Source organism: Sphaerodactylus townsendi, linkage group LG03, assembly GCF_021028975.2.
Source record: "Sphaerodactylus townsendi isolate TG3544 linkage group LG03, MPM_Stown_v2.3, whole genome shotgun sequence".
Classification (NCBI taxonomy): domain Eukaryota; kingdom Metazoa; phylum Chordata; class Lepidosauria; order Squamata; family Sphaerodactylidae; genus Sphaerodactylus; species Sphaerodactylus townsendi.
Window position 1 is genome coordinate 152,071,922 of NC_059427.1, and position 71,103 is coordinate 152,143,024.

The following is a 71,103-nucleotide window of genomic DNA, read 5'->3' on the forward strand; positions in this document are numbered from 1 at the left end:
GTGGTACAGTAGAGGGGTTTTTTTCTAGATGCAGATTGTCATGCTTGGGTGAGAAAAGATGTACTTGGTGAGATCCTGTCTCATACAGAACCATCAAAGGGACAAGAAAACTGCACTTTTGTGCACACACACACACACACGGTGTCTGTCACGCGTACACTAACCTGACTTGTGTCTCCATGGGCCCTGATGGGTTACTTGCCTCTGTTGGACCTAGCAAAGGAGTTTTCTACTTCAGGTACTCTACTGAGTGCAGAATGTCTGGGCATGTGCAAGTCACCTGATAGGATTGAGATACTGAAACCTGCTTCGGAGCCATTAGCTCGATTAGCCGAAGTGCTGGCACGGCAGGGCTGAGCCGAGTATGCTGTGAGGACCTAGCTTTGAGATTGTCATGGAGACCTTGACAGGTAAGAAACTTGTGGGGCAAGGGAGAGATGGAAATAGAGGTAGGACTGCCAGGTCCCCGTTAGCCACCGGTGGAGCATGGGGGGCAAGAGCTGTGTGAGCAATTGAGAGGTGGCTGACAGGAAGGGATTCCAGCTCCTGATATTATTCCCTTTTCTTCTGCAGAACTTTGTAAGAACTAAAGCACACAAGGAAGAGCATGGTCCTTATTGCACAAGTTTAATCATTTACTTTACTTGCGAGGATCTATATGAAAAGAGTTCAGACAGAGCAAATGGCAGGCATGTGTTGCCTTAATTTGCCTTGGGGCCATGCAGGGAAGGGAGGGGGAGCTTAACCCTTCAACTTCTGCTTGTGTTTGCTGTTTGAAACAGGGTTACTTGCTTGGTGACTTTAATGAGAGGAATGCATTTTTTAAGGGTGAATCTTGTCTTCTTTAAAATGTTAACAGTGGAGAGAGTCTGCTTCAAATAATTAAAACATTTATTGAAGGGTTAAATGTCCTCTGCCTTCCCTGCACTGCCCAGAGGCAAACTGAGGTTGCATATGAGCTTACCATTTGCATTTTATTGACAAAAAAGTGTGTGATTTTGTAGGTCTTTTTGAGCCCTGAAAGGGTTATAAGAGGTTGGGGGTGCATTTAGCAATCACCCAAATGCCTCTATTTGCATTTCCTTGTTTCAGGCATTCATTTGTTTTAAGACTGCAGCTATAAATATATATTATGAATATAACCAGCAGGTATATGAAAAACACACGTACCGTTGAGGTTCATTTTTCAGGACTGGCTTGGGCTCCCTGTTATGCAAATGTTCGGCAAGCAAACAGGTTGGTTGTGGTGAACTGCATGAAGCAATTGGTGAAGTCTAGAAATCTAGCAATTTTCTTGTTACTTAATACTCATGGCAAGAGAAATTTCTCCAGCTGTGGTTAAAGGCATGGGGGTGAAGGCTACTGAAACACCAGCAGTTTTAGGTACCGGCATTATATCTGAGATCCAGATTTCTTTGATAATAGCTGCTAACTACTTGCATTATAATAGTGGTTCTCAACCTGGGGGTTGGGACCACTTTGGGGGTCGAATGACCCTTTCACAGGGGTCGCCTAAGACTCTCTGCATCAGTGTTCTCCATCTGTAAAATGGATAAATGTTAGGATTGGGGGTCACCACAACATGAGGAACTGTATTAAAGGGTCGTGGCATTAGGAAGGTTGAGAACCACTGCATTATAGGTTCTTTGGCTGGCAGGCCACTATGGCAGTTCATTTGGGTTTGAAACCAGTTTAAATGTGTAGTATAGACATGCCACAGACTTGAATGTGAATTGTTTGTGCAAAGTTTTCTTCTGCCTTTCTCACTAAGGAATCCTGGGGAAAGCCCAATTTTCTTAGATTGGTTGTGGCATAGGCTGTGGCATAGGCTGCTAGGTTATTGAATCTTACCCATGTAACTTGCTTAGGAATTATTATCTATTTTCCTTACTAGGATGGCCAAGGCTAACCCAGTCTCATCAGATCTCAGAATCCAATCAGGGTCAGTCCTGTTTAGTATATGTTATGATTTGCTCAGGAACTAGCTGCTGGTTAGTGTTGCCAACTCTTAATTGCAAAATTCCAGGAGCCAGGGTGGGGAGCCTGGAGAGGGTGGGGGTTTGGAAAGGGAAGCTCAACTAGGAGCAGTAGTGGTATAGTGGTTAAAAGCAGGTGCGCTCTAATCTGGAGAACTGGGTTTGATTCCCCGTTCTGCCACTTGAGTTGTGGAGGCTTATCTGGGGAACTAGATTAGCCTGTACACTCCAACACATGACAGCTGGGTGACCTTGGGCTAGTCACAGTTCTTCGGAGCTCTCTCAGCCCCACCCACATCACAAGGTGTTTGTTGTGGGGGGTGGAGGAAGGGAAAGGAGATTGTAAGCCCCTTTGAGTCTCCTAAAGGAGAGAAAGGGGGGATATAAATCCAAGCTCCTGCTCCTCCTCCTCCTCCTCTTCTTCTTCTTCTTCATCTTCAATTGGATACAATACCATGGAGTCTACTCTTCAAGGCACCCATTTTCCCCAGGGGAACTGATCTCTGTAGTCTAGAGAACAGTTATAAGTCTGGGGGATCTGTGGGCTCCACCTGAAGGCTGGCAATCTTATTGGGAGTACACAGGAGCAGTTACCTGCAAGCCTACCCCAGAAGAAACCCCGTCTGCACTAACACAATGTTCACAGCCCACTTCTGCCACAAGGCCTGCCTTAAAAACCATGACCTGATCCCACACAGGGCGCGTCAAGAGAACCCGTTCCAAAGAGCAGCTGGTAGCAAGGGTGGGTTTTGTCATTCTGAAACCAGCCTTGAAAATTATACCTGTTGTCACAATGAAGAACAAAGACCACACAAGGGACAATATGAGATGTCTGTGGTGGGAGACGGAGCACAAAGCAGGCGGTTCAGCCATTTTGCGTCACTGTCAAGCATTTGGGCACCAGCGGCAGAAACACCACAACCCTACATTAGGTTTCCGTTTCTCCTTGTCCCTAAGTCACAGGCACACGCAGCCAGGGGCTTCTAGCCTACACAGTTGTATGCAGAGTTGCCAGGCCTCTGTTGGGGGCAAGGGATGCCCCAACCCCTGCAGGCAATCCCCACTGCTGCTTAACTGGCTGGTAGAGGGGAAAATGGCACCAAAACTGGGAGGGGAGGGGATTTTAACAGCAACCTTTGCACCCAGAATTGGCACCAGCACATCACTGAAAGATGCCTGGAATACTCTAGCATGCTCCAACCATAGAGTTTTGCCCAAATGCCAGACCATCCTCAACATCGCCAGCAACACACTGCCATCATTTCTGATGGGCACAAGATGTTGCAACAGAATGTCACTAGAAGGGTTGCCAACCTCCATTCGGCACCTGGAGATCTGCTATTAGTTGAACTCCAGATGTCCAAGCTCAGTTCCCTGAACAAAATAGCACCTTTGGTTGGTGGAATTCATGGCATTATACCCTGCTGAGGTTCCTCCCTTCCCCAAACCCTCCCTTCCACAGGCTCTGCCCCCAGCATGGGCATATATATTAAAGATGGTGCCCAGGGCAAGGACTGGCCAGTATTGAGCTGTGCTCCCTCAAACTCCATGTGAAGTTCAAGGCTGGGCTTTACTGGCTCCAGCTTTAAATTGCAGTCTCCATGTCAAGAACCTGCAGCTTAAAGCTGGACCCAGCCAGGCCTAGCCCAGCCTTGAACTGTGCACCTCACTCCAAAACTCCAAGTGGAGTTTGAGGGCAGGGGTGCCATTCAACAGTGGGAGGCAGGGCTTTTGGGGTAGGGAGCTCTGGGCCTCCTCTCAAGCAGTACCTGGCTTATCCCACCCTAGATACACCTTTGCTGGCAAGGGGCCACAACTATCTGGTAAGTTTCCCCCACCAATTGATGGAGAGATCTGGAAACCCAAGTTTAAAGCCAGCTGACTACATGGGACAGGCTTGTCAACTACAGATTGGGAAATTTCTGGATATTTGGGAATGAATCCTGGGGAAGTTGATCTTGGGGATGAGAGTGCTGCCCAGTGGTCACTGGGGGACAGCAGATGTGCTGCCCAGTGCTATATCCATCCCCTATGCTGTGCCTCTGCTTCCTTCAGCCAGCAGACCAATAAACAGGCTGCGGTCAAATTTTATTCCACACAAAATGGTTGTCTGTGGTCGATTCCCCACTTCAAAAATGAAACAAGATACAAACCAGGTAGGTTTGAGCACGTGCCTTTTGAGCACGGTTTTAGGAATCCCACTGCAGCTTTTGCCCCATTAGAGGCAGCAACGCAGCAGCCAGGCAGGAATACCCACTGTCAGCGAATCAAATGCGTGATCCGCTCAGGAAGTATCCTGATTGGCTGCTGCGTTGTGCTGGGGCGGGAATTTTTTTAATTTTCAAACTGACAGATCCACGTCTTTGCGAGCATGCGCAGAACAACCCTATGCGGTTGTGGATAGGACGTTTAGCGTTTCATTGTGTTGCCTTTTACTCAGTGAAGCATTCAAACCGGCCCCACATTGTTTTGTTTAGATGTGGATCTTTGCTCCATGAATTTTTTTTAAAGGGCTGCGTGCGCATCGCACACAGCCCGCTGCTTCCTGATTGGATGAAAAGCTCCACGTCACTACCAGCGGCAGGAAAAACGAAACCAGATTCACCCCTGAAATTTCCCACTGCTCCACATTCAGCGTGCGTTTTTTCAAAAGGTCTACTATCTTCCAGGTTCTGAAATAACGCGTGCTGAGGGTGGGAGAAGAGCGGTAGAGTCGGGGTCAATCCATTTTCGGCGCTGGTTTAGTGGGGAGTTCTGCTGGAAACCTGGATATTTTATGTGACAAGCACGCATCTAATCATGAGTGGGGAATCGACCTGTGTTGTCTTTCCGCACCTTCAAGCTCATTTTCCCCTCCTCAGGTGGCAACAGGCTAGCCTGAACCATCCAGGTCAGGAAATTCAAAGGGACCAGGTAGCTTTTGGATGAGTGTTGGGCCCAGGGTGGCTACCTGCAGCCTCCTACTTGCATACTTTTTTCCTCTCAGCACATCCTACCTTCTAGCTACTAAGGTATGCTACCCCCGTGTCCAGATAACCTCTTATTAGAGTGGTGCTGGTAGAAGGAACTTGGGAAGATGCTGTTTAATTTTCACAGGGCAAACGGAAGCCTGAGATCCAGTGACTGAGACCCTGAAACTGTATGTTAGGCTTGGTCTTGCCAACTCCACAATGAGAAATTCTTGGAGTTTTGGGGGTGACCCTTGGAGAACTTGGGATTGGAGGGAAAGGAACCTCACTGGGGTAGGATGCCGCAGGGGTGTCAAACTTTTGGCCCTCCAGATGTTTATGAACTACAATTCCCATCAGTCCCGCCCAACATGAGCATTGGCTATACTGGCAAGGGGTGATGGGAATTGTAATTTATGAACATCTGGAGGGCCACAAGTTTGATACCTGTGCCGTAGAGCCTACCCTCCAAAGGCCCCGTTTTCTCAAAGGCAACTGATGTCTATCATCTGGATATCAGTTGTAATTCTGGGAGATCTCCAGCCCTGCATGGAAACTGGCAACTCTACCCTGATCTCATGAGCAGATGGATTTATTTCCAGTGTTTTGAGATCTGTGTGATGCATGTGAGGGTGGGGAGGTATTCATGTTTTTTACTTCCTTGCAGGTATTTGACTGGCTGACATTTCCCCCAATTTTTGAGATCAAGCGGTGGGAGAACATTTGATCTGCTTCTGTTTTCATAGGGCTTGTAGTCAGTCCTGAGCCAGATACGTGCAACCATCAGTGTGACCACAAGTGAGCTGAACGTGGTAGAGGCTGCGAATTAGCTAACATGGGTCGTTTTTTTTGCCAAGGCCTTTGCAGCCCTCCTTTATCCCGATTGATCTGGTTGCCAAAGAAAGTCAAATTCTCAAGGTATTGGGTAGCGTGTGGCAAACAGCCAATGATATGATCCGCATCGCTCAGGAAATCGACTTGCGTCAATCCTGCCTGATGTCGGAGAAAACTAGCTGTGCCGCTTTGTTAGTTTTTGGCAGGTTCGTGTTTGGTTGGCTTTTCCTTGCCGAATAGACAGGAAGATGAAACAGGATTGTGAAGACGGGCAGAGAATGGCCCCTGCTAGGTTGTCACGTTGTTAACTTTTCCAAATCTGGGCAAACAAAACTTGGGACCAATTCAGAGGTAATTTTTGGCATACACTAGAACACATTTTGGCATACACTGGAACGCATTTTGAAGTGACCATATGCACACCAATGGGAGTCTGTAGATTTTCCCAGAAGCTGCATCCTAGATACAGATTCCTACTTGTGCTTTCTTTAAAAACTGATACTGGGACAAACTGTGCTGATATCCGGTTAATGTATCACACATGAACTCTGGGGAACATTTCAGCAAGAGATTTCTTGAATGCTGGTTAGCATATGGAAAACAGGCCATCATTTGAAGGCCAAATATTTGGAAAAAGATAGGGGTTGTATATTCACTTATTAGCCCATGTGGGTGGTGGACTGATTCATTTGTTGTTATTACAATAAAATGAATAGGAAAGCTAAAACATCCATTCATATTAGTTAATATTTATTATTCCGACGTCTGGTTGTTTAGTTTAAAGAGTTCATGGTGTGTTCAGTCTCAGAGGAAGGGAAGGGAAGCAGACTTAGGAAAGAATGAAACTAGCAGGGGAACTTTCCAATCATCACTGTCAGACAGTTTTTGTATCATATTTTTTTCTTGATAGGCCATTATTTTCATAGTATTTCTGTTCATCATCATGACTGGTTTGGGGATGGCTGTCTATACAAGCCATGTTGTTCCTACCCATCCAGCTTGTCACCAATATTTCTTTGCCCAATCTAACTCCCTTCTTCTTGTGAGTGATTATTTTTGGATTTTCTGGTTCTTTGCAAATTACATAGCTATTGTATGGCTGATCTGTGCATGAGGGAGCTAATGATTTGATATTTTTTGTTAGTATGTGTAAGAGACTATTGCTATTTAGCCAGCCTCTGAAGTTTTCCCCTGTTCCTTTATTCTTGGCTTCCTTGTTGGGATGCCGTCTGCCAGTGCTCGCTCTGAAAGTGAAAAACTTATTTGCCTATAAAACTGGTCTTTCCCCCTCATCTCTCTGAAATTCAGCAGGCATCATTTCTTGTCAGAGGGGTCTAATCCCTTGAACAATTTTATCCCAATATGACAGAAAATGAAGGCTTGTAGCTGGAAAAGAAAATATCTGTAAAATTGGGACTCTTTTTTCCTTACCTGCCTTAAACGTGGCAGGAATGATGCTTAGTTTGGGAGGTAAGATCTCTACAAATTTCATTTCACTTGGATGGGAAACAGTTATGGCTGGACGTGGAAAGCAATGGGAAAGAATAACAAAAGGAATTAAAGCAAAACATATGAAACGTTGGATACAATTAAAAAACATATCTGCACGTTCTTATTGCAGACTCATTTGGTGAACAAAAGCAAAGCAAGAAGGGGAAGGCACAGTTTGCAGTCAAGAAGAGCGGAATTTGGACTTTGGTGCTCAATCAGAGCCTCCAGGTGAGGCTTGGAGATCTCTCAGAATAATACCTTATCCCCAGATGGTAGAGATCAGTTCCCCTGGAGAAAATGGCTGCTTTGGAGGGTGCACTCTTGTGATATTACACCCTGTGTCAAGATGGTTGCCTGACATCAAAAGGGGTTCTGGTTTCTGTCATGGTAATGGGTTTCTCTCTACTTTCATGCTCCCGCTGTCTTTGTGCTTGGTGAAATGGTTTAGATTGCGTCCAAGCACCAGTGGGCCTGGTAGCAGAGGTGTGGGAAGGCAAATGGCGCCCGGGGCAAAATGGCGCCCACACCCCGCCCCCTGTGGGGGCCCCCTACACCCTCACTTACCTTAGTTCAGCTGGCTGCAAAGAGCAGCTGGCTGCAAAAGCAGCCTGGCTGTGCCCACTAGGCTGCTCGGGGGTTCTGCAGGGCCTGGGAGGTTGGGGAAGGGGGAGGGGTGTGATTTTTTGTCCCGTGACACCAATGGCGTGCCCCAAGGGTGCCCCCCCAACCTTGTGGTAGCTACGTGATTGCCTGCTAGTCCTTCACATGGCCTTGAGAACTAATGGCTCTCACATTCTTGTTCAGAATTGTTTTGCTTTGATATCTCTAGGGCAGGGGTGGGCAATTATTTTTTCCATGGGGCCGCATAAGAAACAGAAAATATTGTGGAGGGCCGGGCCAAAACGCAGGGGGGGCGAGGTGGTTTTGAAAGCCCACAGAAGCCGGCAGCCAAGGCAACCGGCTTCTGCGGGGCTTTCAAAGACACCTCGCGCCCCAGCAAGGCAGGGGCGCGAGGCGCTTTTGAAAGCCCCGCAGAAGCCGGCAGCCAAGGCAACCAGCTTCTGCGGGGCTTTCAAAGGCGCCTCGCTCCCCAGCAAGCCAGGGGGGCGAGGTGGTTTTGAAAGCCCCGCAGAAGCCGGCAGCCAAGGCAACCGGCTTCTGCGGGGCTTTCAAAGGCGCCTCACTCCCCAGCAGAGGTGTATCTATGCAAACTGGAGCCCGGGGACAAAACCTGAATTTGGCGCCCCCTCCCCCGGTATGGGCGGCCACCCTTCCCCACCACGACCAAACAATGATTTTTTGCACCACTGCACAAAACACCCCCCACCCCCAGCAAAACATACATGGCTCTCTCCCCACCAACTGTCTTGGTTAGAAGAATGTCGGTCTGATGAAGAGTATTGAATGCTGAACTAAAAGTCAACAAAGAGGACCTTGCATAGGTCTTTGGCGATTCAAGATGCTGTAAGATATAGTGCAAAGCCATAATGTATCATCTGTTGATCTATTGCTTTCGGTGTACAAATTGCAAGGGTCAACAGTGGATCGTGATAGTTTCAAATGGTACATCACTAGCCTTTCAAAAGTTTTTCCATAACTACAGATGTTAGAGCAACTGGTCTGTAGTCATTCAGTTCCTTGATGGAAGGCTGCCGATACAGGACGATAATTGGAGTGTTTGAAGCAGAGGAAGGAACATAGCACATCTCTAGTGATTTGTTGAAGATTTGGGTACGAAGATAGAGGGGCCAATGGTGGACAGGCACAGACTTTTTTAAGCAAGAGAAGGTGTTATCTTGTCTGGGCCTGAGGTGCTTTTCAGACTTCTGTCATGTGAGAATAAGATCTTGCACTTCCTTTTCTACAGAGATCACTGGGGTTGTAAACCCAATGAAATGGAATGCAGTTGTAGGAAGTTTAGCTATTGTTGGTGCATCCTGAAATAGAGGTTGTGGAGAAAGATGACTATGAATTATTTTCAAACCTACAGTAGAGAACACATTCAATTAGATCTGCCAAGTGCCAGGGATTTCCCTTCAACTTGGGAAAGGTGGTTTTGCTGTAACGGTGTTGATATTTTTTGAGAGGTTTCCCTGTGTTTGCTGTTTTGGTTTGGTGAAAACCTGATTTTCAGCATAAAGAGTGGTTTCTTTATAGTCCTGATCTCCTTTGTTAATACATTTCTGGCCTGATTGGCCGCAGCATTCTATCACCTTTTCTGTATGCCTCCTCTTTGGAACAGGCAGTAACTGCTTAAGTTTAGCCTGTGAACCAAGGTTTTGTTGTTACACTATGTATATGCAAGTTCCTGGTTGGTATACAAGATGTTACTTCACAGAAAGCTGACATATGATGTTTACAAGTATCTGTGAGTTCATCCAAATCTAGAGGTATCTTTAAAATGTTGATTCTGTACAGTCAAAACAGCAAGCCTGCAGCTTTAACTGCCTCTTCGGTCCAAGTTCTCCACCGATTTAGTTATTGGTTTTGTGTGGCTTTAAATCCTTTGTTTTGTAGCAGCAGATTTACAAGGTTGAATCATGCAATGATCAAGAATGGCCTACAACTGCTTTCGTGAGTAGGAGCCACGATAAGCATCTTTCCAATGATTGTATAGCAGTGGTTCTAAAGAATATTCTTTGCCTCTGGTGGGACAGTTGACATGCTAAGAAGAAGTATTTTGAGTAGGTCTTCCCTTAAGGATTTTACTTTGTTTAAATCTCCCAAAATAATAATAACCAAGTGAATCAGGGTATTACTGGCTTCAGCCTGCATAATCTGATCAGCTAGAGTTCTTAAATCTGCCTTCATTACAGACGCTTGTTGGATGAACTATAAACCAAAAAAACAGAACTGAATTTATCTCTCGGGAGATAAAAGGGGTTTTGCAATTAATAATGGTAAAAGGACTCCAAGTTTTCATCCACAGAATTTTTTGGATTATTGTTATGTCTGTGACACCAGCCTTTGTTGATGTTATATACACTAATCCTCCCCTTTTTCTTCCCTGATAATTCTGCAATCCTGTCTGAAGACAGAAATATATATCCCTAGAAACCCGGTTATGCACATTGCTATTATCATCAATGCTCTCAGTTGTAGCCAGAGTTTCAGGTAAAAGCATAGGCGCGAATGCAGCTGTATAGGAAATCAAATTATATCTGTTTAAAAGTGATTTCATGTATCTTGTTGGCAGTGAGCATAAATTGGTAAGAAAGAAAAGATTGAAGGGAGGCTAGGGGTTTTTTTTGATTCCCCTTATTCCCTTAGTCTATTTAAAATTCCAGCCCTTTTACCTCTTGCCGTCTCTACCGCCTGTATGCTTGTTTTTTGCTGACTGTTGTGTGCAGGGAAATGGCTTGCCTCCTGTGCTGAAATTTCCTCCGTGGTTTCCTCACTCGTGGTTGTAGAAGACAGATAGGGAATTGTAAAGGATTACAGAAGAGCCACTCTCCTTAAAGGAAACGTTCCCTAATTTTTGCAGCAGATGGTCTCTGGTGTGAAGTTTGTTTACTGTAAATTGCAGGAAAAAAAGTAGAAAATCTCTTAGAAACCATTTGAGGAGCACATCCCACCCAGAGGCAGCCCTGCATTAAACTTCAGTATATCTTGGATGGAACAAGAAGCAAAGCAGAAACAAGGGGAAGGCACAGTTTACTACAGTCCAAGAAAGAAAAGGCGGAGGAATTTGGACTTTGAGTGCTCTAAATCAGAGCCTCAGAGTGAAGACTTGGAGATCTCTCAGGAATAATACCTTATCCCCCCAGATAGGTAGGAATCGAAGTTCCCCTGGAGAAAATGGCTGCTGGAGGGTGCACTCTTGTGATATTACCACCCTGTGTCCAAGATGGTTACCCTGACATCAAAGGGGTTCTAGTTTCTGTCATGTGGTAATGGGGTTTCTCTCTACTTTCATGCTCCCGCTGTCTTTGTGCTTGGTGAAGTGGTTTAGATTGCGTCCAAGCGCCAGTGGCCTGGTATCAGAGGTGTGGGAAGGCAAATGGCACCCAGGGCAAAAAAAATGGCGCAGAGCCACACCATTTTACTACCTGGGGGCCCCTACACCCTCACTTACCTTAGTTCAGCTGGCTGCAAAGAGCAGCTGGCTGCAAAAGCAGCCTGGCTGGGCCCACTAGGCTTCTCGGGGCTTCTGCAGGGCCTGGGGGGTTGGGGAAGGGGGAGGGGTGTGATTTTTTGTCCCGTGACACCAATGGCGTGCCCCCAGGGTGCCCCCCCAACCTTGTGGTAGCTACGTGATTGCCTGCTAGTCCTTCACATGGCCTTGAGAACTAATGACTCTCACATTCTTGTTCAGAATTGCTTTGCTTTGATATCTCTGGAGGAAGGAACGGGGGCATTCTGGTGAGCTTGGGAAGTCAGTCTTTAGAACTGGCTTCCTCTGTGGCCCTGCTGTCGTCTGTCAATCAAGGCCTTTGATTGAATTAACTGAGTCTGATATTGGTTGCAGATCCAGGGCTTGATACCTTGCTAACGTCCCTCTTCTCTCCAAATCTGCCCTCCCCACGCTGTACCTCCAAATCTCCAGGAATTTCGTAACCCCAATTTGGCAACCCCATGCTTCTCTCATTCATCGATTTTTCTTGAAGTTCCCTTCCACCAGCTGCTTTTTTCGTAGGATCTTGAAAATGTGCTCTGAAAAAGATTGCCAGCTCCAATTTCAGAAATACCTAGAAATTTGGGTTGCAGAGTCTGAGGACAGCAGGGTTTGGGAAGGAGAGGGACTTCAGTGGATAATGTCATAAAGTGCACCTTCCAAAGCAGCCGAGGTTTTTTTCCCTCCAGATTGATGTTTTAATTACTGTACCTATATCAGGGGTCTGCAACCTGCGGCTCTCCAGATGTTCATGGACTCCAATTCCCATCAGCCCCTGCCAGCATGGCCATGCTGCAGGGGCTGATAAGAACCTATGATCCACAAACATCTGGAGGCTGCTGGTTACCAGAACTGACTTCATATCCTGCTCTCAATAGGCATGGCAGGGAATGGAGATACAAAACTGTGTCAGGATGGATGGGGAAGACAGCACTTAATCAATACCTTCATTACTCAAATGGGGGATTCCTAGATTACACCTGCCTATAAATCACTTCCTTCAACCTGTGCATTCGTCTCAAATAGTATGTAGATAGATGTGGTGTAATTATTGTGCAATGAAGGGGGAGTGCCAGTTAGAGTTGTTTACATCTTCGGCAGTCAAATAATTGATTATTCTTGGCACAGATGTATTTAGATTCTCCGAAAGAGCTTGTTTTTCTGTAGGGGCAGATGTTGGACTTAAAACTGCCTGGATATTATACCTAGGGTTGCCAGGTCCTCACTGATTACTGACAGGGTATTGTGGGGTTGGGGAGGGGGGACTCCTAGAGATTTGGGGATGGAGCATAGGGAGGACAGAGACTTCAGTGGGGTACACCATCTGCTCCAGGAGAACTGACCCCTGGAGCCTATAAGTGAGCTGTAACTCTGGGAGAACACCAGGTCCTGCCTTGAAGTTGACATCCCAAATTATATCCACAGAGTCTTTTGGACACCTATTTGTAAGCCACTTTTTTCAGGGGAGTAAGAATTTCTGGAATTTAAACCACCCTGAGCATTAGGCCAGCATGGTATAGTGGTAAAGAGTGGCAGACTCTAATCCAGAGAACCTGGGTTTGACAACTCTCTTTCCTAATTTTGTCCTTACACCAACCCTGTGAGGTAGGCTGGCCTGAGAAACAGCTCCAAGCCAGTGCAAGGGGAAATTAACTTTTAAGCATATAAATCTCTCACAAATCACCCCCATCTGAAGGTTTACCAAACAAATGCCAGCATCATCATCAGTTCTGTTGCTGCTGGGATCCAGCTCAGCTTCCCTTCTCCTGTGCCTATCAGAGCCAGTCTGCCCAGAAGGCTTGTGAGTAAGGGAGAATAAGGCACACTGGGTCAGAGGGAGGGGAGGCGGAGCGCCCCAGTCCAGCTCCTGGGAGCACAGTGGGATTTCTCCCCCGCCCCCTGGACACTCCAGGCCACCGTACAGAGTGGGCGGGGCTACAACAGGCACTGGCAACAGTCGCTGCCTCAGTGCCGGGCTTGCTAAGGCCTACTGAATCAGCTTGTGTGTAGGGACTTTTTGGCGCCCCCCACGTGACCAAAATGGATGCGCCAGGGGACAAGAGGTACTGTCCCTAGGCAAAAACGCCTGTGCTCCCCAGCAAGGCAGGGGGGCCGGGCAGGGTCATCTGGCAGGCCAGATACGGCCCGCGGGCCGTATAATGCCCAGGTCTGCTGTATAGGGTAGTTGTAACACACCATGTTTCCACCGCCAGTAGGGGGAGCTCTTTTTCCATTATAATGCTTTCCCCCACAATCGGTGCATGAGAGGGAAGGGCGGGTAGCGCGTGCACACACACAGATGGAATCTGTTCCAAGTAGTGTTGCCAATGCCTGGCAGGAAAATACCTGGAGATTTTGGGGGTGAAGCTTGGGGAAGGCAGGGTTTGGGGAGGAGACAGACCTCAGTGGGATGCCAAAGTTAACCCCCCAAAGCTGCCATTTTCTCCAGGGGACCTGATCCTTGTCATCTGGAGGACAGTTGAAATTCAGGGAGCTCTCCAGGCCTCACCTGGAGGTTGGTAACCCTAGTTCCAAGCCCCGAATCAGTGAGTATGGGTTGAGGTTTTGACATAATATGTTTTTCTCCCAGACTTCTGCTCCTGTTTTACCAGTCATTCTGTTTAGTCAGAAACTAATAAAGTGCAAAGGGACCAAACCACTCAAAACTGGGAAAGGTAAGGGACGAAATATTGAGGGACAGATGAGGAGGTTCACTGCCCCATACTTTTAACGATGCCCCCTTAGCCTCTCTTTTCAGAAGCTGAATGGATGGGGATTCAGTCTCTTGCAAGGTTTGACAACTGTAACTTGTTGAGAAAATCATGATCGTTTGGGGGGTGGAGCCTGGGTGGGTATAGGCCAGTCTCCAGGTGGTGGCTGGAGAATTACTCCTAGAATTATGGTCCCCAGCTTATAGAGATCAGTTCAGTTCCCCTGGAAAAATGGCTGTTTTAGAAGGTGAACTCTGTGGCATTCCTCAACCCACTGAGGTATCTCCCTGCCCCAAGTCTCCCCCTCCCCAGGCTTCCTCACCCAAATCTTCAGAAATTTCCCAACCAACCCAGCAGGCCTAGAAGGCTGGGGTTAACAGAGGGAAGGATCCTTAGATGAGTACAATGCAGAGGCGTAGCAAAGGGGGAAAGCACCTGGTACACTGGCGTGTCCTCTGGCCCCGTCCTGCCCCAGAATGCCCCCACCCCGAAACGCCCCTGCCACACCCCCAGAATGCCCTCGCCACACCTCCACAGGGGCGTGTGCAAGTGCGCCCCCCCCCCCTTGGAGCTACACCTCTGGTACAATGCCGCAGAATCCACCCTCCAAAGCAGCCATTTTCTCCAGGGTATCAGGTCTGAGTTGTTGAGAGATCCATTGTAATTCCTGGAAACCTTGAGTTGGCAACCCTACTGCAACTACTAGACAGAGTAATCAGCAAATATCTCTCTTTCACTACTGGAAAATTTCCACTGGGCCCAGAATTCTGCATGTTCCAGGACTGATTCCTACCCTTACTGTAAGGGGGGGGGGGGGGCAGGTTCACTTGCAAAGGAACCCCAAGTGTGGAGTCACCATGCAAAATTTTCCTTTCCAGCCCCAACATAAAATGCAGGAATCTCACACTAGGTTACACTGAAGAAGTTTATATTGTTTAAATGTTTAGCATTTATATAATATAATTGAGCATTTATATAATATAATTGAGCAGCTTCTGATGGGTTTTCCGGGCTGTGTTGCCACGGTCTGGTGGATCTTGTTCCTAACGTTTCGCCTGCATCTGTGGCTGGCATCTTCAGAGGTGTATCACAGAGGGAAGTCTGTTACACACTGTAACAGCCTTGCCTGTGTTTAATGGCTATTTTGCAAATGATGCAGAAGCATAAATTGCCGTTGAGTCTCCCAGTGCCCCCTCTTCTTCTTCCTCCCTCCTGGCTTTACAGCCCATCTGTGATAGAACCTCCACCCTAATCCATAGTCAAGTCTGACCGGTGAGACCCTCTTTAAATCCTCCTTGGTCCTGCAGATAGACTGTGACAATCTCAATTCTCTATCAGTAAAATGGTCACAGTTGTGAGATGAAGATCTGCAGTACAGAACTTTAGACACAAACAAATGCTCCACCAAGAATATAATGCATTGTTTTCTTTTAGTGCTCTGGCAAATCTATATTAGGATTTTGGGCTTGTAGATTTCTTTTCTTTTTAGCACACACTAGAAACGAAAATCCTTGGAGTCAACTGAAGTACCTTCTTTGGTTTTTCACGCTGTACCCAGTTGGACACTGTTGAACAATTAGGATTGCACAATTCCGCTCGGCCCTTTAAATTCCTTTCTGGGATTGTGGATGCTGCCTTGGCGAAATGTTATGTGAGACCTAAGGATTGTTTTATGTAAGAAACAACAAAAGCTGGCAAGAAACTGACTGGCAGGAGCCAGCCAGACTGCAGGAGATGTCTTTTGGTGGGGTGGGGGGGGGGGGGGGTGGGGGGGGGGGGGGGGTGGGGGGGGGGGGGGTTGGGGGGGGGGGGGGTGTTGGGGGGGTGAGGGGTGGGGGGGGGGGGGGGGTTTTGGGGGCGGGGGCGGGTGGGGGGGGGGGGGGGTGGGGGGGGGGGGGGGTGGGGGGGGGGGGGGGTGGGGGGGGGGGGGGGTTGGGGGGGGGGGGGGTGGGGGGGGGGGGGGGTGGTGGGGGCGGGGGGTGGGGGGGGGGGGGGGGTGTTGGGGGGGGGGGGGTTGGGGGGGGGGGGGGGTGGGGGGGGGGGGGGGTGGGGGGGGGGGGGGGTGGGGGGGGGGGGGGGTGGGGGGGGGGGGGGGTGGGGGGGGGGGGGGGTGGGGGGGGGGGGGGGTGGGGGGGGGGGGGGGTGGGGGGGGGGGGGGGTGGGGGGGGGGGGGGGTGGGGGGGGGGGGGGGTGGGGGGGGGGGGGGGTGGGGGGGGGGGGGGGTGGGGGGGGGGGGGGGTGGGGGGGGGGGGGGGTGGGGGGGGGGGGGGGTGGGGGGGGGGGGGGGTGGGGGGGGGGGGGGGTGGGGGGGGGGGGGGGTGGGGGGGGGGGGGGGTGGGGGGGGGGGGGGGTGGGGGGGGGGGGGGGTGGGGGGGGGGGGGGGTGGGGGGGGGGGGGGGTGGGGGGGGGGGGGGGTGGGGGGGGGGGGGGGTGGGGGGGGGGGGGGGTGGGGGGGGGGGGGGGTGGGGGGGGGGGGGGGTGGGGGGGGGGGGGGGTGGGGGGGGGGGGGGGTGGGGGGGGGGGGGGGTGGGGGGGGGGGGGGGTGGGGGGGGGGGGGGGTGGGGGGGGGGGGGGGTGGGGGGGGGGGGGGGTGGGGGGGGGGGGGGGTGGGGGGGGGGGGGGGTGGGGGGGGGGGGGGGTGGGGGGGGGGGGGGGTGGGGGGGGGGGGGGGTGGGGGGGGGGGGGGGTGGGGGGGGGGGGGGGTGGGGGGGGGGGGGGGTGGGGGGGGGGGGGGGTGGGGGGGGGGGGGGGTGGGGGGGGGGGGGGGTGGGGGGGGGGGGGGGTGGGGGGGGGGGGGGGTGGGGGGGGGGGGGGGTGGGGGGGGGGGGGGGTGGGGGGGGGGGGGGGTGGGGGGGGGGGGGGGTGGGGGGGGGGGGGGGTGGGGGGGGGGGGGGGTGGGGGGGGGGGGGGGTGGGGGGGGGGGGGGGTGGGGGGGGGGGGGGGTGGGGGGGGGGGGGGGTGGGGGGGGGGGGGGGTGGGGGGGGGGGGGGGTGGGGGGGGGGGGGGGTGGGGGGGGGGGGGGGTGGGGGGGGGGGGGGGTGGGGGGGGGGGGGGGTGGGGGGGGGGGGGGGTGGGGGGGGGGGGGGGTGGGGGGGGGGGGGGGTGGGGGGGGGGGGGGGTGGGGGGGGGGGGGGGTGGGGGGGGGGGGGGGTGGGGGGGGGGGGGGGTGGGGGGGGGGGGGGGTGGGGGGGGGGGGGGGTGGGGGGGGGGGGGGGTGGGGGGGGGGGGGGGTGGGGGGGGGGGGGGGTGGGGGGGGGGGGGGGTGGGGGGGGGGGGGGGTGGGGGGGGGGGGGGGTGGGGGGGGGGGGGGGTGGGGGGGGGGGGGGGTGGGGGGGGGGGGGGGTGGGGGGGGGGGGGGGTGGGGGGGGGGGGGGGTGGGGGGGGGGGGGGGTGGGGGGGGGGGGGGGTGGGGGGGGGGGGGGGTGGGGGGGGGGGGGGGTGGGGGGGGGGGGGGGTGGGGGGGGGGGGGGGTGGGGGGGGGGGGGGGTGGGGGGGGGGGGGGGTGGGGGGGGGGGGGGGTGGGGGGGGGGGGGGGTGGGGGGGGGGGGGGGTGGGGGGGGGGGGGGGTGGGGGGGGGGGGGGGTGGGGGGGGGGGGGGGTGGGGGGGGGGGGGGGTGGGGGGGGGGGGGGGTGGGGGGGGGGGGGGGTGGGGGGGGGGGGGGGTGGGGGGGGGGGGGGGTGGGGGGGGGGGGGGGTGGGGGGGGGGGGGGGTGGGGGGGGGGGGGGGTGGGGGGGGGGGGGGGTGGGGGGGGGGGGGGGTGGGGGGGGGGGGGGGTGGGGGGGGGGGGGGGTGGGGGGGGGGGGGGGTGGGGGGGGGGGGGGGTGGGGGGGGGGGGGGGTGGGGGGGGGGGGGGGTGGGGGGGGGGGGGGGTGGGGGGGGGGGGGGGTGGGGGGGGGGGGGGGTGGGGGGGGGGGGGGGTGGGGGGGGGGGGGGGTGGGGGGGGGGGGGGGTGGGGGGGGGGGGGGGTGGGGGGGGGGGGGGGTGGGGGGGGGGGGGGGTGGGGGGGGGGGGGGGTGGGGGGGGGGGGGGGTGGGGGGGGGGGGGGGTGGGGGGGGGGGGGGGTGGGGGGGGGGGGGGGTGGGGGGGGGGGGGGGTGGGGGGGGGGGGGGGTGGGGGGGGGGGGGGGTGGGGGGGGGGGGGGGTGGGGGGGGGGGGGGGTGGGGGGGGGGGGGGGTGGGGGGGGGGGGGGGTGGGGGGGGGGGGGGGTGGGGGGGGGGGGGGGTGGGGGGGGGGGGGGGTGGGGGGGGGGGGGGGTGGGGGGGGGGGGGGGTGGGGGGGGGGGGGGGTGGGGGGGGGGGGGGGTGGGGGGGGGGGGGGGTGGGGGGGGGGGGGGGTGGGGGGGGGGGGGGGTGGGGGGGGGGGGGGGTGGGGGGGGGGGGGGGTGGGGGGGGGGGGGGGTGGGGGGGGGGGGGGGTGGGGGGGGGGGGGGGTGGGGGGGGGGGGGGGTGGGGGGGGGGGGGGGTGGGGGGGGGGGGGGGTGGGGGGGGGGGGGGGTGGGGGGGGGGGGGGGTGGGGGGGGGGGGGGGTGGGGGGGGGGGGGGGTGGGGGGGGGGGGGGGTGGGGGGGGGGGGGGGTGGGGGGGGGGGGGGGTGGGGGGGGGGGGGGGTGGGGGGGGGGGGGGGTGGGGGGGGGGGGGGGTGGGGGGGGGGGGGGGTGGGGGGGGGGGGGGGTGGGGGGGGGGGGGGGTGGGGGGGGGGGGGGGTGGGGGGGGGGGGGGGTGGGGGGGGGGGGGGGTGGGGGGGGGGGGGGGTGGGGGGGGGGGGGGGTGGGGGGGGGGGGGGGTGGGGGGGGGGGGGGGTGGGGGGGGGGGGGGGTGGGGGGGGGGGGGGGTGGGGGGGGGGGGGGGTGGGGGGGGGGGGGGGTGGGGGGGGGGGGGGGTGGGGGGGGGGGGGGGTGGGGGGGGGGGGGGGTGGGGGGGGGGGGGGGTGGGGGGGGGGGGGGGTGGGGGGGGGGGGGGGTGGGGGGGGGGGGGGGTGGGGGGGGGGGGGGGTGGGGGGGGGGGGGGGTGGGGGGGGGGGGGGGTGGGGGGGGGGGGGGGTGGGGGGGGGGGGGGGTGGGGGGGGGGGGGGGTGGGGGGGGGGGGGGGTGGGGGGGGGGGGGGGTGGGGGGGGGGGGGGGTGGGGGGGGGGGGGGGTGGGGGGGGGGGGGGGTGGGGGGGGGGGGGGGTGGGGGGGGGGGGGGGTGGGGGGGGGGGGGGGTGGGGGGGGGGGGGGGTGGGGGGGGGGGGGGGTGGGGGGGGGGGGGGGTGGGGGGGGGGGGGGGTGGGGGGGGGGGGGGGTGGGGGGGGGGGGGGGTGGGGGGGGGGGGGGGTGGGGGGGGGGGGGGGTGGGGGGGGGGGGGGGTGGGGGGGGGGGGGGGTGGGGGGGGGGGGGGGTGGGGGGGGGGGGGGGTGGGGGGGGGGGGGGGTGGGGGGGGGGGGGGGTGGGGGGGGGGGGGGGTGGGGGGGGGGGGGGGTGGGGGGGGGGGGGGGTGGGGGGGGGGGGGGGTGGGGGGGGGGGGGGGTGGGGGGGGGGGGGGGTGGGGGGGGGGGGGGGTGGGGGGGGGGGGGGGTGGGGGGGGGGGGGGGTGGGGGGGGGGGGGGGTGGGGGGGGGGGGGGGTGGGGGGGGGGGGGGGTGGGGGGGGGGGGGGGTGGGGGGGGGGGGGGGTGGGGGGGGGGGGGGGTGGGGGGGGGGGGGGGTGGGGGGGGGGGGGGGTGGGGGGGGGGGGGGGTGGGGGGGGGGGGGGGTGGGGGGGGGGGGGGGTGGGGGGGGGGGGGGGTGGGGGGGGGGGGGGGTGGGGGGGGGGGGGGGTGGGGGGGGGGGGGGGTGGGGGGGGGGGGGGGTGGGGGGGGGGGGGGGTGGGGGGGGGGGGGGGTGGGGGGGGGGGGGGGTGGGGGGGGGGGGGGGTGGGGGGGGGGGGGGGTGGGGGGGGGGGGGGGTGGGGGGGGGGGGGGGTGGGGGGGGGGGGGGGTGGGGGGGGGGGGGGGTGGGGGGGGGGGGGGGTGGGGGGGGGGGGGGGTGGGGGGGGGGGGGGGTGGGGGGGGGGGGGGGTGGGGGGGGGGGGGGGTGGGGGGGGGGGGGGGTGGGGGGGGGGGGGGGTGGGGGGGGGGGGGGGTGGGGGGGGGGGGGGGTGGGGGGGGGGGGGGGTGGGGGGGGGGGGGGGTGGGGGGGGGGGGGGGTGGGGGGGGGGGGGGGTGGGGGGGGGGGGGGGTGGGGGGGGGGGGGGGTGGGGGGGGGGGGGGGTGGGGGGGGGGGGGGGTGGGGGGGGGGGGGGGTGGGGGGGGGGGGGGGTGGGGGGGGGGGGGGGTGGGGGGGGGGGGGGGTGGGGGGGGGGGGGGGTGGGGGGGGGGGGGGGTGGGGGGGGGGGGGGGTGGGGGGGGGGGGGGGTGGGGGGGGGGGGGGGTGGGGGGGGGGGGGGGTGGGGGGGGGGGGGGGTGGGGGGGGGGGGGGGTGGGGGGGGGGGGGGGTGGGGGGGGGGGGGGGTGGGGGGGGGGGGGGGTGGGGGGGGGGGGGGGTGGGGGGGGGGGGGGGTGGGGGGGGGGGGGGGTGGGGGGGGGGGGGGGTGGGGGGGGGGGGGGGTGGGGGGGGGGGGGGGTGGGGGGGGGGGGGGGTGGGGGGGGGGGGGGGTGGGGGGGGGGGGGGGTGGGGGGGGGGGGGGGTGGGGGGGGGGGGGGGTGGGGGGGGGGGGGGGTGGGGGGGGGGGGGGGTGGGGGGGGGGGGGGGTGGGGGGGGGGGGGGGTGGGGGGGGGGGGGGGTGGGGGGGGGGGGGGGTGGGGGGGGGGGGGGGTGGGGGGGGGGGGGGGTGGGGGGGGGGGGGGGTGGGGGGGGGGGGGGGTGGGGGGGGGGGGGGGTGGGGGGGGGGGGGGGTGGGGGGGGGGGGGGGTGGGGGGGGGGGGGGGTGGGGGGGGGGGGGGGTGGGGGGGGGGGGGGGTGGGGGGGGGGGGGGGTGGGGGGGGGGGGGGGTGGGGGGGGGGGGGGGTGGGGGGGGGGGGGGGTGGGGGGGGGGGGGGGTGGGGGGGGGGGGGGGTGGGGGGGGGGGGGGGTGGGGGGGGGGGGGGGTGGGGGGGGGGGGGGGTGGGGGGGGGGGGGGGTGGGGGGGGGGGGGGGTGGGGGGGGGGGGGGGTGGGGGGGGGGGGGGGTGGGGGGGGGGGGGGGTGGGGGGGGGGGGGGGTGGGGGGGGGGGGGGGTGGGGGGGGGGGGGGGTGGGGGGGGGGGGGGGTGGGGGGGGGGGGGGGTGGGGGGGGGGGGGGGTGGGGGGGGGGGGGGGTGGGGGGGGGGGGGGGTGGGGGGGGGGGGGGGTGGGGGGGGGGGGGGGTGGGGGGGGGGGGGGGTGGGGGGGGGGGGGGGTGGGGGGGGGGGGGGGTGGGGGGGGGGGGGGGTGGGGGGGGGGGGGGGTGGGGGGGGGGGGGGGTGGGGGGGGGGGGGGGTGGGGGGGGGGGGGGGTGGGGGGGGGGGGGGGTGGGGGGGGGGGGGGGTGGGGGGGGGGGGGGGTGGGGGGGGGGGGGGGTGGGGGGGGGGGGGGGTGGGGGGGGGGGGGGGTGGGGGGGGGGGGGGGTGGGGGGGGGGGGGGGTGGGGGGGGGGGGGGGTGGGGGGGGGGGGGGGTGGGGGGGGGGGGGGGTGGGGGGGGGGGGGGGTGGGGGGGGGGGGGGGTGGGGGGGGGGGGGGGTGGGGGGGGGGGGGGGTGGGGGGGGGGGGGGGTGGGGGGGGGGGGGGGTGGGGGGGGGGGGGGGTGGGGGGGGGGGGGGGTGGGGGGGGGGGGGGGTGGGGGGGGGGGGGGGTGGGGGGGGGGGGGGGTGGGGGGGGGGGGGGGTGGGGGGGGGGGGGGGTGGGGGGGGGGGGGGGTGGGGGGGGGGGGGGGTGGGGGGGGGGGGGGGTGGGGGGGGGGGGGGGTGGGGGGGGGGGGGGGTGGGGGGGGGGGGGGGTGGGGGGGGGGGGGGGTGGGGGGGGGGGGGGGTGGGGGGGGGGGGGGGTGGGGGGGGGGGGGGGTGGGGGGGGGGGGGGGTGGGGGGGGGGGGGGGTGGGGGGGGGGGGGGGTGGGGGGGGGGGGGGGTGGGGGGGGGGGGGGGTGGGGGGGGGGGGGGGTGGGGGGGGGGGGGGGTGGGGGGGGGGGGGGGTGGGGGGGGGGGGGGGTGGGGGGGGGGGGGGGTGGGGGGGGGGGGGGGTGGGGGGGGGGGGGGGTGGGGGGGGGGGGGGGTGGGGGGGGGGGGGGGTGGGGGGGGGGGGGGGTGGGGGGGGGGGGGGGTGGGGGGGGGGGGGGGTGGGGGGGGGGGGGGGTGGGGGGGGGGGGGGGTGGGGGGGGGGGGGGGTGGGGGGGGGGGGGGGTGGGGGGGGGGGGGGGTGGGGGGGGGGGGGGGTGGGGGGGGGGGGGGGTGGGGGGGGGGGGGGGTGGGGGGGGGGGGGGGTGGGGGGGGGGGGGGGTGGGGGGGGGGGGGGGTGGGGGGGGGGGGGGGTGGGGGGGGGGGGGGGTGGGGGGGGGGGGGGGTGGGGGGGGGGGGGGGTGGGGGGGGGGGGGGGTGGGGGGGGGGGGGGGTGGGGGGGGGGGGGGGTGGGGGGGGGGGGGGGTGGGGGGGGGGGGGGGTGGGGGGGGGGGGGGGTGGGGGGGGGGGGGGGTGGGGGGGGGGGGGGGTGGGGGGGGGGGGGGGTGGGGGGGGGGGGGGGTGGGGGGGGGGGGGGGTGGGGGGGGGGGGGGGTGGGGGGGGGGGGGGGTGGGGGGGGGGGGGGGTGGGGGGGGGGGGGGGTGGGGGGGGGGGGGGGTGGGGGGGGGGGGGGGTGGGGGGGGGGGGGGGTGGGGGGGGGGGGGGGTGGGGGGGGGGGGGGGTGGGGGGGGGGGGGGGTGGGGGGGGGGGGGGGTGGGGGGGGGGGGGGGTGGGGGGGGGGGGGGGTGGGGGGGGGGGGGGGTGGGGGGGGGGGGGGGTGGGGGGGGGGGGGGGTGGGGGGGGGGGGGGGTGGGGGGGGGGGGGGGTGGGGGGGGGGGGGGGTGGGGGGGGGGGGGGGTGGGGGGGGGGGGGGGTGGGGGGGGGGGGGGGTGGGGGGGGGGGGGGGTGGGGGGGGGGGGGGGTGGGGGGGGGGGGGGGTGGGGGGGGGGGGGGGTGGGGGGGGGGGGGGGTGGGGGGGGGGGGGGGTGGGGGGGGGGGGGGGTGGGGGGGGGGGGGGGTGGGGGGGGGGGGGGGTGGGGGGGGGGGGGGGTGGGGGGGGGGGGGGGTGGGGGGGGGGGGGGGTGGGGGGGGGGGGGGGTGGGGGGGGGGGGGGGTGGGGGGGGGGGGGGGTGGGGGGGGGGGGGGGTGGGGGGGGGGGGGGGTGGGGGGGGGGGGGGGTGGGGGGGGGGGGGGGTGGGGGGGGGGGGGGGTGGGGGGGGGGGGGGGTGGGGGGGGGGGGGGGTGGGGGGGGGGGGGGGTGGGGGGGGGGGGGGGTGGGGGGGGGGGGGGGTGGGGGGGGGGGGGGGTGGGGGGGGGGGGGGGTGGGGGGGGGGGGGGGTGGGGGGGGGGGGGGGTGGGGGGGGGGGGGGGTGGGGGGGGGGGGGGGTGGGGGGGGGGGGGGGTGGGGGGGGGGGGGGGTGGGGGGGGGGGGGGGTGGGGGGGGGGGGGGGTGGGGGGGGGGGGGGGTGGGGGGGGGGGGGGGTGGGGGGGGGGGGGGGTGGGGGGGGGGGGGGGTGGGGGGGGGGGGGGGTGGGGGGGGGGGGGGGTGGGGGGGGGGGGGGGTGGGGGGGGGGGGGGGTGGGGGGGGGGGGGGGTGGGGGGGGGGGGGGGTGGGGGGGGGGGGGGGTGGGGGGGGGGGGGGGTGGGGGGGGGGGGGGGTGGGGGGGGGGGGGGGTGGGGGGGGGGGGGGGTGGGGGGGGGGGGGGGTGGGGGGGGGGGGGGGTGGGGGGGGGGGGGGGTGGGGGGGGGGGGGGGTGGGGGGGGGGGGGGGTGGGGGGGGGGGGGGGTGGGGGGGGGGGGGGGTGGGGGGGGGGGGGGGTGGGGGGGGGGGGGGGTGGGGGGGGGGGGGGGTGGGGGGGGGGGGGGGTGGGGGGGGGGGGGGGTGGGGGGGGGGGGGGGTGGGGGGGGGGGGGGGTGGGGGGGGGGGGGGGTGGGGGGGGGGGGGGGTGGGGGGGGGGGGGGGTGGGGGGGGGGGGGGGTGGGGGGGGGGGGGGGTGGGGGGGGGGGGGGGTGGGGGGGGGGGGGGGTGGGGGGGGGGGGGGGTGGGGGGGGGGGGGGGTGGGGGGGGGGGGGGGTGGGGGGGGGGGGGGGTGGGGGGGGGGGGGGGTGGGGGGGGGGGGGGGTGGGGGGGGGGGGGGGTGGGGGGGGGGGGGGGTGGGGGGGGGGGGGGGTGGGGGGGGGGGGGGGTGGGGGGGGGGGGGGGTGGGGGGGGGGGGGGGTGGGGGGGGGGGGGGGTGGGGGGGGGGGGGGGTGGGGGGGGGGGGGGGTGGGGGGGGGGGGGGGTGGGGGGGGGGGGGGGTGGGGGGGGGGGGGGGTGGGGGGGGGGGGGGGTGGGGGGGGGGGGGGGTGGGGGGGGGGGGGGGTGGGGGGGGGGGGGGGTGGGGGGGGGGGGGGGTGGGGGGGGGGGGGGGTGGGGGGGGGGGGGGGTGGGGGGGGGGGGGGGTGGGGGGGGGGGGGGGTGGGGGGGGGGGGGGGTGGGGGGGGGGGGGGGTGGGGGGGGGGGGGGGTGGGGGGGGGGGGGGGTGGGGGGGGGGGGGGGTGGGGGGGGGGGGGGGTGGGGGGGGGGGGGGGTGGGGGGGGGGGGGGGTGGGGGGGGGGGGGGGTGGGGGGGGGGGGGGGTGGGGGGGGGGGGGGGTGGGGGGGGGGGGGGGTGGGGGGGGGGGGGGGTGGGGGGGGGGGGGGGTGGGGGGGGGGGGGGGTGGGGGGGGGGGGGGGTGGGGGGGGGGGGGGGTGGGGGGGGGGGGGGGTGGGGGGGGGGGGGGGTGGGGGGGGGGGGGGGTGGGGGGGGGGGGGGGTGGGGGGGGGGGGGGGTGGGGGGGGGGGGGGGTGGGGGGGGGGGGGGGTGGGGGGGGGGGGGGGTGGGGGGGGGGGGGGGTGGGGGGGGGGGGGGGTGGGGGGGGGGGGGGGTGGGGGGGGGGGGGGGTGGGGGGGGGGGGGGGTGGGGGGGGGGGGGGGTGGGGGGGGGGGGGGGTGGGGGGGGGGGGGGGTGGGGGGGGGGGGGGGTGGGGGGGGGGGGGGGTGGGGGGGGGGGGGGGTGGGGGGGGGGGGGGGTGGGGGGGGGGGGGGGTGGGGGGGGGGGGGGGTGGGGGGGGGGGGGGGTGGGGGGGGGGGGGGGTGGGGGGGGGGGGGGGTGGGGGGGGGGGGGGGTGGGGGGGGGGGGGGGTGGGGGGGGGGGGGGGTGGGGGGGGGGGGGGGTGGGGGGGGGGGGGGGTGGGGGGGGGGGGGGGTGGGGGGGGGGGGGGGTGGGGGGGGGGGGGGGTGGGGGGGGGGGGGGGTGGGGGGGGGGGGGGGTGGGGGGGGGGGGGGGTGGGGGGGGGGGGGGGTGGGGGGGGGGGGGGGTGGGGGGGGGGGGGGGTGGGGGGGGGGGGGGGTGGGGGGGGGGGGGGGTGGGGGGGGGGGGGGGTGGGGGGGGGGGGGGGTGGGGGGGGGGGGGGGTGGGGGGGGGGGGGGGTGGGGGGGGGGGGGGGTGGGGGGGGGGGGGGGTGGGGGGGGGGGGGGGTGGGGGGGGGGGGGGGTGGGGGGGGGGGGGGGTGGGGGGGGGGGGGGGTGGGGGGGGGGGGGGGTGGGGGGGGGGGGGGGTGGGGGGGGGGGGGGGTGGGGGGGGGGGGGGGTGGGGGGGGGGGGGGGTGGGGGGGGGGACCTATCCCCGAAGGGCTCAGGGCGAAGGGCTCAGGGCGATGGGTCCATAAGAAGATTGGTAATGGGAAGCTCCCTGCTCACCCACACTTAACACGTTGATGTGCGGAATATGTTTTAGGGCACACTTGTAAGAAGAAAAATGAGGTGCCCTGCCGGATCAGACCAGTGGTTCATATAGTACAGCATCCTGTTTCTGACAGAAGATGGTCAGATACATACAAAAGCACACAAGCAGGGGTTGCAGGCAACACTCTTCCCCTGCTGATAGCGTCTATTCAGCTACTTGAGCTAGCAATATATCGATCCTCTCTAAATCTATCCACCACCACCCCTCCTTCTAAAATCAGCTAAACTGGTGGCCAGCAGGTTTGCCAAGGAGAGGCTGCTAGGGAAGAGGACGGAAGGAAAGTGGAGGATAGAAGGGTCAGCAGTGGTGTATCTGCCAGAGCGACATGGGGGGTCAATTGACCTTGGGTGCCCCTATTGGATCACATGGGGGGGTGGCGGAAACCTGCTGCGGCTGTCCCTTGGTCTGGCCCAGCCAGGCTGCTCCTCTGCTGGCTGAAGAAGGGTTAAGGGGGCTTTCAGGGAAAGGAAAAAGGAAACACACTCCAGTTATAATAGCAATGATTTTTGGTGTTCTGGAGGCTGAGGAATACTAGGCAAAAGCATGAGTGGAAAAAGCCATAGCTGCCATATGTGCTATTGTACCAGGACAGTATTACCGTGTTTCCCCAAAAATAAGACAGGGTCTTATACTAATTTTTGCACCCAAAGATGCATTAGGGCTTATTTTTGGAGGATGTCTTATATTCGGGGAAATACTTCTGATGTCCGGCAGCTGAATGGGGTCTGCGCCACGAGGCAGGGCCTTTTATAGGTCCCCACGGATGACATGCTCTCGCGATCTCGCCCAATTGTGGTCTGGCTCCTGAGCATGGCCCAGTGCCACGTTTCCCAGCATGCGCACGCTGACCCCGACGCTGCCCACCTGCCCTTAGACGGGCAGGCAGCCCTCACTGGGCCACCCTGCCTCCCGCAATGGCGGCCGTGTTGTAGGCGTGGCCGCTCTTTTTCGGGGAAATATGGTACCTTCACAATTCATTAAGGTGGGCTATCGGCAACCCGTTGTTTCCCCGTCACATGTGACGCAAGCTGCATCCTCATTGGCAGGGAGCACAGGGCATTGTCTGCGATTCATGATCTGTAACTATCGATAGGGCTTATTTTTGGAATGGGGCTTATATTTCAAGCATCCTCCAAAAATCATGAAAAATCATGATAGGACTTATTTTCAGGGTAGGTCTTATTTTTGGGGAAACACTGTAGTGAAATAATAGCAACTTCTGACTTACAGTTTGAGAACCCCAAAGGGTTAAACATCCTCTGCCTTCCCTGCACTGCCCAGAGGCAAACTGAGGTTGCATATGAGCTTACCATTTGCATTTTATTGACAAAAAAGTGTGTGATTTTGCAGGTCTTTTTGAGCCCTGAAAGGGTTATAAGAGGTTGGGGGTGCATTTCGCAATCAATGGAAGTCCAAATGGAAGCTAGCAATATATCGATCCTCTCTAAATCTATCCACCACCACCCCTCCTTCTAAAATCAGCTAAACTGGTGGCCAGCAGCCTCTTATTTGCATTTTCTTGTTTCAGGTATTCATTTGTTTTCAGACTGCAGCTATAAATATATATTATGAACATTTTTGGGAGCCTTGGCTTCTTCCCTGAACTCTTTTATTTATTAACTAGAATTGGGAGCTGAGAGGCAACACGGTGTGGTGCTTCTGGGAAATCCAGGTTCGAATCCCCACTGCGTCATAGAAACTTGTCGGGAGACCTTGGGCCAAGCACACTCTCAGTCTCAACCATGGCAGATATCTCCAAAGAACACCAGGAGAGACCTCCAAGGAATATCAGGGGCATGATGCAGGGCCAGGCAATGGCAAACCGTCTCTGAGCCTTGCCTTGAACACCCTTTGGGGTCACCAAAAATCAAGAAGCTTCAAGCTTTGCCACTAGGTTTTTTGCACACAGGAACTGAGAGGAAGGAAGGAAGGAAGGAAGGAAGGAAGGAAGGAAGGAAGGAAGGAAGGAAGGAAGGAAGGAAGGAAGGAAGGAAGGAAGGAAGGAAGGAAGGAAGGAAGGAAGGAAGGAAGGAAGGAAGGAAGGAAGGAAGGAAGGAAGGAAGGAAGGAAGGAAGGAAGGAAGGAAGGAAGGAAGGAAGACGGAAGGAAGGAAGTTTTAGAGCAATGGGGCTTCTCTGGAAGAATCCTCACTACATTCGTAAATATCCTGGACTTTAAAGCTCAGCTGTGAGATAGGGAAGGCAAAACTCCACACATTTAAGGAAGTCCTAGAAATTTAAAGGTGGAGCCTGGGATGGGTGGGATTTGGGGTGGGAGGGACCTCAGCGAAGTATAATGCCCAAGAACCCACCCTCCAAAGCCATTTTCTCCAGGGGAACTAATCTCTGGGATGCCAGCCTCCAGGTGGGATCTGGGGATTCCTAGGAATCACACTTTGTCTCCAGACTACAGAGATCAGTTCCCCTGGAGAAAATGGATGGTTTGGAAGGTGGACTCTATGGCACTGTACCCCACTTACGTCCCTGTTCTTCCCAGGCTCCATCTCCTTGTGATTCCAAACCTGGATCTGGCAACCATACTGCACCCGCCCCGCCCCCTCTCATGCCAGCGACCAGAGGAGATCTGGCAACTTTATCTGGAGATCAGTAATTATTCCAGGAGATTTGCAGGCCTCATCAGGCAGCTGAGAGCCCTTGGGATGCTGATTGGCTAGGTCTGTGATGACAGCAGGAAACACCCCAATCCATGATGCTCTCACAGTGCAGTTTGCTGTCTTTAGTGATAAGTGAATGGGTAAACATTCCTGCAACACTCTGAAAAAACCAAGTGGATCCAAGCTTACCTGGATCATAGGGACCAGAGAAGTGACTGAGCCAGCATTTTATCTGCCAGTTCCCACTCCTGTGATTCTAGCTGAAAAACTGGGAGGAAGCTCGGGTGCTTCGAGTCTCTTTTTTTATACTACATCTGCCTTACTCTTTACCGTTCATGGAACAGATGCAGGAGTCTGCTACTTAGGATTTCTATCCCATCTACAGTTATATAATCATTCTTTTTCACGCTCAGAATGGTGCGCAACCCTTGCCTGTAGGCACATGTGTGATGGGACGGTGCTTTTTCAGCTAGGATCCCCTGCTCCTCCCTTGCCAATATCACCCTGGAAGCCGCACCCTGTCCCAGGAAATGAATTTGTGCAACTTGGCGCTGGGCCTTTCTCTTGCTCTGTTTATTTAGTTTCTGTTCTGCCAGAGTTATTTTTAGGCAGTCATGCCTAGGGTATTTTGATGAAGGATATCCGGTCTGAGCCACTTTCTGGGAACCCCATGTGTTTTAATTACTAACAGCCCCATTCAGTTGCTGCAAACAAACATAGACCGTGGCAGGCCTGGGTGAGTCAAACAGGAAACCTCTTGCACGGCACAGAAAGACTCGGATGAATCCGGGCAGCCACAACAGCTCCCGGGGCTTCAACAGGCCAGAGGGAGAGATTCGGCAAACGGTTTGCTAGCAGACCCAGCTGGAACAGAACAACCTGCTCCAGCGCCTGTCGGAACATTCTGAGACAAGACATCCCGTGCAAATCTGGCTTCATGTACATGATTGCAAACTGAATGATGATTCTCGTTGTTGGGTCCCAGCAACCCATTCTTGAAAACATAAAGCCTGAATTTGTTAAACCATGGCAAGTGTCCATCTGGGCGGCAAGCAAGATAGCCCTGAGAGCTTGCAAGCAGAGTGATAGAGGGACAGATATCCCTTGTTCCTAGCCCTCAACATCTGGTATTGGGCAGTTATCCTGCCTCTGAATATTGTGGTGCCATTTAGGTATCATAGAAGAGGTGCCATTTAGGTATCACAGAAGAAGGAGGAGGAGGAGGAGGAGTTTTATTTATATCCCAGCTTTCTCTCCTGTAAGGAGACTCAGGGTGGCTTACCATCTCCTTTCCCTTCCTCTCCCCAGAACAGACACCTTGTGAGGTAGATGGGGCTGAGAGAATTCTGAAGAACTGTGACTAGCCCAAGGTCACCCAGAAGGAACTTAGGAGTGCGGAAAAACATATGGTTCACCAGATAAGCGTCTGCCGCTCAGGTGGAGGAGTGGGGAATCAAACCTGGTTCTCCAGGTTAGAATAAACAAATAAACACCATCTATTTTTTTTCTTTCTGAGAGGGTAGGCGACATAATATAGCCCAATTTCGTCAGACCCTGGAAAATAAGGAGGGTTGGCACTTGGATGGGAGACCTGCAGAGGAAAGCAATGGCAACCCACCTTTGATTCTCAACATGCCCTGAAAGCCCTTGCTTGGGTTGCCAAAGGTCAGTTGTGACATGCTGGCATATGTGTATACCCCTAATCTTTTTTCTGAAGGCCATCTTAAACAAGGGGCCATTTATATCTTATGTGAAGAATGCATCAATTTGTTTAATTAGTTTGTTAATTATATGCTTGTGAAATGCTGTTGCACCCATGCCCAACCTGTAAGGAATTCCATAGACGCAGAAATAAAAGGCTTTGGGAGTAAAATGTTCTGATCTAATTCTATCAGCCCCTGCCATGCTGGCAAGGGCTGATGGGATTTGTTGTCCATGAACATCTGGAGAGCCGCAGGTTGTAGACCCCTGGTATAGTGGTTAAAATGTTGGATTAGGGGACCTGAGAGATCTGGGTTCAAATTCCTGCTCTGTTCTCGGTGTGACCTTGGGCAAGTCAGCCTAATTTACCACATAGGGTTGTCGTGAGGATTAAACTGGGGTGAGGTGTGGGGGCAGGGGGGGGGGACAAGAACATCTATGCAGCCTTAAGCACCCTGGCAGAGGGGTGGGATAAAAATCTGACAACAGAAAAAGAATGACCAGGCTACTGAGAATCCTATCCCTCCAGACCAAGAAGCCGCCATTTTCTCCAGAGGAACTGATCTCTGTAGTCTGGGTAACAGTTGTTAGGCTCCACCTGGAAGTTGGCAAGGTGGATTTTCTACCTCTGTATTCAAAATGTCTTGGACAAATGCCAATTCGGCTCCTGAGAAATGTCCTGTGTGATGCTCTTGGATCTGTGAAACGGGTAAAGTGATTTAGGCATCTCTCAACAAACCCCTGCTTGCATCAGGCCTTTTTTCCTCCAAGGCCACAATGAAATGTTTGTGATATTGTAGTCCCAAGAACTGAAAGACACCAATGCAGTAAGCACAATGTTATGTGTCGAATCTCGATCTGGACTACACACTTTGGCTCTTAGCTCCATAAACAGCCCGTTGCTGCTTTTCTCCCACCTCCACATTTGCTAACTGGAAATCTATAGTGTCTATTTTTAACCCTCAAAAGCCCACACGCTGCCAGGCACTCTTGTGCTAGAGAATGCAGAAAGCTGCCTTCTCCTGACTGTCTCGGGAGGGGTGCAGCTTTGCCCTCCTGGCTGGTGTTTCTCGGGATGCCTGCAAAACACAAGCAACCTTGAGAGAAAGGGGGCAGTGGGAGCAACCCTGCGGCCCTCTGCACTTGTTAAGTTTCTCACATGCCTATTCCCCTCACAAGGCTTTCTACCGCCCAGAACCAACTGGTTGTGTGTTGCTGTCTGGGGTGACCATGGTGTGCAGTTTTTGCCCAGCCATTTCACCTGCATCTATGGTTGGCATCTTCAGAGGTATGCCAAAGTGAGATGTGTTTTTCTGTGGCACAAATGTGGAGAGAAATATGGAAAAGGAACACATTCTCACACAGAGAGAAACCCATCTCAACCATCGATGTGGGCAAAATGTGAGGAACGAAACCAATTGCATTCACAGTCGGACAGCCTGGAAAACCCATTGCAGTCAGTTCCTCCTGTCTTTGGCAAATGCAGCTGAAGGGACTGCTTTTTCAAGGTGAAGAATGGTGTGGAGAGGGGGGACTCTTTAACCCCTTTCTTCCTCTGCTGAAAAAAGCCGTTGCTCGTACCCTTCCGACAAGAAAGCCACAGGGGAAGAAAGTGTTAAAGAGCTCCTTCCTTTTCCTCTCTCCCCTTCTCTGCCATGAAAAAGCAGCTCTATCAGCTGTATTTGCAAAGGGAGGGTTTTGTTTTTAAAAAATCAAAACAAAACAACATGTGTTGCTGTACATATGCGGTTTGACCCTGGGGAACCTCTTTCAATTACAATGGGAGGCACATTTCATTCCTATATCCAAAAATGTTTACCTTTTATCCTGCTAAAGAATAAAAAATAACAGTCTTCTGTTTCTCCTGGAGCCCTTGCTCTGAGCATTCCTCCTGACTGGAAGAAGGCCGATTCAGAGTCGTGAGGAGTTGTGGCTTGTGCAGAGAAGCCGGGTGCTATGGGATCACACTAGTGGACTAGATAGACCACTGGTCTGATCCAGCAGGACTCTTCTTATGTTGTTAATTTAATTCTCATAGCTAAAACTTCTTGAATTGCATATACACTTCAGAAACTACTGCCTAACTCTTTAAACACTTCATTTCTATCTGCACTGTTAAGTTCTTTGGTGATTCTCAGAAACAGGATACTGGTGCACTTGGGTGACAATGGAGAGACACACAAATGTCTTTGTTTCGCTGCATGGACAAAGGTGGTTGACCCAAACGAACCACAAAACAGAAAGAATGAGCCACTAGCAATAACAGTACTCTTCATGTAAGTGTGTCACTGTGTTCATGTAATGCATATGTGTGTGTATCAATAAAGATTACAAGCATACAAACATTATGGTGCTACTACAACTGCTGGAAATGCACCAAAGACTAGAACCTAAGGGATTACCAAAGGAAATCTCAAGAATGCAATTTCCCAACACAGATACTCATGACTAGGTAGGAAATATAAGTTATAATCTGATGTGACTTCCCTGAGATCTACAAGTTGGTCCGGCAGGCTTCAGGGCAGCTCCAGACATTTTGGTGCCTGAAGTTAAAAAAAAAATCCCAAATCCCAAATCCTTGCTAAACTGAATGGGGCACAGTTTAGTGGGAAGTTGTCCTAGTTATCTCACCGAAGTGCAAGACATCCATCTCAGTGATCTCTTTCACAAGGGAATATTCTGGTGGCCCCCACCCTCTCATAGGGTCTCTCCCAGTCTGCCATCCTTCATCAGGGATAAAGTGTATCCTGACAATTCCTCAGGGTCAGAAGATACTTATATAAGAATAAATAAAAGTGTTTTTTTAAAGTTCATTTTTTCACACAGAATTATGTCCTATTTAAATGGGCAGAGGCACAGGAATCAAACCCACAGAGTTGTAGATCTCTGCTTAAAGATGCCAAACTCAAGCCACAACTTTGCTCTTTCCAAGTTCTTCTGGTGCATGAAATTGGCTCTGTTTCTCCCCTAGGACTGAGAATAAGACTGATCACCGAGGTTGTGCCAAGAGCTTTTGTCTTTTTACCGCTTAACTGCAGCCAGCTTCCCAAGACATGAGATTGCAGGAAGTAATTGGTAGGTGAAGTACTACTGATCGAGTTGCCAATCCCCAGTTGGACCCTGGAGATCTGGAATTACAACTCATCTCCAGATGACAGGTTTCTCCTGGAGAACATGGCTGCTTTGGAAGATGGATTCTCTGACATGATACCACACTGAGGTCCCTTGGACCACTGAGATCAGTTCCACTGGAAAAAAAATGGCTGCTTTTGTGGCTGGGCAGTGTGGCATAACAGCCCTGGGGAAGTCCTGCTCTAAACCCCAACCTCTCTAGCTGCCACCCCCTAAATTTTTTTTCTGTGTGGAATCTTTTCCAATCCTGGCGCTTGGCAACCTTAGCTGTAAAGAATGCTGATTAATCTCCTTCTCTACCACAGCCCACCCCCTTAAAAACCGCCCTGGTTTTGTTTAAACTGATTGTGAAAAGACTCCACCTATAAAACACGCTGATAATATTTACGGTGCTCCGATCTCCAGATCACACACAGTTTCTCCCTTCAGTATAAGTCTTGAACATTTCAGTTGTCAACGAGAACCTTTGTTTGGCACCACTGAAACACAACAGAACTGCTCCAGAGATCATTGTGAGGGAAAGACCAGGCCTAAGCCTGCATGCTTCGACATCTGTTGAGCATTATTTTTAGTTGTTGTGGAGTTGGGAGTTGGTTGTGGAAACAGGATCTTAATTTAACGTTGGCCAGGCCTGGTTGGCACCTTCAGAGGTGTATCATAGAGGGAAGTCTAATACACACTGTGTGTAACAGACTTCTCTCTGTGATACACCTCTGAAGGTGCCAGCCACAGATGTGGGCGAAATGTTAGGAACAAGATCTACCAGACCACAGCCACACAGCCTGGAAAACTCACAACAACCAGTTGAATCCAGCCGCAAAAGCCTTCAACAATACATTAGATATTTTGCTCAGATTTTAATTAATCGGATTTAATTTCTTCTGGTGCATTGTCACTTGCCCAGAGCTTTTCCACCAGGTTTGCCTCTCCCTTTCTCGAACTGCTCCCATGTTTTTAACTGCAGCCTGATGCACACCAATTGAGAAGGTAGCACATTGTCATGCATGGAGAGAAAAGCTGGAGATGGTTTGAATTTTTGTGAGTTTGGCTGTCATTGCAATCCTAGAGGCCGGGCTGGTAAGAACAAACACGATAGCAATCCAGATTTCAGGTGGAGCTCGCTGGACAAATTAGCACCTTTTTTTCAGATTTTTCCCCCAAGAGGGTTTTTTAAGCATCCTGGCAGCTTTTTGGGCCCAGGGGAGGAGGGTTGTTCCTGACAGCTTGTTTCCTAAACACTGTCCAATTGAGGCTGCACTGAGCCAAGTTAGAAGGTTTCCACCCATCCCATAAGGGAGTCCTTCAACAGCCAAAGTCCATTTGGAACAGCAAGATTTTTTTTTTCATGACGTCCAATCTGCTGAAGTTTTGCAAGGGCTGCTCAGACACTACAATTCTGAACGAACCACGCCCAACTGGAGTACTTCTGAGAGCTGCCCATGACCTGAGGACATCCTCGCAAGACTCCCCAGCCAAGATGCTTAAGGTCACAGCTTCGTGAATCATCTTGACCTGGAGCTTCCCCAAGACAAGGAAAGAATCCTTTGAGATGCCACATCAGTACTAGTTAGCGTGCGTATTTGAGCTTAGAAACTCCCTGGACAAAAGGTAGGATTTGCACATCATGAATATTGCACTGTTGTGATCATTCACCTTGTGGATTGTATTATATTTTTTAAATTTCTACTCCACTTTTCTCTTGATCAACAAGCAGCAGGAAGATCCTGGATGCTGCAATATCTAACAAGGTGTAGATCCAGACGAAGGCTACCTTTGGAGCTGAATTTAAATGTGCTATATTAGTGGGATTATGAGGGGGCTTTTAAATTACAGAAACAAAAGACTAAAAATATTATAGCATCTGGGAGACTGGGACACAAATCTCCCAACCCTGCTTGGACTTCTCACTGGGTGACCTTTGGGCCACTACTCTCTCTGCCTAACCTACCCTAGAAATTGCTATTGTGAAGTTAAAATGGGAGGACAGATAGGGTTGAACTCTGTTGAGAACTTCCCCTTGAGATTGGGGGGGGTACAGTCATGAAGGGCCTAGTTTAGGGGAGGTGGGACCAGTGGGGTAGAGAATGGCCATAGAATAGAGTCTATCCCAAAGCTATGCACTCAAGGTTACTTCACCATCAACATCATTGAATCCTTTACACAACCACTGCCATCATGGTATAGTGCAGGGGTCTGCAACCTGCAGCTCTCCAGATGTTTATGGACTACAATTCCCATCAGCCCCTGCCATGCTGGCAATGGCTGATGGGATTTGTTGTCCATGAACATCTGGAGAGCCGAAAGTAGACCCATGGTATAGTGGTTAAAATGTTGGATTAGGGGATCTTGCAGAGCTGGGGTTCTGGGAATTTTCTGCTCTGTTATTCGGTGTGGACCTTCGAGGGCCACAGCCACTGTTTCTCTAATCGACATCTACCACATAGGGTTGTGGTGAGGATTAAACTGGGGTGAGGTGTGGGGGTGGGGGGGACAAGAACATCTACACAGCCTTAAGCACCCTGGCAGAGGGGTGGGGTAAAAATCTGACAACACAAAAAGAATGACCAGGCTACTGAGAATCCTATCCCTCCAGACCAAGAAGCCGCCATTTTCTCCAGAGGAACTGATCTCTGTAGTCTGGGTAACAGTTGTTAGGCTCCACCTGGAAGTTGGCAACCTTTAAATGCCAGGTGGGTTTTCTACCTCTGGATTCAAAATGTCTTGGACAAATTCTGGGCATCTTGGGCCCTGAGAATGTCCTGTGTGATGCTTTGGATCTAGAAACGGGGTAAAGTGATTTAGGCACCTCTCAATGAACCTCTGCTTGCATCAGGCCTTTTCCCCCAAGGCCAACACACAATGAAATGTTTGTGATATCGTAGTCCCAAGAACTGAAAGACACCACGTAGGCACACAGTTATGTGCCGACCTCTGATCTGACTAATTTTGGTCTCTCTTGGGGAAAGCACAGTCTGATAAACAGCCCGGCTGCTGCTTTTCCCGCCTCCACATTTGCTAACTGAAATCTGGTGTCTATTTTTAACCCTCAAAAGCCCACGCTGCCGGGCACTGTTGTGCTAGAGAACGCAGAAAGCTGCCTTTCTCCTGACTGTCTTGGGAGGGTGCCAGCTTTGCCCTCCTGGCTGGTGTTTCTCGATGCCTGGAAAAACAATAAGCAAATCTTGAGAGAAAGGGGGCAGCGGGAGCAACTCCCAGGCCCTTTGCACTTGTTCAGTTTGTATGCCACATGCCGGATTCCCCCTTTCCTCACAAGGCTTTCACGTCCAGAACCAACTGGCTGTTGTGTGCTGTCTGGGATGTGTGACCGTGGTCTAGCAGTTTTTTGCTCCTAACATTTCACCTGCATCTATGGTTGGCATCTTCAGAGGCATGTCACAGTAAGATGTGTTTTCTCTCTGTGGCACAATGTGGAGAGAAATATGGAAAGGAACACATCTCACACAGAGAGAAACCCATCTCAACCATCGATGTGGGCAAAATGTGAGGAACGAAAACCACCAGACCACAGTCGGACAGCCTGGAAAACCCATTGCAGTCAGTTCCTCCTGTCTTTGGCAAATGCAGCTGAAGGGACTGCTTTTTCAAGGTGAAGAATGGTGTGGAGAGGGGGGACTCTTTAACCCCTTTCTTCCTCTGCTGAAAAAAGCCGTTGCTCGTACCCTTCCGACAAGAAAGCCACAGGGGAAGAAAGTGTTAAAGAGCTCCTTCCTTTTCCTCTCTCCCCTTCTCTGCCATGAAAAAGCAGCTCTATCAGCTGTATTTGCAAAGGGAGGGATTTTTTTTTTAAATCAAAACAAAACAACATGTGTTGCTGTACATATGCGGTTTGACCCTGGGGAACCTCTTTCAATTACAATGGGAGGCACATTTCATTCCTATATCCAAAAATGTTTACCTTTTATCCTGCTAAAGAATAAAAAATAACAGTCTTCTGTTTCTCCTGGAGCCCTTGCTCTGAGCATTCCTCCTGACTGGAAGGAGGCCGATTCAGAGTCGTGAGGAGTTGTGGCTTGTGCAGAGAAGCCGGGTGCTATGGGATCACACTAGTGGACTAGATGGACCACTGGTCTGATCCAGCAGGACTCTTCTTATGTTGTTAATTTAATTCTCATAGCTAAAACTTCTTGAATTGAATATACACTTCAGAAACTACTGCCTAACTCTTTAAACACTTCATTTCTACCTGCACTGTTAAGTTCTTTGGTGATTCTCAGAAACAGGATACTGGTGCACTTGCGTGACAATGGAGAGAAACACAAATGTCTTTGTTTCGCTGCATGGACAAAGGTGGTTGACCCAAACAAACCACAAAACAGAAAGAATGAGCCACTAGCAATAACAGTACTCTGCGTAAGCAAGTGTGTGTCACTGTGTGTTCATGCATGCATATGTGTGTGTACCAATAAAGATTACAAGCATACAAATATTATGGTATAACCACAAGATAACTGCTGAAATGCAATTCAAAGACCAGAACCTAAGGATTACCAAAAGAAATCTCAAGAATGGCAATTTCCCACACAGATACAGGTAGGAAATATGTTATAATTGATGTGACTCTGAGATCTACAAGCTGATCCGGGCAGGCTTCCAGGGGCAGCTCCAGACATTTTGGTGCCTGAAGTTAAAAAAAAAAATCCCAAATCCCAAATCCTTGCTAAACTGAATGGGGCACAGTTTAGTGGGAAGCTGTCCCAAAAACATCCCACTGAAGTGCAAGACATTCCATCTCAGTGGACTTTCACAAGGGAATATTCTGGTGGCCCCCACCCCCATAGATCTCTCTCTCTCTCTCCCAGTCTGCCATCCTTCATCAGGATGTTTTTTATCCTGACAATTCCTCAAGGTCAGAAGATACTTATATAAGAATAAAGTGGTTTTTAAAGTTCATTTTTTTCACACAGAATTATGTCCTATTAATGTAAGAGAGTGTGTTATGTCATGTGTGGAGAATCAAACCTGGCCAGAGCTGTAGATCTCTGTGCTTAAAGATGCCCCAAACCTGCCACAACTTTGCTTCCCCCTTTCCAAGTTCTTCTGGGTGCATGAAATTGGCTCTGAGCCCCTCTAGACTGAGAATATGATCAGATCACCGAGGTTGTGCCAAGAGCTTTTGTCTTTTTACCGCTTAACTGCAGCCAGCTTCCCAAGACATGAGATTGCAGGAAGTAATTGCAGGGGTGAAGGCTACTACTGATAGAGTTGCCAATCCCCAGTTGGAGCCTGGAGATCTGGAATTACAACTCATCTCCAGATGACAGGTTTCTCCTGGAGAACATGGCTGCTTTGGAAGATGGATTCTCTGACATGATACCACACTGAGGTCCCTTGGACCACTGAGATCAGTTCCACCGGAAAAAAATGGCTGCTTTTGTGGCTGGGCAGTGTGGCATAACAGCCCTGGGGAAGTCCTGCTCTAAACCCCAACCTGTCTAGCTGCCACCCCCAAATTTTCAGGAATTTTCCAACCTGGCTCTGGCAACCTTAGCTGTAAAGAATGCTGATTAATCTCCTTCTCTACCACAGCCCACCCCCTTAAAAACCGCCCTGGTTTTGTTTAAACTGATTGTGAAAAGACTCCACCTATAAAACACGCTGATAATATTTACAGTGCTCTGATCTCCAGATCACACACAGTTTTTCCCTTCAGTATAAGTCTTGAACATTTCAGTTGTCAACGAGAACCTTTGTTTGGCACCACTGAAACACAACAGAACTGCTCCAGAGATCATTGTGAGGGAAAGACCAGGCCTAAGCCTGCAAGGAGCATGCTTTGACATCTGTTGAGCATTAGCTTTTTTGGTTGTTGTGAGTTTTCCGGGCTGTGTGGCTGTGGTCTGGTGGATCTTGTTCCTAACGTTTCGCCTGCATCTGGGGCTGGCACCTTCAGAGGTGTATCATAGAGGGAAGTCTAATACACACTGTGTGCAATAGAGGGAATCTCCACACACTGTGTGTACGCAGACTTCTGTGGATACACCTCTGAAGGTGCCAGCCACAGATGTGGGCTAAATGTGTGTTAGGAACAAGATAAAGTGCTACCAGACCACAGCCACACTAGCCTGAAAAAAAACTTCCAGAACAACCAGTTGAATCCAGCCACGCAAAAAAAAGCCTTCGACAATACATTAGATATTTTGCTCAGATTTTAATTAATCGGATTAAATTTCTTCTGGTCCATTGTCACTTGCCCAGAGCTTTTCCACCAGGTTTGCCTCTCCCTTTCTCGAACTGCTCCCATGTTTTTATCTGCAGCCTGATGCACACCAATTGAGAAGGCAGCACATTGTCATGCATGGAGAGAAAAGCTGGAGATGGTTTGAATTTTTGTGAGTTTGGCTGTCATTGCAATCCTAGAGGCCGGGCTGGTAAGAAACAAACGCGATAGCAATCCAGATTTCAGGTGGAGCTCGCTGGACAAATTAGCACCTTTTTTTTCAGATTTTTTCCCCAAGAGTGTTTTTTAAGCATCCTGGCAGCTTTTTGGGCCCAGGGGAGGAGGGTTGTTCCTGACAGCTTGTTTCCTAAACACTGTCCAATTGAGGCTGCACTGAGCCAAGTTAGAAGGTTTCCACCCATCCCATAAGGGAGTCCTTCGACAGCCAAAGTCCATTTGGAACAGCAAGATTTTTTTTCATGACGTCCAATCTACAAGCTGGTTTTGCAAGGGCTGCTCAGACACCAGCGACCCTGAACGAACCACGCCCAACTGGAGTACTTCTGAGAGCTGCCCATGACCTGAGGACATCCTCGCAAGACTCCCCAGCCAAGATGCTTAAGGTCACAGCTTCGCGAATCATCTTGACCTGGAGCTTCCCCAAGACAAGGAAAGAATCCTTTGAGATGCCACATCAGTACTAGTTAGCGTGCGTATTTGAGCTTAGAAACTCCCTGGACAAAAGGTAGGATTTGCACATCATGAATATTGCACTGTTGTGATCATTCACCTTGTGGATTGTATTATATTTTTAAAATTTCTACTCCACTTTTCTCTTGATCAACAAGCAGCAGGAAGATCCTGGATGCTGCAATATCTAACAAGGTGTAGATCCAGACGAAGGCTACCTTTGGAGCTGAATTTAAATGTGCTATAATAGTGGATTATGAGGGGCTTTTAAATTACAGAAAACAAAAGACTAAAATATTGCTAGCATCTGGGAGACTGGGACACAAATCTCCGCTCTACCCGTTGGACTTCACTGGGTGACCTTGGGCCAATTACTCTCTCTCTCTGCCTAACCTACCCCAGAGACTGTTATTGTGAAGTTAAAATGGAGGACAGATAGGGTTGCCAACTCCTGGTTGAGAACTTCCTTGAGATTGGGGGGTACAGTCAAGGAAGGGTCTAGTTTAGGGAGGGGCGGGACCTCAGTGGGGTAGAATGCCATAGAATAGAGTCTATCCTTCAAAGCTGTTGTTTTTTTCCCAGTGGTACTGTTACCCGGATTGTGAAGATTAGTTGTAATTCCTGGAGGTTAGCAATAACAATCCTAAAGGCAGGAGAATTATACTATCAGCCATTTGGGTCCATAGTGGGGAGGAAAAGCAGAGTATGCACATCTAAATAAATAACAGAGTTCTGGGCTGGCTCAGAGCAACCCAGATTCAAATCCTCACTCCGGGGTCCAGTGTTTTGATTTCTTCCTTGTTTATTTTTGACAATTTCTTTTTTTCCTTTGCAACTTCAGCTGCCAGGATTGCTTTATCATGGAGAGAAATGGAGAGAGAGTAAGCTTTAACATTTTCATCCCCTGTCATTTTTCCAGTGGCAAAGCACTCCTAATCTGCTTCTTAGCCAACTGGGGAAAGCTTGCAGTTGCCCATATTTATCCCCAGTGGGAGTAAAAACAGCTCAGAATGGTTTTCTTCCTGGTGAGAAAGTGATTTTTCCCCTCAGTAAAAGAATAGTAGGAGACGAAGGGTCAAAGCTCTTTAAAATCAACATGAAACAAATCATGTGTAGTGGTTAAGAGCAGGTGCACTCTAATCTGGAGAACTGGGTTTGATTCCCCACTCTGCCACTTGAACTGTGGAGGCTTATCTGGTGAACCAGATTAGCTTGTGCACTCCAACACATGCCAGCTGGGTGGCCTTGGGTTAGTCACAGTTCTTCAAAGCTCTCTCAGCCCCACCTACCTCACAGGGTGTTTGTTGTGAGGAGAGACAGGAAAGAAGATTGTAAGCCCCTTTGAGTCTCCTTAAAGGGAGGATATAAATCCAAACTCCTCCTCCTCCTCTTCCTCTTCTTCTTCTTGATAAAATATCTGCAGCCTACCAGTTCGAAATCTTACAGAGATGATTTTGGATTTTTTCCCCTCTTATTTAATTTCAGGGCAAATGCCCTGGTCACGCATAATCCCAATTTCAAATGATAGCTTGCCCCTCACAAAGAGACCATGACATGTCACCCCACGAGTACAACTTTCTTCTCTCCAACAGGATTGGCATGAGGCTGAAATGGGGAGGGTGGAACAACTCTTCAGAACAGAAGTGGTGTTGGTGGTGGTAGAAAGGGCCATCAAGTCACAGATGGCTTATGGCAAGGCAAAAGATGATCAGAGCTGGTTTGCCATTGGCTGCCTCCATGTGAGCTGAGGAAGTTCTGAGAGAACTGTGATTGGCCCAAGGTCACCCAGCAGGTCTCACGTGGAGGACAGGGGGATCGAACCCAGTTCTCCAGTTTAGAATCCGCTGCTCTTAACTACTGTACCACACTGGCCGTCTCAGAGCAGAAGTCCAACGTCCAAAGTGAAATAATGATCATTGGCATAAAAAGCTGATGCTCACAGCAACCCCTTCAAAGGCTTGGATGTCACATCCCCTGACTTGGAACCCATCTCCCTAACCCAGATGTGCAAGTTGGTTGTGGTTACTTAGTGCTTAAGAAAAAACACCCTATGCATGCTCAGAGGCAAAGGTGTGTTTCCCACCACTATGCTCAGCCATTTTGAAGGCTTCTGCCAGTCTAAGGAACGTTTCTGCCAGTTAAGAGACTCTGCTTCCAGCAGAAGGGTCCCTGAAGGCTCCATAGTAAAGGGAAGTTCTTTAAGCTAGGTCGGAGGAATGCCCTGGCAGAACAGTTTCTGGTCTCCGATTTGGCCAACTTCATTTCATCAGAAAGTTCTCCTAAGAAAACAATTGTGTGCGTGGGTTTTCCCCCCACCCCCCTTAGGTACATGTTCTGGGATGAGGCCATAGGTGGTTGGGTCATGTTTGTGAACCTCCTCAGCTCCCCATAGCAACCGACTGTGAGGTCACCAAAACCTGCAGTCCCGGGGGAGGCCTTGAGGAGTGGGAGTCCTTCATCAGCAAAGGGGTGGGGACAAACTGGCCAGGAATGAGGCCAGCCTTTCTGTGTAAGAGTGGCGCAAGATTTGGGAACAGCACAGCCCACACAAGCTGTTTTCCTTGGACAGCTGAAGCCGAGGGAGCCCCATCTGCGTAACCTGCTTGGGCAAAACGTCGCCCAGGCTGGGAACGAGACAGGTTGAAACAATTCAAAGTGAGGATGACGCAGATGTCTCAAGTTGCATGACCTGTGGTGATTTTTGGAGCGATGGATGAAGTTGCTCTCAGCAGCCAATTTGGGCTCCCTCCAGTGCGCATCTCATGCTGGAGTTATCCTAGCCAGGCCAAAGGGGAAATCAAGGATCCTGGAATAGATGGCCTCAAGGTAGTTTGCCAGGGAAATCCCTTTTCCCACTTGGGGTGGGGACCTCATTGACTGTGCAATGGGAAGTGGGAATCACTCCAGCTCTCTTCTTCTAGCCTGGTCACCATCCCAACTACTGCACTCAGGGTTGCCAATCTCCAGTTGGGACACAGGGTTGCCAACTCGGGTGGAAAATTCCAGGAGATGTAGGGGTGGAGGCTGAGGAGGGTAGGGTTTAGGGAGAGAGCTCACTAGGGATGCGATTCTATATAGCTATGGCTGCCATCCTCCAGGTGTTGGCTGGAGATCTCTTGCTATTACAACTGATGGCAGAGGTCATCTCCCATGGAGAAATTGGCCACTTTGGAAGGTGGACTCTAAGGCGTTATACCCCATTGAGGTCTCTCTCCTTTCTAAATTGTGCCTTTTTCAGACTTCAACCCTAAATCTCCAAGAGTTTCCCAACCCAGAGCTGGCAACACCAACTATTCTACTTAGGTTCTCAACAGCCATTCATTACCTGCAGCAAGTAAAGAACTGATGTCCTGGAAGTCAGGCAAGGATGCTTGGCAAAAGTTGATGCTTTTTTAGATTCGGTTATATTTTGTGGACTCCTAAAGCTGCTATAGCTTTTAAAGGTTTACCTGGGATATGAGATGTCATTCCTTTTTTTCCCTCCCTAGGATGCTGATTATAAGGGCCACTGTACCTTTTCAGTTGGTGGTGTTTCTGAAGAACTAGCAGAAAATTCCAGCTGTGTATGCACCTTCCTCACCTGATGACCACCACACCTAGAACTGATTTTATGAATTGTCTGAAAAATCTCCTTCTGATCTGAGCACTATTATGAGGTTTTTTGCTTCTGGGATTTTATTTGTCTGAGCGATTCATCTTCTGCACCAAGAAATGCAGAATTCTGGTGATGTGATATGTATCAATTATGCAAACTGAGCAGCGTGAATAATGTTCAGATTTTGAACAATTGATCTGGTAGTGTTTATTTATTCTCCATAATTTATTCTGGCTTTTTTAGTCACGGGGCAGGGCAAGCAACTCTGCAGAGCTCCATTCAACCACTTGACAATCTTACTTGAAGGAACAGGGTGGGGATGGTCACAGCTAATTGGCAGAGCACATGCTTTTCATGTAAAAGCTCTCTGACAGCCTCGAGGTAAAGGGCAGCAGGCACTTAGAAAGGCCTCTGACCACAGTTTTGGAATGCTACTGCCGGTTAGAACGTGCCATACTTAGCTGAATGAGTCGGTGATCTTACTTGGTCAAAGGCAGCTTTCAGATGTTCATTCACAGTACCTTTCCAAGCAGGGCCATCATAACAGCATATAGGCCCCCAGCAAAGCAGTACATTGGGTCCCTATTTACACAACCACTTACAGGAATAAAAATGTTTATGGATCAATAAAATTAAACATATTGTTATTGGTACTTCCAACAAAATGAGTGTTTAAACATTAAAAAAATGCTGGACAGCAAAGATTAATGAACACAAACATTTGAATAATATAACTGGACACAGTGTGTAACAGACTTCCCTCTGTGATACACTTCAGATGCAGGTGAAATATTAGGAACAAGATCTACCAGACAGCTCGGAAAACCCACAACAATCACTACTACATGAGCTTTGAAAACCACCAAAATTTCAAAATTTTCCAATAACAAATATTTATAGTTTAGTATAGTATTTATTTATTCACAGCAAGTCACAACATACATAGGTAAGCATGGGGCTCCTATGCTCGAGGCGCAGAGGTGGCCAACCTATGGTGCTCCAGATGTTCATGGACTACAATTCCCATCAGCCCCTGCCAGCATGGTCAATTGGCTATGCTGGCAGCAGCTGATGGGAATTGTAGTCCATGAACATCTGGAGCACCATAGGTTGGCCACCCCTGCTCAAGGGGGTCCCAGGCAACTGCCCTGCATGCCCATGTGTTAAGTTGGCCCTGTTTCCAAGCCGTATATAACTGCTTAAGATGACACAGTTAGTGCACCCCCTCCGGCTTCTGAAATTCCCACACACTTCCATAAGAGGAGCCCTGTTTTATCTGACTGTTTCCAGCAGGGTCCAGCCAGATGATCCTGTATGTAATGAGGGGCTGACTTATACTATCTCTGAACATGGATGGGGCCATTTAGCTATTATTAAGCATGGCAGGCTTCATAGTCAGAAGGTTCAAAAACAAACTCTGGGGATTCTCATGAACCAGAACTGTGTGCTCTGTAATGCAGTTTGCATTTTCTTGTACATCTGTACAACCATAGCCTGGACTATAGTACCATGTACTACCTGTAGGAGCAGCAGTGGCATAGTGGTTAAGAGCAAGTACATTCTAATCTGGAGAACCAGGTTTGATTCCTCGCTCTGCCACTTGAGCTGTGGAAGGTTTATCTGGGGAACTAGATTAGCCTGTACACTCCAACACAAGCCAGCTGGGTGACCTTGGGCTAGTCATAGCTCTAGGAAGCTCTCTCAGCCTCACCCCCCTCACAGGGCGTTTGTTGGGGCGGGGGGAGAAAGTAGATTGTAAGCCCCTTTGAGTCTCCTTCTAGAACAGAAAGGGGGAGTATAAATCCAAACTCCTCTTCTTCTGTACAACCATAGCTCTGACTATAGTAATATGGCTTCATTCACACAGTTACATATTACACTGTTGTTGCAGCTATGTCGACAAGCCAAATCAGTTGTGAATGATTACTACAATGCAGCAATTCACAGCTCAACTGTGAATGACATGTGGATGCAGACCCAGAGGAGTCAATTGGTTAAAAATATGTGCTCTCTGTGTGGCTTATTCCTTTGCACATATCAGACCAAGAAAGCAGAGGTGCTAGAGAGAGAACTCTGCAAACCCCAGAACTCTTGCCTTTCCTGTCTATTGGAGGCATAAATCTTAGCAGAAGGTTTCCAGAGAGCTGGTAAATATTTGGGGAAAGTTGCTATGATTCCCCCTCCCCCGCCCCAGACTCCCAAAATGCTGTTTGGTTGCTGTCATTTGCTTATCTTTCCCTGGGGCAGTCAGACAACTGCAAAACCTCATTCACAGTGGATGAAAGAGAAAACAAAATGACAGACATGCACACAAACACCAAGAACTACCCCCCCATACACGCACTCAAATAGCCCTACAACAACATATGCTCCTTTGAAAAGTGAGCGCTCAGCACAGCCCAGCTTCCTGCACCAGGGAGAGTGAACAGGAAGTCCATGCTTCCTGCTTGCAAAGCATGATGGGCCCTATCTAACGCCTGGGATCAGAAAACAAACAGCACTTTGATTAAACAAACAAAGGGACCCAAAATGTCTCCGGCACACAGGCCTGGGTCAACATCAGGGTTAGGAAAATGAGGCCCAAAATAAAATCAAAAACACCAAGCTCGGAGTCCTGTGAAAAGAAAAGAAAATCTTATCCCGTTTCCTTTCTTTGCTGCCATTTCCCTTTGTAATACCAAAACTGTAAAATGCAAGATAGCCTTGTTTGTCAAGGCTGCCCAATTTTAGATCAGCACAGATCTCAATGGATTTGAACAGCCAAGACAATGACCACCGGTTCTGACCCATCCATAAAATGCAAATTGCAAGCTATCTCTTACAAACTTCAAACCATAGCAAGGGAGTCAGTTTCCAAGCACTGAAGCTGAATGGAAGGTAAAGGGTTAAATTAGCTCCGAGGCAAATTGAGTCTACATGACCTGCAGCATGAATTGGTTGAAGGACCAAGATGTACAATGTTCCCTCCATCTGACTGAGGATGAATCCCCACTGATGATTAATTGCGTGATACTCATGCGAAATATCCAGGTTTCACGACAAACTCCCCATAGCTGAGCCGCCGAACATGGATTCATCCTGTTCTGGCACTCCCTCTCCCCCTTATCATATGTTTTTTTAAGAACCTGCATGGAAGTGCACCTTAAAAAAAAGCATGTGTCCAATCCAGATCAGCGGGGAGGTTCGGAGGTCTAATGTGGATTCAAATTTCCCGCCGTAGAGGATGACGCAGAGGCCTTCCAGCCAATAAGCCAATCAGAGCGTGGCAGGCTGTGTGCAAAGCATGCGCATCCTTTTTGTGTGTGTCGCACTGGCTGAGGCTAACGTTAAACCATGGGCACGAGGGAACAAGGGAGCTGGAGGTTGCGAAACTGCATTCAGTGCATTCTGTGCCAACATGCCAACGCGAAATTTTTTTTAAAGGCGGGGATGTTGTGCACATGCGTTACGTGCTCATGTTACCACGTATTTTCACAACAAAAAAGTTCCTGCCCCAACACAACACGACAGCCAATCAGAACAGACCCGCCGAGACGATCACGTGTGCATGGGGATTGTCACATTGTTTGAATGCAATATAGACATAGATGTCTTCACTAGAGACTTGCTGCAGCGGGAAGGGAGAAACCTCAATAAAAAGGTTCTGTTTCTTTTGAATCCTGGTTGTATCCATCTTTAATTCTCAGTGGGGATTCGGCCTGAGTTTCTTGAAGGTCAGAAAAATGCTGCCAAGGCTGTCCTAGTTGGGCAGACACAGAGGAAAGAGATGTAGCTCAGAGGTAAAGCACCTGCTTTGCAAGTAATATACTCCATTTTTATATCCCTGTTATTTCCAGTTAAAGAATCACAGGTGCCTAGAAAACGAGGGCTACCTACTTTTCAACTGGTCTTTCTAGCGTCCCTTGAATATCAACTAGATGCTAGGGAATGTTATTTAATTCCATACCACAGAACATTTTAATGATTCATTTCTACATATTAATTAAAGGACCAGGACTTTTCCCCCCCCTGGGGCTGTTGGCAGCCTTACCAGGGAAGAATTCTGAAGCAGCAGAGCCCAAGAAAAGATCAACCACATGGAAACGATATTGGACTAAGCAGAAACATTTAACTAAACAACAGCTTCCTTCTTCAATGCCTTCTTCTCTATCCCATCTTCTCCTGATTTGCAAATCACTGCACAGTACCTATAGATTCCAGAAGTGCTGTTGTACTACTTTATGGCCCAACCTAGGCTAGAACATTACATTGACTATATACCGCTTTAACAGGGTTGCCGACAACCTGAAGGGAAAAACATGTACTGTCCCTTTAAGAGAGGCTTAATGTCTGGAAGTGGGCAGCTGAAGCATTTCTTGGCATGGACCTTTGTAAGTTTACTTAGTAATTGACTTCCTAATATGTCTCGATTAAAGGGACAGGTCTTTTGCCTTAGCCTGTTGGCAACCTTATCCTTTAACTGTTGTGGCTTTCTTGCAAAGAATTCTGGGGACTGTATTCGGAGAGGTGTTCAGGTCCTGTGGTAAAGGTTCCCAGCCTTCCTTATAAATATACAACTCCCAGGAGAAAAAAGATAATTGCTGGCTCAGTTGAAATGTCTAGTGTGGTAGCAGTAATCTGAAAAGGGCGTTCTGCTACTTTGTATCCCAGAGCTTTGGTCTGAGTGTTTGCTAAGCTTGAAGGGGATACGATGCAAAGCTCCCCACAACTTCACACCCAAATCTCTCCTAATTGCCACGGCCTTCCTCCTTAAGTGACTTCTAATTAAATGACTTCATTAAACAACCTCTAATTTTGAGGGGAAGGACCCTTTTCCTGCTAGTCCACATGTCTCCAGACGACCCATGCCAGAAAGCTGCTGCTGCTTCCTCATTTGAATGTGATCATTTGCTTAAGATGCTATTATTAGCTTGCATGTATTTTAATAGTATTGTGCCAGGTGCTGCAGAAAGTGTGTGCACATAACAGACTTCTTTCGTGCAGTATCCAAGAGTGTTTGCAAGCCAGCAGGGCTGATAAAAATGGCAGAGGTGAGGGAGGATCCAAACGCTCATAAGATTCAAAGGAGTGTGGAACAGAATAGTGTAGCCTGATCTCATCAGATCTCAGAAGTTAAGCTCGCTTGGTACTTGGATGGGAGACTACCAAGGAAGGGTCTGCAGAGGCAGGCAATGGCAAACTGCTTCTCACTTGCCTTGAAAACCCAATGGGGTTGCTATAAGTCGGCTGCCTGATGGCACCTTCACACAATAAGCTGCAATGGAGGAAGGAGGTATTCAGCACTATGAGGTTATAGGTCTTAAAGAAGGAGGAGCCATTTCAGTTAAAGGTCTTCCTTTTAATCGAGAGATCACCAATATGGTGCAGTAAGGTTGCCACCTCTGGATTGGAAGATACCTGGAGATTCTGGGGATAGAGCCTGGAAAGGGTGGGATTTGGAGAGGAGAGGGAACGGACTTCACTGGAGAATTATGTCATAGATCCATCTTCCAAAGCAGCCATTTCCTTCAAGTGAACTGATCTCTGGAAATCAGTTGCAACAGTGGGGGATCTCCTGCCTGGATCTCCTGCCTGGAGGTTGGCAGCCCTACTGGTGAAGAGTAGTGCTCTGTGCTCTGATCATGTGGATGGATCTTTCACACCAACTCCCCTCCCTTTTTTGAGGGAGAGAAATCACGTCCTCACTAACGTATATGGCAGGCCAGAATTTAAAAGAGGAAATCAGGGCCTGTGAGCAACTTTGCATGGATATTAATAACTGCCCATTGTGCAACACCACTGTTGGCCTATTAAGTTAGCATCTTTGAAGAAGCAGCAATGAGTGGAAACACATGCCTTCCTCTTCTAGAAGCTGGATTTGGACTCTTAAACTTCTGGCCTTGTTGCGGTTACGGTTGCAGCCGCTTGTGTTTTTGAACGCAGAATACAGAAGTACTTTGTTGTTGTCAGAAGGGGGAAAAAAGCCCTTAAGTGTTAGACCAGGAATATCAATATATCTTGGAAGAATTCTCTGACACTCGAGTAAAAAATAAAGCATGGGTCTTCATTTCCTTAAGCCCCTCTTAAAGCCTGGCAGGGATCTTTCAAAAATGGTCCACAGGATTAGCTGCTTTGCCATTCCATTGCCAAGCAGAATGGCACGTTGATAAATTCTTTAAAATCAATGGGTTTAGGAGGGTGCAACTTTGGCAGATTCTGCATGGGCCACTACAGCGGCCTCCCACTGGCATATATGATACCGGTAGAGCCCCGGGGCCGTTTACATGCAATTAATTAAAGGAGTGGCCCCAGAGCTGCTGCAGCCAGCAGAGGCACCCCCCGCACAAAGGCACCTTCATTTTCTTTCCCCTCACTTACCTTCTCTCCCTGCGGAGCTCCACAGGGACAGGGAAGCACGCTCACACTCCCCTCTGACCCCTGGGAGTCAAAGGGCAGTGTGGGCATGCCTCCCCATCCCTGCGGAGCTCTGCAGGGAGAGAAGGTAAACATGGGGGGAAATGGAGGCACCACTTTTCAGTGCCTCCAACCCGGTTCCGTTTGCATGGCGCTGGCAGGGAAACGCTGTTTCCCCAAACAGCGTTTCCGCTTGGGGGGGGGGGGGATTACGGCGCTGTCTCGATGCAGAGGTGGCAGCCGTGAGAACAGCAGCCCTGGAACGATGTTTTTACCATTCCAGGGGCACTGTTTTTCGCCCGTGTGGACTCCGCCTTTGTGAGGATGGGCATGTATTTCATCTGTCTATGCCACACAGATGAATGATGCCCCCTGAAAATGCCCATGTCAGGAAATATTTATGGGGCCAGCCAGGATCTGTGGTACTTGTAAAGCATCTTTGACATTGCAGTGACTAAAAGAGAAAGATCTGGGAATGGAACCCATAAATCAAATCAAAACCTACTCTTGGAAATAAAGTAGGCCTAGTGGCTCAAGAAATGCATTCAGTCCTTTTCACTTAATACTTATGGCAGGCGGGCGAAGCACTCTACTGCAAAACCTCTGAGAGAATGCATGTTAAACACAATCCCAAAAGATGTCATTCTTTAGTCTTATTTGTGAATTAGACCACTGCCGTGTACAAATTGAGTCACAAAGTTACTTAGAAACATTATTAGGGACTGTGGTTTACACTACTATGTACGGCTTGCGGAAAATAGGATCCTGCTATGGGAATTTTTACTTATTTTTTATTTTATTAGATTTAACATCCCGCCCATTGCTGGCACAAGGCCAGACTCAGGGAAGCTAACAAGTAAGATTACACCAAACAGATATATTTTAAATAACTCAAAACTTATACAACAATATCATCAATAAATACCAATATAAATAATTCTATAAACTTGTTAAAACTACTCTACTTAGATGATGTTTATCAGACTTAATAAAAATATGTCCCATACCTATTTCCATCCTTCCTAGTTCGAATTTTTCTTAATAAAGGGAAGGGAGGGAAATAGCGACTGGGAAGGAGAAGGGTTTGGTTTGGGAGGCCAGTCACATTTGAAATAAGCCATAGCAGCCTCAGCCTAGTGCCTAGTGGAACATATCTGTTTTACAAGGCCTGTCCTAGGTTCAGCATGGCCCTCATCTCAGCAGATAGGGAATTCCATCAGGCCAGGACCAGGGCGTTTTCATTCAGGGCCAGTGACAACCCAGAGGTTACTTTCAGTGTCCTCTGAGGGGGATACAGGGAGAGGCAGTCCCAAAGATATGCCAGTCCCAGACCTTTCAAGGCCTTCGTTAATACCCAACCAGAGCAGTCTGTAGAGCACAGGCCGAATATGCACTTGTTTGGGAGTCCCAGTAAGGACTCTGGCTGCTGTATTCTGGTTCAATTGCAATTTCTGGATCAATCTCAAGGTCAGCCCAACATAGAGTGAGTTACAGTAGTCCAGCCTAGACTTGACTGTCATTTTGTGTCATTTAATGTGTCATGTTCATACTAGTGTTTTGCTTCAGTTCTGTTTTTAGACTTCTGGTTGGTTCTATAACCCTAATAGTTTACTGAACGTCTCATCCATTGATTACATTGTCTCACTCTGTGTAATCCATCTTGAGTCCCAGTGAGAAAGGTGGACTATAAATAACGTAAATAAATAAACTTCTAAGGTTGCTACAGGCAATGACAAACCATATCTACTCCTTTTTTGCTTTGAAAACACTACAATAGTTAAACTGCTGAGGCAGCCGTCACCACCCCAGTGCCGACCACCTCTTCCAGTGCTCTTCTGGGTTGGCAAGGCTGTTGCAGGCTCACCAGCTGAGGCAACTATCCCCACTCCCAGTGCCTACCACCTTCCCCAGAGCCTTTCTGGGCTGGCAATCCCACAGTGCACTTGCCAGCCAAAGAACCACACACACACTCCGCCATACTGATCTGAACTGGTGAGCCTGCTGCACAGCCACCCCCCCCCCCCATGATCCCCAACATGATCCCCACCACCATCATTTTATCCTGATAAGGATCCCTACAAGGTAAATTAAATGATATTGATTGCCCAAGGTTGCCTGAGTGAGCTTAATGGCAGAGTAGGGGTGGCTGAGGATCCTGGGATTACAACTGATCTCCAGGTAACAGAAAATGGCCACTTTGGAAGGTGGACTATAAGGCATTATACCTCAGTGAAGTCCCTCCCCTGCCCAAACCCACCCTCCTAAGTCTCCACCCCCAAAATCACAAGGTATTTCCCAACCTAGAGTTGACAACCCCTATGGCAGTGTTAAAGTTACTTTATTCCTTTTCGTGTGTGTGTTTTTAATGGCTTTTCTCAGGTAGGAAAATGTAACAAGTCTCTGGTGAACTAGTCCTATATTCTGATTACAGTTATGTAAAACAATTTACAAGCTATATTTAGCATTGCGTACATAAAAATACTGGTAATATGGCCAAAAATCTGAAATCTGAAAAGATTGTTATTTATTTTAATTGTAAATGTATATCCCACTATTCAGTTTCATTGAAAATGCCTGCCACAGAGTTACATGTGGTTTACTTAATATCATGCTGTCTATATGGTTTCTAAAAGATATCTCATTTAAAACTAAAACTCTGAGATCGTTTTAAAAATTTTGAAGTCAAGCAATGCAGTGTTATCTCTTCTGTTACCTTCAAGAATATCTTTCCACGTGTTCAGCGGAAGAATTCACTGCTCTGGTCTCTCTCTTCTTTCTTTCCATGCTGTTTTGCAAAACGTTTTCTGTCTTCCCACTTACTTTTTCCTTTTGCTATGTCTTCATTTATCTTGAATAATGCCTGGTACTTGGGTAACCAGATACAGAAAAGCATACCTAGTCTATCAGATATAAAAGGATACTCCCCCCTTTAAAATATCACTACATGTGCATTTTCAGGAGGAAAGCAGGGATTTGCATACATGGTTCAGTAGGACAGAGATATGCATATTTTCTAAGTAGGTACTAAAAACTAAGGTTAGAATGTCAGGGGCCAGACCCCGCCCCTCCTGTCAAATGTACTCTTTCAAAATGGCCACAAATTTGTCCAAGAGAGCTCCTATCTTTGCTCATGGTAAAAATTGAAAATCTTTATTTTGAGACTGAGGTAAGTTTCAGAGGGTAGCCATATTGGTTTTCAATAAAACAATTAGCTGAGCTTTGAATCTCAAAAACTTATCTCCTGAAAATCTTGTTGGTCTCTTAGGTGCTACTGGACTGAAATCTGGTCGTTTACTAAGTTCAATCACTGGAATTGCAGTCTAGCCTGCCAAAACAAGAGGTTTTATTTGTTTTTCATAAACTCAAACTGAGATATCTGAACCTGGAAATTTCTTTGTGTTTTTGTTTGTTTGTTTGCTTAGTTACTACATACTGTTAAACAAACAGCGTACTAACTCATACAATAAATGTTCTGTTTGAGTTAACCAATTATGTAGTCCCTGGACAACAGTTTGGCTGCAGGGCCCTTTCATAAGGGAGGAGAGGTATCCCAAAAGTGTCTGGTACCAGAGGCGTACCTAGGCAAACTGGAGCCCTGGGCAAAACCTGAGTTTGATGCCCCCCATGGGTGGCCACCCTCCCCCACCATGACCAAACAATGATTTTTTCCACCAGGTCATTTCAAAGTCACCATCACATTATAGAACATCCCCCAACTCACAAATCTGAACACAGCAATGGACCATGCCACACAGCAGAAATAATCTGGGCTCCCTAGTTTAAACAAGTGATGCTGGAATCCACCCCCAAACAGCATCATTTTCAATGGTGTTTAAACTAGGGAGCCCAGATTCTCCTTTTAAATCCACCTTAAAGGGAGAATCTGGGGTCCCCAGTTTAAACAACATTGAAAGTGATGCTATTTTGGGGTGGATTCTCCCACACCCTGAAACAGCATCACTTTCAATGTTTAAACTGGGGACCTCAGATTCTCCCTTTAAATCCATGCCGAAGGGGGTGGATTTAATAATAATAATAATAACCTTTATTAGGCATTGAGAGAATAAAAGAAAGAAAGAAAACAAGCATTGGCAGGAAGGGCGTGGATTTAAAAAAAGAATCTGGGGAAATTTAGGGGGTACATGCTGTCAGGGGTGCAATTATTAAGACAGCAGCACCAAAATTTCAGAGTATCTTCATGAGACCCTACTGATGATACCACCCAGGTTTGGTGAAGTTTGGTTCAGGGGGTCCAAAGTTATGGACCCTCAAAGTGTAGCCCCCATCTATTAGCTGCCATTGCAAACAATGGGGGATGGGGCACTCCCTTTGGGAGTCCATAACTTTGGACTCCCTAAACCAAACCTCACCAAACCCGGGTCATATTATCAGGAGAGTCTCCCAAAAAATCCCTGAAATTCTGGTGCTTCTAGCCTAAAATCTGCGCCCCCTGCAGGCCAAAAATGGAAAAAACACTGAAAATACAAAATTCCCCACAAACGAACCTGAATTTTTGTTGCCCACCACAAGGTGGCGCCCTGGGCAGCTGCCCACTTTGCCCAATGGGAGGAACGCCTCTGTCTGGTACCATACCCCATAGCTGCTTTTCAAACACTTCGGGCTAACAAATAGAACCCTAGAAAAGAAGATTGTTGCAAATGAGGGCCAGGAATTACTAAGGCTCATTCCGCACATGCAGAATAATGCACTTTCAAACAACTTTCAGTGCTCTTTGAAGCTGTGCGGAATGGCAAAATCCACTTGCAAACAGTTGTGAAAGTGGTTTTGGCATTGTACAAGTGTGTGGAAGGGGCCTAACAGTTTGCGTATATAAGGCACAATTTGTTAAGGATTTTTTTTTTTAATTCCAAAACAAGCAGACTTTTCCACTGGAAACAAACTGCAGAGGACTAGATTGTAAGCCCACTGCAGCAAAAACAAGGATATCTGCAAGATGGTTGTATTTTTTTAATTTGTTCAGAGGACTTTTAACAGGCTTCATGACCATAATCCTCTAGTACCTTAAAAGTCTTATTATATCCCAGATTGGATAGAAGAAAAAAGAAAAAAAGAAACTTGAAAGTGAAACTGAGAAGGGAGGATAGGGAAAAAATGGGCAGGTAGATTCTAAAGCTGGAGGCAGCTCACACTTGCTGATCCTGGATATTTCCAGAATTAGCAGGTCTAAGATAAGCCCAACTAATTCACCAGCCGAATTTGAAGGTCTCCAGGTCTGCTCTGATGCCGGGAAGCACCCTTTTCAGTAAAGTGCAGCAGTGAGCTTCTGAACACTCAAACCAGTCAAATGGCCATGTTCCCTGGAAGTCTGTCAAGGCTAAACTTCTGGGTGGGGCTTGAATTATAATGGAAGACCTACAGCCAGCTAAAGAATTGGCCGTTTCGATATCAAACAAAGTAAAATAATAAAAAGTTTACGCTAACCAATAGCTTTTGAGGGTCTCTAATAACGGGAGCTGAAAGCTGACACCCTTAAAATCTTGTTAATCTCTTAAGGTGCTACTGGAGACTAATCTGTACTGCAGAACAACATGGTTACCCTCACAAAACTGTGCTGCCAATCAATCAGGTCAGCTTAAGGTGCCACAAAAAACTGATTGACAATCACACTTTAGCTATTTTCCTCAGTTATCACAGCTCTTTAATTATGCTTCAGAGTTGTTTTATTTATGCAAGCTGCTTTAAAAAAACAATCTTAAGAACACTTTCCAGGGTGTAAATCCTACTGAATCTTTTTGGGTTGGATTTTGAGGCGGCTTGTTAAGGTAAGTAGCATAAAAATAGTTGAAATAAATTTTGTGTTTTTCCAGATAAATGAAAGGATAGGGATCACCAGTGGGTATCCAAAACTACTTTTTATCATTGGGTATTGTTAAAGTTACTAACCCCCAAGTGGCACCTGGGGATCTTTCACTACTACTACAGTTAATCGCCAGTTAATTCTCCAGATTTCCCTGGAGAAAATGGCTCTTTTGGAGGGTGGATACTAGCAGCATACACTGTTGAGGTTTCTCCTTTCCCCAAACCCCAAAAATGTCAGACTGCACCCTCAAATTCTCCAGGTATTTTACAAGCTAGAGCTGGCAACCCTAGGTATTTCCTATTTAGTTGGTTTACAGCCAACAGGGAGTAATGGTTAAGAGCAGGTGCACTCTAATCTGGAGAATGGAGTTTTGATTCCCTGATCTGTCACTTAATCTGAGGAAGTTTATCCAGATTAGCTTGTGCACTCCAACACATGCCAGTTGGGTGACCTTGGGCTAGTGAGTCACAGTTCTCCAGAGCTCCCTCAGCCCCACCCACCTCACGGGGTATTTGTTGTGGGGTGGGGAGAGAAAGAAGATTTTAAGCCCCTTTGAGTCTCCTTACAGGAGAGAACTCTTCTTCTTCTTAAACGTTCATCTCTCAGTTTCTTAACATGTGACTATCTTATACTTGTTTACTGGCAGCTAATTGTCAGAATGGATTCCACTGGAAAAGTAGGCGATCTTAAAATGAGATCAAATGTTCATCAACCAGTTATGAAGATGAGCATCGTCTATTCCAGTGATGGCGAACCTTTTCGAGACCGAGTGCCCAAATTGGAACCCAAAACCCACTTATTTATTGCAAAGTGCCCACTCGGCAATTTAGCCTGAATACTGAGGTTTAGTTTACAAAAAACGATTGGCTCCGAGGTGTCTGTTACTCAGGAGTAAGTTTGGTGGTAGTCGGTGGCTTTGCTTTGAAGCAACTGTGCAACTCTTCCAACAGGTGAATCATGACCCTAGCAGGGTTTACTCAGAAGCAAGTCCCATTGCCAGCAACCGAGCTTACTCCCAGGTAAAGGATCGCGCTTTAGTTCTTCGCATGAAAATCAGTGGGGTTTAACAGCGCTTAACAGGGTTATCTACACTGCTTCCCTAAAACTAGGTCTTAGGTTTAAAGCTAATAATTGAGCCCAGTGGCCCAGGCCAGCCTAGATGTGTTGGGGGAGGGGGGAGCACTCTGCTTGCGCGTGCCCACAGAGAGGGCACTGAGTGCCACCTCTGGCACCCATGCCATAGGTTCGCCACCACTGGTCTATTCTGTCAATATCCCCAAGTTTGACATTTCCTCAGTCAGAAATGAGAAGGTAGATCCTGCCTCAGAGAACTGACAGACTTTGAAAAATTGGAATTATAAGGTTCAGAAAACAAAACATAATAATTTTAAAGTTAAAATAGTAGCTGATTAGGTATCTTATTGTAGAGCTATACATGTAGACAAAGTAAGATCGGAAACATGGGTTTATATATTTATTAAAACATTTATACCCCCTACCTTTCCCCATGATTCAAGAAGGCATCTTATAATAATAGTTAAAAAGCATTTCCAGTTAAAACCAGAATAAAATTACAATCCCCAAATTAGATATTGGAGGTCATTTGATTTGTCATTGAACTTGGGAAAGCCACAGTACAGTAACAGATTTTGTATTGGCAGTGGTACTGGCAGTGGCGTAGCTACCAGGGGACGGGGTGGGGACTGGCGCACCAGGCGGAGCTGTTGGGATAACATGGGGGTGGCAAATCACCCCCATCCCTCCTCCTTCCCCCCTCGCCCTGCCCCACCAGGCCCGGCATGGTACTACAGTTTGCATCCATTCCAACTGATCACAGGTTTCTAAGCCATGAGCAACAATTGCAGTCTCAAAGATGGGGGCATCTGTGCCTGAAGCACAAAGCCGAGCAAGTTGGGTTAGGTCAGCCCCAGTGGCTGTGGGATGGGACAACCTAACGTTTGTTAGCCATGCCACACCAGTGTCCCTATTTAAGGGGCCCAGCTGGTCAGCAACAGCATGGGCTTCTGTGGCTGTCCATGCTACCCTTTCATTGATATTTTGGGTCTCTGTGAAACCATTAGCCGTCTGTTTCTCTATTACTTTGGTGTGCACAGGGTTTATTGGAGATGATTCTTCCCATGATTGTCATGGGGACCATCTATTTTATAACCCATGTTAAATCTTTTTGAGAAAGAAGGACTATATATACTATGGAAAAATACATTTCAATATCAGATTGGTGATGCAGACCCACTTTGAGGAGGGGTAGACAGTGATGGAGTAAGCATCCCATCCAAATACCACTCTCTGTAGCTGGTTCTAGCAAGACTAAGGACCAAAGTCCCAATATTTCATAGCATCATAGAATCATAGAGTTGGAAGAGACCACAAGGGCCATCAAGTCCAACCCCCTGCAATGCAGGAACACATAATCAAAGCACTCTTGACAGATGGCCCCATCTAGCCTCTCTTTAAAAACCTCCAGAAGGAGACTCCACCACACTCCAAGGTAGCGCATTCTACTGTTGAACAGCCCTTACTGTCAGGAAGTTTTTTTTCCTGATGTTTAGGTGGAATCTCTTTTCCTCCACTTTGAACCCATTCCTCCTGGTCCTAGTCTCTAGAGCAGCAAAAACAAGCTTGCTGCCTCAACGACATGACATCCCTTCAAATATCTAAACATGGCTATCATGTCACCTCTTAAACTTCTTTTCACTAAACAAAACATACCCAGACCCCTAAGTCTGTCCTCATACAGCATGGATTCCAGACCTTTGACCATTTTGGTTGCCCACCTTTGGACCCATTCAGCTTCTCAATATCCTTCTTGAATTGCGGTGCCCAGAACTGTACACAATATTCCAGGTGAGGTCTAACCATTTCATCTATTTGCCTTTTGGTTGGGAAAAGAGACAGTGTTCTTCAGGTATTGGGTTTAGCCCAGTGGGTGCTTGTAGCTGAACCATACCATTAGATACCACACATATGTCCCACTAAAGGTGATAGTTCATCTTGGGAAACTAGGAAGTTGACCAGGATAAGACTCTTGTACAGCTTCAAGAGGGTGACCTGTGAGGAGCTGAGGACTCCCAGGAAAGTAAAAATCCCAGCCCCTGGCTGACTTCTTTTCTTATTCTTCGCCTGGAGAAGAGCATGGTTGGGTTTGTCAGCTTCCCTGCTGTCAGCTGATGGGGGCAACTACTCTCTCCTCCCCCTCCCAGCTGCCCAAAGCTTCTTTGCTGCTCTCCCCCCCTCCCTCCCTGCTTTGCTAAGCAGTCCTCCAAATGGCAGAGAAGATCTTGGGACATAGCATCAGGGCATCTCGTCTTTCTTTAACTTAACTGGTGGTTCCTCCAGGTTTGCAGAAAAGTGTCTGCTAGCTATACATGCCATTCTGTGGATGTTTTGATGTACAGTCTAGGGTCATACTGAGATTTAATTTGAGTACGAATATCAAACAATAACTCATGAAGATAATATAGAAAGCTAGATAGCAATGATGTAGTCCACTATGTTCGTTCTTATTCTAAATGTCAAGACATGCCATCCTGTTGCGACCCACCCTACCAAGGCATTTGATGTTTCCACTTCTCAAGAGTCTAGCTAGGGCTGTCTCCATTTTTGTTCTGAGTAATTACGGAGGGGGCCAGGGGAACCTGTTGAATGTCAGCATTTCCTGCAGGTCAGGCTTCTGTCCTAAAACAGAGCCCGCTTGCAATAAACGTTTGGCTCTGGGCTTTGTTTTATCAGCAGACAGCTAAATTGGCGGAAGTTCAGAGGGGAGCTTCAGAACCGAACAGGCAGCTGGAGGGACTTAGATATGAGTTAAGATTAAAGAGCTGGGTACTTCAAGGGGTGGCTCTGAAGAGCTGTGGTAACAAATGAGCCAGTGCATTCAGGCCCTGGAAAGAAGAGGAAAAAGGGACCCTTTCCCCAAGAAAATATGAGCAATGCCTTGGATATCACTCCACACAGGCCTCCAAGTTCATGCCACATTTGCACACAGTCCCTTAAGGCTTTTTTTTTTTTTCAAAATTTTAATTTCTTTTGTTACATGTGTGTTCTGCTTTTTGAGGTTAGGGTTACTACTGACTAGGAAGCCAGTACGTTGTAGTGTTTTGAGTGTGGCAGTCTGGCAGACTAGGAAGTCAGGCTGCCAATCTCCAGGTGCTGGCTGGAGATCTTCCACTATTACAACTGATTGCCAAGTGACAGAGGTCAGTGTCTTTGGAGAACACAGCCACTTCGGAAGGTAAATTCTACAGCATTATACCCCACTGAAGCCCCTCCTTCTAAGCCCCATCCTCCTCAGGCACCACCCCCACATATCGCCAGATATTTGCATCCATCCGGAGATGCCTGGGTGCAAACCCCAGCTCAGCTGTAATTTGTTTAGAAAATGTATCCTTTGTTTCACCAGAGGCCTGCTTAAGGAGGCTCGCAAAGTGACAAAGCAAGAAAAATCCAACTGGGTTTAAAGACCCCCTCAAGTATGTTGCAAGGCTGTTAGAAGGAAAAAATGTAGAGAGAGGGAAAAAATGTAGAGAGAGGGAAAAACAGGTACACTGTTCTGAATTCTGTGGAGGAAGGATACAATAAAATAGACACAGTGGTGGAGCGGCAAGGGGATGGGGTGCGTTGCGCATTGGGCACATGCCTGGGGAGTGGAAAATCGCCCCCGGGCCCTCCCCCTTTTCCTTGTGACCCCCCGCGCCCCTCCCGTGCCAGCCCCCTTGCCCCTTCCCACATTTACCTTAGTTGCTTTTTTTTCTCTAATACTTTTTCAGGCTGAAAAAAGTGGCCTATTTACAGTTCAGGCTCAAAAATGGCCTGAGGAACTACAGTTCCCAGGAGACCTTGGGGCTCACAAGGTCTCCTGGGAAGTATAGTTTCTCAGGCAGTTTTTAGCCCGAACTGTGAAGAGGCCGCTTTTTTCAGCCTGAAAAAGTACTAGAAAAAGAAAAGGAACTAAGGTAAGTGTGAGAAGGGGGTGGGGCAGGTGCTGCGGGGGGGGCACCACGGGAGGGCCATGGGGGGCAGAAAAAACACACTGTGCACCAGGTGCAGTTTGGTCCAGCTACGCCTCTGGATAGACAGACAGACAATCACTGCCAACTCTTGGCTGGAAATACTTGGAGATTTTGGGGGTGGAGCTTGAGGAGGGTGGAGTTTGGGGAGGGACCTCAGCAGACTATAATTCCATATGCACCACCTTCCAAAGCAGCCATTTTGCCTTGGGAACTGATTTTGGTTGACTGGAGATCAGTTGTAATTCCAGGAGATCTCCTAGCCAAGTTTGGAATCTGATAACATTAAGATAGATCCTAAGGAAATCTACATAGGAGTAAGTCCTATTTTATTTAATAAGGCTGTTTCCCAGGAAAGTGGTCATAGGATTGCAGCTACATTTGGCAACAAACTAGGGAAGAGGGAACCAAACCAATCTTTTTATCTCTCCTTCCTGTGCCACTAGGACTGCTGGTCAAAGGAAGGCACTAGAGACCATTCCAGTTGGAAATCTTGTATATCTGTAATTTTCCTGCTATAGGAAGTCAAACAATGCTGGAAGACCAATCTTTTGCTACTGAGGGATGCAAGGACCTAAAGCCAGTATGGTAGAATGGAACAGAATCATAGAGTTGGAAAAGACCACAAGGGTCATCCAGTTCAACCCCCTGCCATGCAGGAACACACAATCAAGGCACTCCTAAGAAGGCTACCCAGCCTCTAAAAACCTCCAAAGAAGGAGACTTCACCACACTCCAAGGCAGTATATTCCATCTGAACTGCCCTTACTTTCAGGAAGTTCTCTAATGTTTGGGTGGAATCTCTTTTCCTGCACCTTGAATCCATTTCTTCTTGTCCTAGTCTCTGGAGCAGCAGAAAACAAGCTTGCTCCATTTCCAACATGACATTCCTTCAAATATTTAAACATGGCTATCATGTCACCCCCTTAACCTTCTCTTCTCCATAGGGACATCCCTTGTTAAAATGGTGTCCTGGGTGCCACTCCCCCTCCTCACCACAGCTGTACCACACATCGTTGTGGAGCACAGCTGAGCATCGCAAGCAGGGCTCACCCACTCCATCTTCACATGGAGGTTGGGTGTGAGGCCAACCATTCCTGATTTCCACGTGGAGATCAGAGCAGAAAGGATTCATTTGAGTCAGGCATTAGCCAGGCTTGGATCCAGCTCTAAGCTGCAGGCCTTGCTTTGCCCCACAGATCTGGTGGCAGAGGGTTACTGCAAGTAAAACAAACAATGGAGGAGGAGGAGAAGCATGTGCTAGCCAATTATGTCAATGAAAGTCAAGAACAGGCACTGATTGAAGTAAAGAACAGAAATTTACTGTAAGCTTAGAGAACCAAACAGGAGTACAGAAAAAATGTGATTAAAATGAGAACTGAAAGCTGGCACAACGAAGCATCGCTCAGCCAATTTCTGGAGAAAATCAAGGACAAGGTGGACAATGAAAAGACCTGGCTGTGGTTAGCAGCTGGAACTTTGAAAAAAAAAACCCGAATCAATGATTTTAGCTGCTTGCAAGGAGCTGACAAAACTGTCGATCACATCCTCAGCTGCTGCAAAAAGACTGCCCAGAATCGTCGATATGTTACAATGACCTAGGCCTCTGGATGGGGCTCGAATTGCATGTCAGCTGTGATATTAAGCAAAATTTAATAATAACAATAATAATAATAAATAATAGTGATGGTGACTTCCTGACTCGCCACAGGCAGGAAAACATATCCCTGAAGGAGGTTACCAGACCTTTCCTGAGTTCCTCCAGACATCTGCCTTTCTAATAGGGCTAGTGAAATTCAGAGCAAGTTAAATACAGCTGTGAAATGTAACAGATGCTGTTGTGAAAAGTCCATGTTCTCCTGGTTCCAACAGACTGTGGTGGTTGGAGTGACACTTCTCTAACATTCAACCAAGTGGTAGTGTGCACCCAACCATCTGCAGGCTTCACATATTTTCCTCCCCACCCCACTATAACTCACTCATCTCCCCCGCAATGTTGTTCCTGAGGCTTAAAGGTTGTCAACACTGGGTTGGGAAGTTCCTGGAGATGGAGTGGGGAAGGTGGAGCCCCAGGAGAGTGGGAATTCGGGAGGGGAGGACCTTCTGCAGGCTATAATGCCACAGAGTCTGCCCTCCATGGTAGCCGTTTTCTCCCTAGGAACTGATCTTTCTCATTTAGAGATTAGTTGTAATTCTGAGAGATCTCCTGGACCCACCTGGAGTCTAGTTAAAAGACTGATGGCAAAAATACAACCAGGAAAGTTGGAGTCTGCAAGGTGATGTGAATCTGCAGAAAATTGTCACCCCTTCTTCTGCAAACAGAAACATTGTTCTGGAGGAGAGGTTGCTCAAGTTCTGCAGCTGGCTGTGCTTTACACTCCTAGTTGACATTCACGTGTGGTTCATTATTTTGTTATCACAGCACAACAGCAGTCATTCACAACTGGATTTTTCCTGGGCAGGACAAGTTGCAAATGATTGCTACAGAGCAATGGTAGCACAGTATCTAGTTATGTGATGCAGCCTTGAACTGTCGGCAACGAGCCAGTAAGAAGCTATAACAACTTGCCTGACATTCTGCCCGCTCTATGCCTCTCCAGCAAAGGGAGCTGTGTAGCCTGCTGCAAAGGTTCTTTTGGCACCTGAAAGGCTAACAAATTTAATGTGGAAGCTTCTGAGAATCAGAACTTTCTTCATCAGATGCATGAAATGTTACATTCAGTTGGAAGGGAGGTTTGTAGTTCCTCTTCCACTGCTCTTCTGCTATTTGTAGCTTTAAGTGCAAAGCACTTAAATTTAGCATGTATCTAAAGAAGCTTATGCCAGGATGTATTCACTATTAAGATCCCACAAAACTATTTCTTCTGAAAGCCCCTCATCATGTTGCTGTTTACCCTTTCATCCACAGACATGGTATGTCCATTATTCCAAACTAAAAAGAAATCTGGTCCTTTACACAGAGGAACAGCTATTTTAAAAACAGATGATACCAATTTTGTCTAGATTGTGCTCAGGAGGGGAGGCCCCTATTTATTGAATTAGATATTTATAGCTCTCTTTTCTCCCCAGCGGGGACCCAATGTGACTTACAGCATCATTCTTGCCTACAGTTTATTTTCATTATGAGCAATTTCATAATAACAAACAAATGCATTGGGGTCCTACACATCTTTATTTTAATTCTTTAAATGTTATTGGATTCATACCCTGCCCATTTCCGACCATGGTCAGTTTCAGGGCAACTATTTAAAAAGATAAAAACCACCTGGGAGATCATAGATGGAACTTCCAGTAGAGTTGTCAACCTCTAGGCTTCAGATGTCCATGGACTATAATTCCCATCAGCCCCTGCTGGCATGGCCATGAACATCTGAAGCGCCATGAACATCTGAAGTGCCAGAGTTGGGTCACCCCTGCTCTCGGTAGTGGTTGGAGTACATTATAATATTTTGAAAGTGGCAGTCTGGAAGACTAGGAGTTAGGACTGCCAACCTCCAGGTGGCAGCTGGTGATCTCCTGCTTTTACAACTGATCTCCATGTGACAGAGATCAGCTCATCTGGAGAAAATGGCTGCTTTGGAAGGTGGACTCTTTGGCATTATAGCCCAGTGAAGTCCCCCCCTCCCCAACCTTTGCCCTCCCCTGAATCTCCACCCCCAAAATCTCCAGGTATTTCCAAACTCAGAGCTGGCAACCCAGCATCATGTCTGTTTTGGTCACAACCTCAACCTGCTACCTCCTCCTCCTCCTCAAATGCTGAACTTATAAGCATTCCGTAACACCTCAGCAACCAAGCCAGGGGCTGCAGAGGGGATGTTTCCTTTCAAACCAACTGAAGCTTTTTCAGTCAACAGCTAATATAGTTTCAAAAACTGAAGCTTGCGTCCTTTACCAGATTTTGGAGGTATATTGGCAAAAAGATTGTATAGGTTTGTACCATCAAGTCACAACTGACATAAGGCTATTCCAGCAAGGGGCTATCAAGGCAAGTGAGAAGCAGAGGTGGTATCAGTAACATTGCTCTTCTAGAAACTGGAAGTGTTCTCTGCTTGAATGTGATTAGCCTGCCGTCTTATGCATACTAATGTGTTTCCTTGTGCCCACTTCTTTCTTTTTAGGGTTGTCAGCTCCAGGTTGGGAAATTTTTGGAGATTTGGAGATGGAGCCTAGGGAGGGGAGAGAGCACAGCAGGGTGTAATACCATGATACGCCAGACCAGGCTACTGGCCCCTTCTTGTTGTACCCTGGCCTAGCTACAGAGATCCATGCAACTGTCACCTCTAGATTAGACTATTGTAACTCACTGTACACTAGGATGCCCTTGGTTCTTTCTGCACAGCAGAAATAAAACATCCTGCAGACATTTTTAAAAGGTCTGTTTGGGCTTTTTGAGTTCCCATAGCATGGAGAGCACAAGCTTTGTCAGCCAAAATGGTTCTTTTTCCCATCTGATGGCCGATGGAGCTCTGGTCAATTTCAGAGTTGCGCCCTCCATTTTGTGTGGTGCTGCAGAGATTCTCCTGCCTCCGCCATTTGGCGAAGGTATTCCATAGAGGTTTCCTCTGCTTGCAGCTCAGCCACATGCAATTTCAGTGTAAAAATAGATTAATAAAGTTTGTTTTGCCTAAAAATCCCATGCACATGTCATTTTTCCTTGCTTTTGTTTTGTTTTGAGGGGAATGTCTGCAAAGCTACAACACAAATATGCACATTTCGCAGGTTCTCTAATCATGATGTGATAGCCTCACAGACATACTTCTCAAAAAAAAGAAAGAAAAATGACATGTGCAGGATCACTAAGCAAAATAAACTTTATTAATCTACTTTTCACATGGAAATAACACACGGATGAGCTGCAAGCAGACGAAGCCTCTATGGGGAGCCTTCACGAAGAATCTCTACACAGCACACAAAATGGCAGGCACGAATGGCGACAATAAAAGAGGTTTGGGCAGGAGAAATGAAGCGTTTCCTGCCTGCTTTTGTTCACATAGCAGGCAGGAAACATCTTCAGCCTGGGTTGGGGGGAAAAGATCACTAGTTTAGAGATTTTGAAAAAAATGGGTTGAGAGAAATAAAACTTTTTGAAGACGTTTTGGGGGACAGAGCTGTGCAAACCTCTTTAAAATGGTTTTAAAAACATCCTCAATATGTTTTATTTCTGCTGTGCGGAAATCACCCTTGAGACTGAACTGGAAACTCCGACTGGTTCGGAAAGCAGGTGCATGGCTGCTTACCAGGATGTGTAACAAGAGTACATCCATCCAGTGCTCCACCAGCTGTCTGGATTACCAGTGGGGTACAGAGCCAGATTCAAGGTTTTCGTGCTAACCTTCAAGACCCTGAGCGGTCTGGGACATTTGTACCCGCAAGAGCACCTCTCCAAATACATCCCCAAGAGAGCACTTTGCTCTATGGATAACAACTTGTTGGTGACCCCTGGCTTGAAAGATATCCAGCTGTCCTCAGCCAGGGCCTTTTCAGCCCTGGCTCCAGCCTGGCGGAATGCTCTATGACAGTGATGGCGAACCTTTTCGAGACCGAGTGCCCAAATTGCAACCCAAAACCCACTTATTTATCGCAAAGTGCCAACACGGCAATTTAACCTGAATTTTAGTTTTCATTTAGAAAAAACAGTTGGCTCCAAGGCATGCGTTACTCAGGAGTAAGCTTGGTGGTAGTCGGTGGCTTTGCTTTGAAGCAACCCTGCAACTCTTCCAACGGGTGAATCACAACCCTAGGAGGGTTTACTCAGAAGCAAGCCCCATTGCCAGCAACCGAGCTTACTCCCAGGTAAAGGATTCCATGAAAACCAGTGGGGTTTAACAGCGCTTAACAGGGTTACCTACACTGCTTCCCCAAAACTAGGGCCGTTTCCGCACGGCCACGCTCGGGGGGGGGTGTCGGCGTATACAATGCCCACACACACACACACACACACACACACACACACACACACACACACACACACACACACCCTGGTATGGGTGGCCACACACACACACACACACACACACACACACACACACACACACACACACACACACACACCCTGGGACCGTTCACACGAACAGTCCCGGTAGGGGCAGGGAAGACGGCACAGCGCTGCGCCATCGCCCGAACAATGTACCTTCCCTGCGACCTTCTGGCGCGTCGCCCAGGCCAGGGGACATGCCCCCCCTGCCCTGCACGATAGCTCTGGAGTCGCAGGACAGGGGGGCGTGTCCCCAGGCCTGGGCAACGCGCCGGAAGGTCGCAGAGAAGGTACGTCGTTCGGGAAAGGGGGGGATGGCGCCTTCCAGCCGCTGCTGTTGGAAGCCGCTGTTTCCAGAAAACCTTGCTCGGGGAGCGAGGTTGTTGAAACAAGCGGCTTCATGCTGCTGTGAAGGAGCGAGGGCAGCGCTGATAGCGATACGTATGCGCCCCCCATGCAGAAACTGCTCCCCTAGGGACAAGCGTTTTTGCTGTCCCTAGGAAGCGTGATACCAACTTATCGCGGAAAGGGCCTAGGTCTTAGGTTTAATGCTAACAAGGTCGAGCCTGGAGCCCGGCCTAGAGGTAATGTGTGTATTATTGGGGAAGACATTGTTTGTCGCGTGCCTGACAGAGCGGGCTCTGAGTGCCACCTCTGGCACCCGTGCCATAGGTTCGCCACCACTGGTCTATGAAAAACTGGGCCCTGTGGGACTTATTGCAGTTCCAAAGGGTCTGTAAGAGGGCGCTGTTCCACCAGGCCTATGGCTGAGAGCAGCAGTGACATTCAGTCATAGTTGGCCTCTCTTCTCTGCCCTTCCCCTTTTCCATTCTTCTTTCCTTTTCCCCTTTCCTTCCTCTCATACTTTAATTCAGTCCCCTTCGTGTGGGATTGTTTTTATGGCATCTTTTATAATGTATAGTCATATATTTTAATCTGTTTATGTATTATTACAGCTGCCCTGAGCCCTCAAGGGAAAGGGCGGCCTAGAAATCAAAATTATAAATAAATGAAGTCCACCCATCAGAGCAGCCATGATCTCCAGAGGAGCTGATCTGTGTAATCTGGAGATGAGTTGCAATTCCAGGAGATCCTCAGTCTCCACCTGGGAGTTGGCATCCCTGTTTCTCTCCCAAAACACAGAGCAAAACTCTCATCTGGCTATTTCCTTGAAAAAGACTGGCTTTAGAAGAACCCAGGAGGGATTAACTTTGTGTCTACAGGGAGGAACCATTAGGAAACAGCTGCTTTTATAGGAAAAGCTTGCTTTAGCAAGAATTTTGTGATTCTCCTCACACCCCTCCAATGGCAACGATTTTCCTTTGGTGCCCAGTACATGTCCTCAAAATCCCCAAAGTGCCCACAGGCACAACGAGGTTGGAGACCACTGATCTAATCCACAAAAAGCACCTACTACAATCCTATAAACAGTGAAACCATATGCGTTAATTTTGCAAGCATAAAGTACAGTCTATTAACCAAGGATCCGCTCACATCGAAGAGCGGGCTGGCAGCAGCCACGTGAAGGTCGTTCCATCTGCAGCTTCCTTTTTACAGTTTGCCCCTTCCAACACACTAGTGGGCCTCCAATTTCTCTTCAGGGACCCGCACGGCTAAGCCTTGGAGCCCACCAGGAAGTGTAGCACAAAGGAAGAAATAAACATCCTCCTCCTTTTGTGTGGCTTCCGTTCTTTGGGGCTGACCCCTTAAAGAATTTGATAAACTAGAAAGGAGCCAAGGGATAGCCTTGTGTTTACAGACAGTCAGTTCCCACCCCCGTGAACCTACCATCACTCACTGAGAAATCAATGCCCAAGGATGTCTGGTAACTGAACTGGTTTCTGAAGTCTTCCGACTTGCAAATTACATTAATTTGCTGGGTATTTGACAAGGAAAAGAGGTAACCCTGAACCCGGGCACCCAATCAGCAGGGCTGCCAGCTCTGGAGATTTGGGGGGTAGAGCCTGAGAAGAGATGGCAAGGGGAGGGATCTCAGCCCACTCTCCAAAGCAATCATTTTCTTCAGGGGAACTGATTTCTGTACTCTGACAAATCAGTTGTAATTCCAGAAGATCGCCAAGATCCTTCTAGAGGTGCAGCCCTGGTTTTGGAGGCAGTCCTACACACAGAGACCCAGCATAGTGGAGTGGTTAAGAGCAGGTGGACTCTAATCTGGAGGACAGGTTTGATTCCCCACTCCTCCACCTGTGTGGCAGAGGCTTATCTGATGAACCAGATGTGTCTCCGCACTCCTACATCCCTGCTGGGTGACTTTGGGGTAGTCACAGTTCTCCGGAACTCTCTCAGCCCCACCTACCTCACAAGGTGTCTATTGTGGGGAGAAGAAGGGAAAAGAGCTTGTAAGCCACCTGGAGTCTCCTTACAGGAAAGAAAGGTGAGGTATAAATCCAAACTATTCTTCTACTACTACTGATTGTTTTGAACTGAGTGGGACTTACATGCATTGAATCTGGCTGTGCATAAACATTTAACACCTGCACGCTTTCCCCTGCACAGCAGCATAACTCAGACTCAGCATCATAAGCTTGTTCACTCATATAGCTTGTTCACCTGGCTCATCAAAAGGTTTCCAGCAGCACATGCCCAAATATTGATCTCTTTTTTTGCACTTGTGCAAAGTCCCTTGTTTCCATGTCTTCTCTGAGAGGCCATGGCTCAGCATCTGCTTGGCACGCAGAAGGTCCCAGGTTTTCTGGCACCTCCAGTTAAAAGGCTCAAATAGTAGGTGATGTGAAAGAGTTCTGCCTGAGAACCTGGAGGGATGCTGCCGGTCAGGGTAGACAATAATGACCATGATCACTCAATGGTCCAGCTCGGTACAAGGCACCTCATGTGTTCAGTTGCTTCAGGGGAGGGGTGGAAGCTCCATGACAGAACATGTCAAACGTCCTTGGCTAAATGATGGCATTTCCAGTTAAAAGGGAAAGATCTCTTTGCCTGCTTGAGACCCTGGGAAGCCACAGCCATGCAGAGTAACAGTCCTGAGTGATATGAACCAGTGGACTGGTCTAGTATTTGTCTGCATGATAAGTTCACTTGAGAAGCAATTCGGTGCTCATATTTGATGCAAAACAATGGAGCAATTGCAGAGGGAAAGGTGCCATGCTCAGAGAATCTCTATTGAGAGAAAAGCATGCTCTTGTTCTCTGGGCTGACCGGCATGATGGGGATATATATGTGTGAACTGGGATCACTTCAAGTAGGGGTGTGTATCATTATGCGGATTAGGTCATACTTGCATCTGATCAAAACTCCAGGGAAAGTAAAGAGTGAGCCGATTCTCCTCCCTACGCTCCATGAAATCCAAATTAAGAGACTGCAAGCTCTTTATTCCTGGGCTAGTTCAAGGAGTTTTTTTTGGGGGGGGGGCAGTCAGTGCCCAGGGCGGCCTTATCCTCCTTTGCCTGCTGCCAAGACCTCCCTATTCAAGCCTTCCTTCCAGGCAGTCCTCATCCTCACCTGCCTGTATGTCCTTCACTGACCTTATGTGCTTTCCCTCCCGGAACCTCGTGGTGTGTAGAATACCACCCCTTTGTCTGCCAGATGTGCTGACATTGTCTATCACCTGCACATCCTTTCCTAGCAGCATGTGGCTGGGATACTCTGTGACAGAAACCCTGGGCCCAGGCAGCTGCCTCAGTCCAACATATGCCAATGCTGGTGCCAACAATGATCACCAGGATTCACACAGTGTGATGCACGTATGCAATACTGTAAGGCAGAAATGAATCTGAGAGGGAAATTCCCAGTCTGTTTAGCCTGAAAAGAAATCAGAAGGTTTCTTCTCCTCATTCAGATTAAATTTTTGTCCCGGGGAATTCTCAAAAATGTTGACGAAATTTAGAGAAACGAAGGATAAGATAGATTTGATTTGTCAAGCTGGTTTGCAAGACTGATCAGCCATGTTTTTGGTTAATTAACTTTTTTAAACAATTTAAAAAGTCTGGAAATCCATTTTCGGAAGTAAAAATCATAAATATTAGTAAAGTCAGACTCTTAGT

General features: G+C 52.8%; 1 protein-coding gene across 1 annotated transcript; it reads right to left on the reverse strand.

Annotated features, from left to right (window-relative positions):
- Positions 1 to 2,497: 2,497 nt before the first annotated feature.
- On the reverse strand, positions 2,498 to 25,810 carry LOC125427933 (basic proline-rich protein-like; the record flags this gene model as incomplete). Its single annotated transcript, XM_048487502.1, has 4 exons — positions 2,498 to 2,542; positions 7,656 to 7,784; positions 11,782 to 11,937; positions 24,311 to 25,810. Coding segments are annotated over 4 exons (1,830 nt in total), but the record flags the coding sequence as incomplete, so codon positions are not given.
- Positions 25,811 to 71,103: the final 45,293 nt, after the last annotated feature.